Source organism: Delphinapterus leucas, chromosome 3 (genome assembly GCF_059928025.1).
Source record: "Delphinapterus leucas isolate spDelLeu-1000000601 "Yukka" chromosome 3, BTC_Dleu_Yukka2, whole genome shotgun sequence".
Lineage (NCBI taxonomy): Eukaryota > Metazoa > Chordata > Mammalia > Artiodactyla > Monodontidae > Delphinapterus > Delphinapterus leucas.
The window spans coordinates 118,817,930-118,874,498 of NC_143131.1; the positions used below are offsets into that span (position 1 = coordinate 118,817,930).

General features: G+C 41.6%; 6 protein-coding genes across 6 annotated transcripts; all 6 read left to right on the top strand.

The window, feature by feature from the left end:
• Positions 1–313: 313 nt before the first annotated feature.
• On the top strand, positions 314–9,220 carry LOC111182355 (protocadherin alpha-1-like). Its single transcript, XM_022588662.3, is given in 6 exon segments — positions 314–1,202; positions 1,204–1,648; positions 1,651–1,885; positions 1,887–2,025; positions 2,258–2,339; positions 2,342–9,220. Coding segments are annotated over 6 exon segments (2,400 nt in total). The 5' UTR covers positions 314–803; the 3' UTR covers positions 3,442–9,220.
• Positions 9,221–10,517: 1,297 nt separating this feature from the next.
• Positions 10,518–13,790, top strand: LOC111182356 (protocadherin alpha-2-like). Its single transcript, XM_089908578.1, has one exon. The coding sequence runs from the start codon at positions 11,253–11,255 to the stop codon at positions 13,788–13,790; it is 2,538 nt and encodes an 845-aa protein (XP_089764704.1). The 5' UTR covers positions 10,518–11,252.
• Positions 13,791–17,714: 3,924 nt separating this feature from the next.
• On the top strand, positions 17,715–21,138 carry LOC111182357 (protocadherin alpha-3-like). Its single transcript, XM_089909381.1, has one exon. The coding sequence runs from the start codon at positions 18,007–18,009 to the stop codon at positions 20,413–20,415; it is 2,409 nt and encodes an 802-aa protein (XP_089765507.1). The 5' UTR covers positions 17,715–18,006; the 3' UTR covers positions 20,416–21,138.
• Positions 21,139–21,335: 197 nt separating this feature from the next.
• On the top strand, positions 21,336–27,212 carry LOC111171227 (protocadherin alpha-4-like). Its single transcript, XM_089909380.1, has one exon. It carries the CDS (start codon positions 24,389–24,391, stop codon positions 26,810–26,812), a length of 2,424 nt encoding a protein of 807 aa, XP_089765506.1. The 5' UTR covers positions 21,336–24,388; the 3' UTR covers positions 26,813–27,212.
• Positions 27,213–37,086: 9,874 nt separating this feature from the next.
• On the top strand, positions 37,087–40,454 carry LOC115801472 (protocadherin alpha-5-like). The gene is given in 5 exon segments (XM_089909383.1): positions 37,087–37,824; positions 37,827–37,883; positions 38,082–38,633; positions 38,636–39,327; positions 39,330–40,454. Coding segments are annotated over 5 exon segments (2,469 nt in total). The 5' UTR covers positions 37,087–37,427; the 3' UTR covers positions 40,101–40,454.
• A 1,879-nt stretch (positions 40,455–42,333) lies between these two features.
• Positions 42,334–53,038, top strand: LOC149749654 (protocadherin alpha-7-like). Its single transcript, XM_089909382.1, has 2 exons — positions 42,334–44,194; positions 50,496–53,038. The coding sequence occupies exons 1-2, from the start codon at positions 44,057–44,059 to the stop codon at positions 52,875–52,877; spliced, it is 2,520 nt and encodes an 839-aa protein (XP_089765508.1). The 5' UTR covers positions 42,334–44,056; the 3' UTR covers positions 52,878–53,038.
• Positions 53,039–56,569: the final 3,531 nt, after the last annotated feature.

Genomic DNA, 56,569 nt, shown 5'->3' on the forward strand with positions numbered 1-56,569 from the left:
TCCCCTCTCTTACAGAGCCAAGAAGAGTTGTTGATTTTTTTTCAGTCTGCTCAGCTTTTTATTTGTTGGAGTGGTGATTTCAAATCCCCTTACATTCAGAACTAGAAACTGGAAGTCCTTGACAGTGTCTTTTGATGGAAAAAATTTTCACCTTTTATGAAGTCTAATTTGTCTGTTTTAAAAATTTTGTTGCCTGTACTATATCCAAGGAATCATCACCAAACCCAATGTCATGAAGCTTTTGCCCTATCTTCTTCTAAGAATTTTACAGTTTTAGGTCTTACATTTAGGTCATGGATCTATTTGAGTTAATGTTTGTATGTGGTGTTAAGTAAGGGTATAACTTCATTCTTTTGCATGTGGATTTTCTGTTTTCCCAGCACCATTTGTTGAAAAGACTGTCTTTCCTCCCATTGAATAGTCTTAGCGCTTCTGTTGAAAATTGTCTGACCATATATGTAAGGATTTATTTCTGGGCTCTCTGTTCTATTCCATTGGTCTATATGTCTGTCTTTATGACAATACCACACTGTTTTGATTACTGTAGCTTTGTAGCAAGTTTTGAAATCAGGAAGTGTGAGTTCTCCAACTTTGTTCTTCTCTTTCAGGATTCTTTTGGCATTTAGGGTCACTTGAGATTCCATATACTGATTACCAAAAACTAAAGAAGGAAGCCCCATTTTGTCACTGCTGGAGAGAAGACAAAAATGGTAAGGAGATAAATTATTTCAAATATGAAGGGGAAAAAAAGGCAATATTTTAAAGTAAAGTGAGAACGGTAGGAAAGGAGTAGTGCTTTTGTGATGCTGTTTTCAAGGAGAGGTGGCCAGGGAGGCCGGTGCCTGCTGCTCTCGATTCTGCTCTTCACAGCCTGGGGGGCTGGCAGTGGCCAGATCCACTACTCGGGCCCTGAAGAGGCCAAACATGGCACCTTCGTGGGCCGCATCGCTCAGGACCTGGGGCTGGAGCTGGCCGAGTTGGTGCCATACCTGTTCTGGGTGGCGTCCAAAAGCTGCAAGGACTTTCTGGAGGTAAATCTGCAGAACGGCATTTTGTTTGTGAATTCTTGGATTGACCTGGAGGAGCTATGCGAACAGAACACGAAATATAGTATTCACCTGGAGGTGCTCGTGGACAGGCCGCTGCAGGTGTTGCATGTGGAAGTGGAGGTGAAGGACGTTAATGATAATCCACAGGTCTTTAGTTAGAGTGAGAGAACAAAGGCTATTTATTCCTGAATCTAGGCTGCTGGATTCACGTTTCCCGATAGAGGACGCTGCTGATGCAGACATTGGTACCAACGCTTTTCTAACATACACTCTCAGCTCCAGTGATTATTTCTCTTTGGATGCACAAGCAAGTGATGAACTGAGTAAGTTACTTTCGCCTGAATTGAAGTCTGTGGATAGAGAAGGTACACCAGAACTTCGTTTATTATTGACAGCCACTGATGCGGGCAAACCAGAACTAGAAGGTATAGTTCAGCTGCCGATCATGGTGCTCAACGTTAATGATAACGCCCCATGGTTTGGCCAGGCCGTGTACAGAGTACACTTATTAGATACGACTAATGTTCCAGCAACTGGAACATTAATGACCACATTAAACGCCTCTGACGCTGACAAAAGTGTAAATGGCGAAATTGTCTTTCTTTTGGCAATGGTGTTTCTCTTAACATGAACAAACAACAAAAACAAAAGTTCAAAATTGATTCCAGCTCAGGGGAAATTAGGCTAATTGGTTGACTGGATTATGAAGAAACGAAATCCTACGAAATTCAGGTAAAAACAGTTGATAAAGGAGGTCCTCCAATGTCAAATCACTGCAAGATTTTAGTGAAAGTGCTGGATGTAAATGATAATGCTCCGGAACTGGCGGTCACATCCATCTTTGCCTGTAAGAGAGGAGTCTCCACTCAGCACCGTCATCGCCTTCATCTCCTTGTCTGACCGTGACTCTGGTGTCAATGGGTAGGTGACCTGCACCCTGACGCCTCATGTCCCCTTCAAGCTGGTGTCCACCTTCAAGAATTACTATTCGGGGTTTCCCTGGTGGCGCAGTGGTTGAGAGTCCGCCAGCCGTTGCAGGGAACACGGGTTCATGCCCCGATCCGGGAGGATCCAACATGCCGCGGAGTGGCTGGGCCCGTGAGCCATGGCCGCTGAGCCTGAGCGTCCGGAGCCTGTGCTCCGCAACGGGAGAGGCCACAACAGTGAGAGGCCCGCGTACCGGGAAAAAAAAAAAAAAAAAAAAAAAAAAGAATTACTATTCGCTGGTGCTGGACAACGCCCTGGATCGCGAGAACCTGGCGAACTATGAGGTGGTGGTGACCGCGAGGGATGGGGCTCGCCTTCCCTGTCGGTCACAGCCAGCGTGTCCGTGGAAGTGGCCGACGTGAACGACAACGCGCCCGTGTTCGCGCAGCCTGAGTACACGGTGTTGGTGAAGGAGAACAACCCGCCCGGCTGCCACATTTTCACGGTGTCCGCTCGGGACGCGGACCCGCAGGAGAACGCGCTGGTGTCCTACTCGCTGGTGGAGCGGCGGGTGGGCGAGCGAGCGCTGTCGAGCTACGTGTCGGTGCACGCGGAGAGCGGCAAGGTGTACGCGCTGCAGCCGCTGGACCACGAGGAGCTGGAGCTGCTGCAGTTCCAGGTGAGCGCGCGCGACGCGGGCGTGCCGCCTCTGGGCAGCAACGTGACGCTGCAGGTGTTCGTGCTGGACGAGAACGACAACGCGCCCGCGCTGCTGCTGCCCGGGCTGGGCGGCGGGGCGGGCGCGCTGAGTCAGCTGGTGGCGGGATCATTGGGCGCGGGCCACGTGGTGGCGAAGGTGCGCGAGGTGGACGCGGACTCGGGCTACAACGCGTGGCTGTCGTACGAGCTGCAGCCGGCGGTGGGTGACGCGCGCAGCCCGTTCCGCGTGGGGCTGTACACGGGCGAGATCATTACGACGCGCGCCCTGAATGAGGCGGACGTGTCGCGCCAGCGCCTGCTGGTGCTGGTGAAGGACCACGGCGAGCCGGCGCTGACGGCCACGGCCACCGTGCTGCTGTCGCTGGAGGATAGCAGCCAGGGGCCCAAGGCCTCGTCGCGGGCGTCGACGGGCGCCGCTGGCGCGGTGGCCGCTCTGGTGGATGTGAACGTGTACCTGATCATCGCCATCTGCGCGGTGTCCAGCCTGTTGGTGCTCACGCTGCTGCTGTACGCGGCGCTGCGCTGCTCGGCGCCGCCCAGCGAGGGCGCGTGCGGGCCCGGGAAGCCCACGCTGGTGTGCTCCAGCGCGGTGGGGAGCTGGTCTTACTCGCAGCAGAGGCGGCAGCGGGTGTGCTCTGGAGAGGGGCTGCCCAAGACCAACCTCATGGCCTTCAGTTCCGGTCTTTGTCCAGGTCTGAGCACGTCGGGAAGAAATGAACATCCAGAAACAAATTCGGTAATATAAGTTTAACTTCCAAGCCTTGGCCTTAATTTTTTTTTTTAATTTTTACTTATCTAACCATCTTTTCAGATGTCACTTTAAAAGATATATTCCAAGTGTTCACTAAAATCTCAACAAATCTTACCATTTATTGTAGATATTTATTCTATTACTTATAGCTGCATCTTGAATAGAACTTGGAATCAAACAACAAAAAAACCAATGTAGGAACAAACTGCCATATTCCTTGGATCAAATAGTAGGATACTTTTGAAAGAATACTGAAATATTAAGCAGTCTTGATCATATTTAACACAGAATCTTAATGTAGTCAAATACATTGTCATTTTCAAGTTTATTTGTAGCTTGGAATGAAATGTCAAGCCCTGGACAAAAATTTATAGGCAGATTTACAGAAACTATCTGCCTTCCCTTAAGGTTTTACGTTTCAAAGTGGGCAATTAAAAAAATCATTTTAAATAAAAGTAATTTAAAAGATATTTGTACGGTGACATTTTAATTTTTATGTTAAAATATACAACTATTTTTTCGTTGCTTTTATGATTAGTATCCTGATGCCAACGACTTTGAGTTCTCCTGGTTCTAGAAACCTTAGCATGGAATGAATATTTTAGTATAGGATCTGGTTAGGAAACACTTAGCACCTTCCATTTACTCACAAATGTTCTAAGACACTTTATTTATTTATTTTTAAATTTATTTATTTATTTTTGGTTGCGTTGGGTCTTCGTTGCTGCACGCGGGCTTTCTCTAGTTGAGGCGAGCGGGGGTTACTCTTTGTTGTGGTGCGCGGGCTTTTCATTGCGGTGGCTTCTCTTGTTGCAGAGCACGGGTTATAGGCATGCGGGCTTCAGTAGTTGTGGCACGTGGGCTCAGTAGTTGTGGCTCACGGACTGTAGAGTGTGGGCTCAGTAGTTGCGGCGAATGGGTTTAGTTGCTCCGTGGCATGTGGTATCTTCCTGGACCAGGGCTCGAACCCATGTCCCCTGCGTTTGCAGGCGGATTCTTAACCACTGCACCACCAGGGAAGCCCTAAGACACTTTATTTTTACTTCTCTCAACCTTTCCAGTAACTATGTGAAGTGCATACTTTAGTCTCACTTTGTGGATGAAAGTGCTGAGACTCAGAAAATCTAAGTTCAGTATTTTTACTAAGTTTTCTCCAGATTTCCCAAGGATATCCAGAACTTGCTTGTTCTAATGGACTTCATTGCCTTTTATAAAATATTTAAGGTAGCTTACAATGGAAGATATTTACAAGAGCAATTTTAAAAAGTCTGTTTAAAAGCCAAAGTAAAAGATCAAGAGAAGTGTGGGAACAATTTATCAATCATAGGCTGAGTGCAAATCCTAATACTCACCTTCCTGGAAGTAAGTACAGAAGTATAAAAAAGAAGAATAAAAGGAAATTCTCTGTACCAACTCTTCAAGAGAGAAAAAACTCCTCTCTTCCTGCTGTAAATTCAGAGTTGATTACTGGGCATTATGTAAGGGTTTAGCAATATCCTTAACAGTATGTTTGATAGCAGTTTTGCAAAACCAGCTGAAACATATTTGTTATAAATATTATTATATATGCTAGTCATTAAGTCAAGAGCATAATATTAAATTTTATTTCCTATGTTTAATTCTGAAACTACACAAGTATTAAATGAACACATTTTTGTTTGCAAACATTTAAATAAACATGCAGAAAAAGTCCCTTGAAAGTCCCCTTGTGAAAGCATTCTATAAAAAATTAGTATAATTTAGTAGTTAAGTTTCTAGATATTTGAATTGATAAAGTGCTGTTGCTTAGAGTGTTTCAAGAAACAGGCAGTGAGTATGTTTCTGTAACTTTTCAAATATTAATTATCATACCCAGGCTTTTGGCAAAAATCAGCAAATAATAATAATTTTAGATTTCACATTGCCAAGAAAAGTTTCCAGCTCCTTTAAATATGAGATAAACTTTGCAAGATTATAAAACTGGGCAAGATAAATTAAGGAGTCACAAAAATAATTTCTGTTCCCTAATTCACATTACCTATGTCCCTATGTCCAGGCTTAGAAGTTTCTCTAGGGACACTGAATATATTTACTGATGGATCAGTACACAAGCACACATGGAGAGCCTACTACAAACTAAGTCCTGCTGTAGAAACTAGGAACCTAGCAAGAGTGAAACAAGATAGGAGAGGTCCTTGGCTTCAGGGGGACCACACTGTAACCTGTTTAAAATAACAATTGTGTTATGAAAATACTTACATTGGTATTATATTGCCTTTTCAGTTTTCTTTGTCTAAACAAGGTATCTATAAAGGAGGATCTCATTCTATTCATGACTTTTAAAAAATAGGCAGTATAATGCTGACTGTTATTAGCAAGTTTTCTGGAAAAAAGCAGATGTGGGCTTTCCCTCTTTATGTGATTTGCGCTCAGAAAATTATATGTAATTCTCATTGCCTCAACTAATGAAAATATAATCAATTAGATGGAAAATTCTCTGGAAAGGGGAACTAAAATGATCAAAAAATTAGGAGGGATAGAGGAAACTACATTTTAAGGCCAAACTGAAAAATCATAAACAGTATGGAGAACGTAAACATATATTTCTTTTATCAAGCCAAAAAACCTTGAGTTAGAGGTTGACATTTGAAGCTAGAATGGCACAACTTGTTTCTTCAAGAATTTATATAGGTTGAAAAATCAATTATCTAACAGTACTTCACTGAGAGGTTAATAATAAGATTTCTAATGGAATTGGACATCACTTGATAAATACCAATAGCCCTTTAAATTTGGCCTGAAGAGATTCAGGCATGCCTTCACACAGCTACACTGGGATCACTGTCAAAAAAAATTTTTAGATGATGCATTATGGATCTAAGAACAGACAAACATTTCTTTCTGTATTATGATTATTGTTGTAAAGGTTAAAATTTTCTGGGTTATTTGAAGGTATTAACTTGGAGGTGAATCTCAAATTTTAGTTAATGACTACTAAACCAAAAAAAGGGGGTTTAAGGTTACAAAGTTTGAAAAGTGATTTTTTAGGGCTTCCCTGGTGGCGCAGTGGTTGAGAGCCCTCCTGCCGTTGCAGGGGACACGGGTTCGTGCCCTGGTCTGGGAAGATCCCACATGCCGCGGAGTGGCTAGGCCTGTGGGCCATGGCCGCTGAGCCTGCGCGTCCGGAGCCTGTGCTCTGCAATGGGAGAGGCCGAAACAGTGAGAGGCCCACGTACCGCAAAAAAAAAAAAAAAAAAAAAAAGTGATTTTTTAAAATGAAAAGGTACTTCTAGGATGGAGGAAAAGATGATTGTGGAGTGGTGTTGTTACTTAATATTTATTTTTATATAAATATGAATGGATTTCCCATTGGTAGTTAATATTCTTGTGCCATTCAGAATCTTTGTGCTAACTTTCAATAGTTTTGTCTTCCTTTACAAGATTTCTTCCAGGAAATGTATTTCTTCCTCTTTTCTTCTTTATAAAGACGACCCAGTTGCCGTATTTTTCTACTTTTCCACCATTCTTTGCTATCATTAATATGTATTCGTTGAACAATTTAGTAGTAATAAAAACTTGGACTAATATAAATTTATGGAAAATTTAGTTTTTGGTACTTATTTCATGGTATGTTTACAATTCAAACTAGTCATTCATTTAGGAAATTTATTGACTTTAAAATTGTCAAATCCTCAAAAGGTGAAGTTATATTTGCTGAGATCTTATTACCAGGTTATAATCATTGTTATGCAATTGGATTAGTTTTGGTTAATATTAATTATCCATTAAAGTTGGCAGTTTCACACCTTTGTTGTCCATCTGAAAAACTAGGCAAAATCATCATGCTGTTAGTACTGAAAGTAACAATGTTATTTTCATTTTTCTATGAAGGCTCCGAAAAACATCCCAATGGAAACAAAAACTATGATTGCTTTCAGTAAAATATTAGTAAAACGTATATTATTATCTTTTGATTATTCAATTTCAGTAATGAATTTCAGTTGCATGACTATGATTTTAGAAATTGCAATTTTATTATCAAATTACCTTGGTATGATGATACTAATGTAATTTCATTTGTAGGGGAATATTACGTTTACATTGCCTAAAGTACAAGAAAGAACACCTGAGAAGACTATTTCTTGATATGTTCCTTCTTTTTCAGAAAACTTCCTTTCTAAGATTAGAACTGTAATTCTATTTTCTAGTGTAACAATAAGTGATTAGAGAAGTTAGGTATCACTTCAAGTACCTTTGAGACTTGTGGTCAGTCAGGCATACAAATAGATGAGAATGAGAAATAGTTGTTTATTTTGGTAGCCACTATTAATATTTCTGTTCTCCCCCTTCTGGGAACACTGGAGGATTTCACTTCCCTGCTACCTTGAGCTGTGATTTTCTTTGATCAATGAAATGTGCATGATGTATTTCACTTCCAAGCAGAAGTAGATAATTGCCAGTGCAGGACTGTCTTCTGCTGTCTTTTCCCGTTGCAGCATTTATGGAAGTACAGGTTGATGTTGAGATGCCATAAGATCAAAGCATTCTAGGATGCTGAGCCAGCATGTGGAGAAAAGCTGTCCTAGGCAGTCTTCCATAACCACAGAGGACTTTGCAGAAGTGAGAAATAAAATTGTGTTTACTTTAGAGGTAAAATGGAAATAGTCAATATACAGCAACATGGTCATTGGGTTCCATTGCCATTAAGCTAATGTGAATAGAATACATTTTAAGAGGAGAGCATTACAACAGGTAATACAACTGATAGGAGAACATTATTATTCACCCTTGCACTAAGGTATCTGACCATTAAGTAGATGAGGTAACTTGGATTCCATGGAAAAAATTATTGTGTAGTGATTTATTTTTATATAAAAAGCAGGAGAAGAAAAATAATAAATGGAATTTAAAATGTTTTTGGCACCTCTTCTTCTTTTTTTGTTTTTCTTACCTAACATCCATTTCCCCTTCTTGTTTTTTTCCTTCTGGGGCTTTGTTGTAGTTTTGTGAAAGACCTGAATGAGGATTTTTCAAGAATAAATGCTCAGACACATAAATCTTAAGGAATTGACAGTTTGCTTTGATAAGGGCAAAGGATATAATTGTAGCAATGGATAGTATATTAGATTTGTAGTGCTGCTGCAACAAGTTACCACAAACTTGGGGGCTTGAAACAACAGAAATTTATTCTCTCACAGTTCTAGAGGCCAAAAGTTCAACAAGGTGTTGGCAGGGTGACGTTCCTTCTGAAGACTCTAGGGGAGACTTCTTCCTTGCCTCTTCCAGTTTCTGGTGGCTCCTGGCATTCCTTGACTTGTGGCAGCATACCTCCCATTTCTGCCTCAGTCTTCACATTTCCTTCTTTCATGTGTCTCTGTGCATCTTCTCTTTTCCTGTCTCTTATAAGGACACCTGTCATTGGATTTTTGGCCCACCCAAATCTAGGATAATGCTAGGGTTAGGGTTACCTTATTTATATCTGTAAAGATCTCTATTCCAAATAAAGACACATTTTTAAGGTTCTGGGTGGATATATCTTTTGGGGGCTACTATTCTAACCACTACGGATACAAGCTTGGTGGTATTTGTTGAGCATGGCTTCTCAATCTCTTTCCCCATTAGGGGAAATGTGCTTGGATTTCTGGCAATGGTACTCTATCTCTCTGAGGGAAGGGAGAGAGACATTCTAGGTCCTCAGAAACCCTGAATAACAGCAGAATGTACCTCATACCTTCAGACATGTCATTCTCAAAATCTAGCAAAATTACTTTATAGGATTGCAAAAATTCCCTTAAGCGAGCCGTGTTTCCTAGAGCTAATATCTGGATTCTAGGCATAATTCCTTAATATGTCAACAGTAGCCAGAGTGGCCACTGATTATAAAAAAGCTACGGGGTGTTACTAATATGCAGTTGCATTGCAACTATGTAATGATATAATGGCCAGTCTGCAGCTATGTGCAGTTTAAGCTCCAGGAGAAATTGGGTACATGAGTTCTTGCACTGGTCTTCATGAGAACCAACCTCCTCATTTTCAGTCCACATAATTTAGGCATGCCTGATTTCATCTCCTGGCTTCAAGGATGCATAAGCAACCAATGTCTGGCCAATGTGAGAACCATCACAACTATTGACTAAAGGAAAGATACATCATCTAAACTGGGTCAAAGGAAGTGATATTCTAGGATTTTTGCTGGGGATATTAGGAAAAGGGCATTTTTTTTCTGCTGAGAGTTACTAAATGTGGCCTGAAAATAGGTAGCCTATTACTTTGGCCATTTTTGCTCTTCCTGAAACTGGTAAATAATTGTCTATTTCCATGCATAAGACAATAAATGATGCTCTGCTTTTTTGCTTAAGTCAGTTTACTTGGGTTTCATTGTTAGAGTATGATTAATATAAGTATATACTTTATAGATGGTGTGAATAAGTATCTTAAGATATTGGACTAAAGGGAGAAATTAGCATTGGTTTTCAGTACTAGGAAAAGCTAGTTTTTCTTTAGCAGGGATTTTTCTTTTCTTTTATAGACACTATAAATCTTGCAGTTAATTTTGTTTTCCTCTTTGCTGAAAACAAAGTTTGTGACCTTCTTAGAGTAACTGAAAATAACTTTTATGCATTTTGAACACTGACCCACCCTCAATTAATTTTATTTTATTCCTATGTTATCTTGATCATATTTTCATATTCTTTGTGTATGAACGGGACAGGTAAGAATTATTAAAATAAGATATTCTCAAATAATTAACACTAAAAAGAGGTCAATTATACTGTTCTTGAATGAAAATCCAAATGTAGTAGAAAAGGGAACATTCTTAATTAAGAATACATTATCCAAATGAGGAACAAATGAATTGTTAATTTACAAACATCTGTGAACAGTTCAGAAAACAAACTAAAAATGGAATATATAAATACATTTTCAATTTATAAAGTATAAAATAAATACCCTTTGATTCCTGTGTGTTTTATGTGAAGAAACCGAGAAAAAATTCTGTTATATTCAAAAGAACTGAAAGCAGGGTCTCAGAGATATTTTCACACCCATGCTCATAATAGCACTATTCACAATAGCTAAGAGGTGGAAGCAACACTGATATCCATGGACAGATGGATGAATGGATAAACAAACTGTGGTATATACATGCATCAGAATATTATTCAGCCTTAAAAAGTAAGGAAATCCATCACATGCTACAACATGGATGAACCTTGAGGACATTATGCTAAGTGAAATAACCCAGTTACAGGCAAATACTGTAAGATTCCATTTATGTGAGGTACATAGAGTAGTCAAATTCATAGAACCAGAAAGTAGAATGGTGGTTAGAGGGGTGTGGTGTGGTGGGAAAGGGGATTTGTTTTCTAATGGGTATAGATGGAGGTTCATGTCTGCAAGATGAAAGTTCTCAAAATCTGTTTCACAACAATGTGAATATACTTAACATACTAAATTGTATACTTAAAACTGGATGAGATGGTAAATTTTGTTATATGTTTTTAACACAATTAAAGGGGGGAATGATATATTTCAGAGTTTAAAATAAATATTTTCCCTACATGAAAGCTATCAATAAACTTAGACTAGACAATTGTTTAATTTTAAATCTACAGAATAAATAGTAGAGCCTACGTTTTGGCCACATGATGTCGCTGTCTACTACAGTGTATTCTGTAGGAAGAAAAATACCCAGGGCCCTCTTGTCACTCCAGAGAGACAGAACAATAAGAGAAGCAGCAGGACTTGAGCAGAGACTAGAGGACAATATTTAAAATTTTGCAAAACATGATATTCTAATTTGATCAACTCGCTGAGTATTGGTGATGGTGTCTTCTAAGAGTAGGGGCGGAGAGGTCGGGTGTCTGCTACTCTCGCTTCTGCTCCTCGCTGCAGGGGAGGCCAGGAGCAGCCAGGTCCACTACTCCGTCCCCGAGGAGGCCAAACACGGCACCTTCGTGGGCCGCATCGCCCAGGACCTGGGGCTGGAGCTGGCGGAGCTGGTGCCGCGCCTGTTCCGGGTGGCGTCCAAAGGCCGCGGGGACCTTCTGGAGGTAAATCTGCAAAATGGCATTTTGTTTGTGAATTCTCGGATCGACCGGGAGGAGCTGTGCGGGCGGAGCACGGAGTGCAGCATCCACCTGGAGGTGATCGTGAACCGGCCGCTGCAGGTGTTCCATGTGGAGGTGGAAATAAAGGATATTAATGACAATCCGCCAGTATTTCCAGTGACAGTAAAGACTATCCGGTTTCACGAATCGAGGCTGCTTGACTCGCGGTTTCCTCTAGAGGGGGCGTTTGATGCAGATGTCGGAGTAAATGCTCTTCTCTCCTACAAGCTCAGCTCCAGTGAGTTTTTCTTTCTAGATATACAGACAAATGATGAACTAAGCCAGTCTTTGTCTCTTGTGCTGAGGAAATCTCTGGACAGAGAGGAAACTGCCGAGATTAATTTGTTACTGGTGGCTACTGATAGGGGCAAACCTGAGCTCACAGGCACCGTTCAATTGCTTATTAAGGTATTAGATGTGAATGACAACGAACCTACTTTTGACCAATCAGTTTACAAAGTACAATTGTTAGAGAACATCGCAAAGGGATCCTTGGTGATTAAATTAAATTCTTCTGATGCAGATGAAGGATCAAACAGCGAGATTGTGTATTCATTTAGTAGTGATGTGTCCCCCAATATAAAGACCAAATTCAAAATAGATCCCAGTTCAGGGGAAATCAGAACTAAGGGACAATTAGATTATGAGGAAGTGAAATCTTATGAGATTCAAGTCATTGCGTATGACAACGGGATTCCACCAATGTCTGGGCACTGTAAAATTTCAGTAAAACTTGTGGACATCAATGATAACACACCAGAAGTCTCAATCACGTCTCTTTCACTTCCCATCCGAGAGGATGCTCCGCTGGGAACAGTCATCGCCCTCATCACGGTGTCTGACCGCGACTCCGGTGCCAACGGGCAGGTGACCTGCACCCTGACCCCCCATGAGTTCTTCAAACTGGTGTCCACGTTCAAGAATTACTATTCGCTGGTGCTGGACAGCGCCCTGGATCGCGAGAACCTGGCGAACTATGAGGTGGTTGTAAAAGCGCGGGACGCGGGCTCACCTTCCCTGTCGGCCACAGCCAGCGTGTCCGTGGAGGTGGCCGACGTGAACGACAACGCGCCCGCGTTCGCGCAGCCCGAGTACACGGTGTCGGTGAAGGAGAACAACCCGCCCGGCTGCCACATCTTCACGGTGTCGGCGCGGGACGCGGACGCTCAGGAGAACGCGCTGGTGTCCTACTCGCTGGTAGAGCGACGGGTGGGCGAGCGAGCGCTGTCGAGCTACGTGTCGGTGCACGCGGAGAGCGGCAAGGTGTACGCGCTGCAGCCACTGGACCACGAGGAGCTGGAGTTGCTGCAGTTCCAGGTGAGCGCGCGCGACGCGGGCGTGCCGCCTCTGGGCAGCAACGTGACGCTGCAGGTGTTCGTGCTGGACGAGAACGACAACGCGCCCGCGCTGTTGCTGCCCGGGCCGGGCGGCGGGGCGGGAGCGCTGAGCCAGCTGGTGGCTCGGTCGGTGGGCGCGGGCCACGTGGTGGCGAAGGTGCGCGCGGTGGACGCGGACTCGGGCTACAACGCGTGGCTATCGTACGAGCTGCAGCCGGCAGCGGGTGGCGCGCGCAGCCCGTTCCGCGTGGGGCTGTACACAGGCGAGATCAGCACGACGCGCGCCCTGGACGAGGCGGACGCGCCGCGCCAGCGCCTGCTGGTGCTGGTGAAGGACCACGGCGAGCCGGCGCTGACGGCCACGGCCACCGTGCTGCTGTCGCTGGAGGACAGCGGCCAGTCGCCCAAGGCCTCTTCGCGGGCGTCGTCCGGCGCCGCGAGTGCGGATACGGCGTTAGTGGATGTGAACGTGTACCTGATCATCGCCATCTGCGCGGTGTCCAGCCTGTTGGTGCTCACGCTGCTGCTGTACACGGCGCTGCGGTGCTCGGCGCCGCCCAGCGAGGGCGCGTGCGGGCCCGGGAAGCCCACGCTGGTGTGCTCCAGCGCGGTGGGGAGCTGGTCTTACTCGCAGCAGAGGCGGCAGCGGGTGTGCTCTGGGGAGGGGCCGCCCAAGGCAGACCTCATGGCCTTCAGCCCCAGCTTACCTCAAGGTCCAGACTCAGCAGAAGAAAGGCAACAACTCTCGGAATCAGAACAGTTCGGAAAGGTGAGTCTTTTAATTTTTTTTTCTGTCGGCTCTAAAATTGTTCTATTTTCTTTGTTCTCTATGATTCTATTAATTTTTAAAATTAATTATTATTGGAGTACAGTTGTTTTACAACGTTGTGTTAGCCTCCACTGCACAACAAAATGAATCAGCCATACACATTCTATTAATTATTTTGATTCATAGCTCTGCTTTCATTTTGTATCATTATCTTGTACAATATATGGTGTGAATTAGAAATCAATTTTTTGCATTGAGAAGAACTTAAATGCTTTTCTTATTTTTACATTTTGGATTTTCCTTAATTAAATCTTGCCATGAAAAATAGGATTAAAGTATTGAGAAAACACTTCAGCAAAATTTGAAAGCTTAACATTACGTGTAAATAGTTTTTCTCAAATTAAAAAATCACAATTGGAAAAAATTTAAAGAGGATGATTATGGAATACATATTTTCAATTTACACCATCCATTCTGTCAGAATATGTTGGGAATTTCCTAAATTATTCTTTTGATCAAGAATTCATTTATCGGGCTTCCCTGGTGCCGCAGTAGTTGAGAGTCCACCTGCCGATGCAGGGGACATGGGTTCGTGCCCCGGTCCGGGAAGATCCCACATGCCGTGGAGCGGCTGGGCCCGTGAGCCATGGCCGCTGAGCCTGCGCGTCCGGAGCGCGTGCTCCGCAACGGGAGAGGCCACAAAAGTGAGAGACCCGCGTACCGCAAAAAAAAAAAAAAAAAAAAAAAGAATTCATTTATCTTTATCTGTTTATTCAACATTTAATATGTTAGTTTTTCTTTTCATGTATTTTAAAGCAGCCTGAACAGATTTTTAACGGCAAGACATCCAAAGTATATATCATAACTCATTACAACACATGACATCACTTAGAAATCATTGCTAATCTTAGGTATGTCTTTCAGTAGTAAAAAGATTTCACATTTGCAAAATCCTTAGAGTTTTAAGGCACAGTAGAGAGTTTATTGAGAAAAAAAATCTCCCTCAATTTTGTTTAATTAAAAAAATTTTTTTTAAAGTCACATTGTGGGGTGACCAGGTGGTGGGACTTTTTCTTCATACAAGTGGAGAGTACTTTAACCCAGTCTTTATGTTAGTGGGGGTGCTTAGTTACGCTTAAAGTATATCACTGGACTAATGTATGCAGACCTCCCACTGTGCAGAGATTGACCACCTTCCTTTGGTACCACACACTATGCCCGTGATAACATTTTCCAAGACTGAGCTCACTTAATTTCACCTGGCAGCAACTATATTCCTAATGAAGTTAGAGTTTTTCCAAAAGGCAAAGACTGGCATTGAATGACTACATTTTCATTGGTAACTACTATGTTGGGTAATTAAAACACTAAACTTGATGAGTAAATAAGTAAATGTTACACTTGGAAGGGAAATTAAAAACACTTTTTTTTTCAACAAAAGGAAGATGTCTTGGGGTGAAATTACTGTCTTCTACTACTCTTTTGTCCTTAGTTATTTGCTGGTTTATTTCCTCCCAAATGATGAATTGATGAATCAAGAAATAACTTCCACTAAGTGATCTTAGCTTTAGCCATTTCACAGATAGGCCAGAATATCAATTTCTATCTGGGATCTGCTATTAAAGGAATTGAGGAGTTTGGTGGGGAAATACTGAACTTCATTTAAGGATAATCTGTTCCTGTGGGAAATATATTAGTGCCTTAGAGTTGATAAGCCTCAAAATACAGTGAGTATATATTTCCTGGGAATCAGAAAAGTTCATCTGAGGCTTTACAGAGAAAAACAAATGGCTGAAGCTCTTTCTTGGGATGAGTCATCCCACCTAGAGTACTATAGCTACTCACCACCTTCTTGAGACTAGTGTACAGAAAGTGTGAATGGTCAGATGGAATCTGTCCTACTGGAAGTCTGGCTTCTACATTTCTACTCTAGGTAAATGGTAAGATTTAAAATTATATCCAGGTGTGCTCATATCTCCAGGAGTCACAATACATCACTGTATAAATTCTTATTGATTTCTTATTCCTTATTTACATTTTCTTGATTCAGTTGCCAAAAGAGATGTCTAAGTGAGAGTAGATATTATTCACTGATACCTTAACCACACATTAGCACAACTTTAAACTCATATAGTTCCTTTAGTATTAACTTCATCTCATAATAATCATTATGGGATCTACTCTGTTATAAATTCCCTGTGCCATTCCAATTTGCAGATAGTATACACTTAAATGTCACGAAATGTGAAGTATTACAGTAAGTTGTGAAAGCCATCTCAATATGAAGTCCATGATATTTAAAAATTTTTAATTTTGTCTCTCATTTTAAAACTAGCTACTACCTTTCAAGATCCATCAAAGCACTAACTGGCATACTGATATCTTAATTATTTCCTAGATACACTATTTTCCAAAATAATTCTTAAATGTTTACTTTTTAAAAAAAGATTTCTTGATGTGGACCATTTTAAAGTCTTTATTGAGTTTGTTACAATATTGCTTCTGTTTTTTATGTTTTTGGTTTTTTGGCGCCGAGGCATGTGGGATCTTAGCTCCCCGACCAGGGATCAAACCCGCACCCTCTGCATTGGAAGTCTTAATCATTGTTCCACCAGGGAAACCCATTAAATGTTTACTTCTTTTTCATGAACTAGTACAAGAGAATCAATTAGAAATTATCTGTTTGATATTAACAAATATCATTAATGTAACTTACCTCTTTACTTATATTCTTGAGAAAGTTAATTTAAAATATTCACTTATTTATACATTAAAATTTAATTGATAATTTATTCTATTCTAAATGTGAATGATAAAATATGAGTAAGTTGCAATGCAGTCTTGCATTCAATGAGTACATGGGAAACCTGGTATGAAAACTTTTCTCCTAATATTTAAATCACATTTTTTGTTTGTTTGTTTTTGGCTGTACCCTTGGCAGTGGAAGCATGGAGTCCTAACCACTGGAGCACCAGGGAATTTCCTTACAGCACACGTTTGATTTCATTTTAAAAGAGCCCAACTATAAGCAAAAATCTGGGCATTCTCTTACCTCTCTAAATTCAACCTCTTCCCATGAATTTTCTTTGCTCAGCTTCCAAATGCTCAGAGAATGCATGCCTTTTACTAACTTTACAGAGACATTTAGTATATTTCATTGCCTAGTCTTACATGTGTTAAGTGAGTCATATTCCAAAGTTACTTTTCTCTCTTTAATAATTGGTTAAACACCAATTATTACAAGTAACAGCTTTTTAACAAATTGGAATCCAGAAATTCATCCAGAGTGGAGATTATTAAAAACAGAATCATTTCATATTGTGAACATGTTAAGATATACAGGTAAATTGAAATGTACAAGTGATGTGTAAATTTAAAAAACTAATATACTTTTCCTTGGTATGATGTGAATATAACAAATATCCAAACACACAGTCTTTTCATGCAACAAAAACCAAATTTACAGAATAACTGCACTGTAAAAGACTGACTTGTGGCATCTTTATATAAACAGCTGAGACAGCTAACAAAGATGCAGTTGTTGGATAAAGGACACAGGAGTGGTTCGTAGACATTCTACAAAGTAAGAAACATATTTTATAAATTAACGATTGCCATAGTAATGTAGAAGTAAAATTTTCAATGTCTGTTGTTTTGATGGTTACAAATATCAAAGACCCGATTTTTCTGTAAAATGTAGACTTTGTGGCCAAGTGGTTAAAGTCATGAGTCTTGAATCATATTGAGATCCTACTCAACACCACCAGTTAATATTACTTTTAAGTTACTTAAACTGTATGCATTTCCACTTCACTGTTTGTAAAAAGTGAATCATATTAATACCTACCTCAGAGGGTTGTTGTGAGAATTTAATGGGATAACCCTATTAAAACAAATGAAATAGTACTTGTCACATCGGAAATATTTCCAAAAGATGTCCACTACTGTTATAATAGTAATCACTATTTTACTATATTTAACTATATGCCATGGATTGGCCTAATTTAAAGTCATGAATTAGCATAAAAGTTCTAAGGATATATTTTGATAAAATATGAAGACTTTGAGGAGTGCTCGAAGGAAATTACAGGGAAAAAAAATGGGGGAAAGTTCAATGGAAGGAAAAAGAGGTAAATACATTTATTTAATACTTACACATTTAGCCACATGATGTCGCTGTCTACCGCAAGGTATTTCACCACAAAAGATATACAGCATTTATTACGTACGAAGACGCTGGTTTTCCTCACCATCTCTGAAATACGTGTACGGAATGATTAAGAAATGAAAAATAAGGAACTAGAAATATTTAAAAATTTTTGATCGATGCAAAAGCGACCCAATATTTGGAAAAACCCTTGCAATGGTATTTTTCTGGAGAGAAGGTCAGGGAGTCTGGCGATTACTGCTTTCGGTTCTGCACCTCCTATTCTGGGAGGCAGGGAGCGGCCAGGTCCATTACTCTGTCTCCGAGGAGGCCAAACACGGCACCTTCGTGGGCCGCATCGCCCAGGACCTGGGGCTGGAGCTGGCGGAGCTGGTGCCGCGCCTGTTCCGGGTGGCGTCCAAAGGCCGCGGGGACCTTCTGGAGGTAAATCTGCAGAATGGCATTTTGTTTGTGAATTCTCGGATCGACCGGGAGGAGCTGTGCGGGCGGAGCGCGGAGTGCAGCATCCACCTGGAGGTGATCGTGGATAGGCCGCTGCAGGTGTTTCATGTGGAGGTGGAGGTGAAGGACATTAACGACAACCAGCCGGTTTTTCCAATGGCAGTAAAAAATTTGTTTATTTATGAATCCCGGCCGCCTGGTTCTCGGATTCCGCTAGAGGGCGCATCAGATGCAGATATCGGAGCTAATTCGCTATTGACCTACACTCTTAACTCCAATGAATATTTTACCTTGGATGTTAAAAGAAATTATGTGGAAATTAAATCCCTTGGACTTGTGCTGAAAAAACTTTTAGATCGAGAGGTCACTCCTGAGCATCACTTACTTATAACAGCAGTTGATGGTGGGAAACCAGTACTCACTGGTACTATTCAACTGAAGATCACCGTTGTAGATGTAAACGACAATGCCCCAGAGTTTGAGAGCACGATCTACAAAGTCAGATTATTTGAAAATGCACCAAACGGTACCCTAGTAGTGACTGTTAACGCCTCTGATTTGGATGAAGGGATAAATAAGGACATTGTGTATTCTTTCAATACAGACATGTCAGCAGATACATTGTCGAAATTCCACATAGACCCTGTTAATGGATACATCAGTGTAAAGGGTAACATAGATTTCGAGTTCACTAAGTTATATGAAATCCAGGTAGAAGCAACAGATAAAGGAAATCCCCCAATGGCAGATCACTGCACGGTTGTAGTGGAAATTTTGGACACCAACGATAATGTACCTGAGTTGGTCGTCAAATCACTCTCTTTACCTGTATTAGAAGATGCTCCACGAGGAACGGTAATCGCTCTGATCAGCGTTTCTGACGGCGATTCCGGTGCCAACGGGCAGGTGACCTGCACCCTGACTCATCATGTACCCTTCAAGCTGGTGTCCACCTTCAAGAATTACTATTCGCTGATGCTGGACAGCGCCTTGGATCGCGAGAGTATGGCGAACTATGAGGTGGTGGTGACCGCGAGGGACGGGGGCTCGCCTTCCCTGTCGGCCACAGCCAGCTTGTCCGTGGAGGTGGCCGACGTGAACGACAACGCACCCGCGTTCGCGCAGCCCGAGTACACGGTGTTCGTGAAGGAGAACAACCCGCCCGGCTGCCACATCTTCACGGTGTCGGCGCGGGACGCGGACGCGCAGGAGAACGCGCTGGTGTCCTACTCGCTGGTGGAGCGGCGGGTAGGCGAGCGAGCGCTGTCGAGCTACGTGTCGGTGCACGCGGAGAGCGGCAAGGTGTACGCGCTGCAGCCGCTGGACCACGAGGAGCTGGAGTTGCTGCAGTTCCAGGTGAGCGCGCGCGACGCGGGCGTGCCGCCTCTGGGCAGCAACGTGACGCTGCAGGTGTTCGTGCTGGACGAGAACGACAACGCGCCCGCGCTGCTGCTGCCCGGGCCGGGCGTCGGGGCGGGCGCGCTGAGCCAGCTGGTGGCTCGGTCAGTGGGCGCGGGCCACGTGGTGGCGAAGGTGCGCGCGGTGGACGCGGACTCGGGCTACAACGCGTGGCTGTCGTACGAGCTGCAGCCGGTGGCGGGTGGCGCGCGCAGCCCGTTCCGCGTGGGGCTGTACACAGGCGAGATCAGCACGACGCGCGCCCTGGACGAGGCGGACGCGCCGCGCCAGCGCCTGCTGGTGCTGGTGAGGGACCACGGCGAGCCGGCGCTGACGGTCACGGCCACCGTGCTGCTGTCGCTGGAGGACAGCGGCCAGGCGCCCAAGGCCTCTTCGCGGGCGTCGACCGGCGCCGCTGGAGCGGAGACGGCGTTAGTGGATGTGAACGTGTACCTGATCATCGCCATCTGCGCGGTGTCCAGCCTGTTGGTGCTCACGCTGCTGCTGTACACGGCGCTGCGGTGCTCGGCGCCGCCCAGCGAGGGCGCGTGCGGGCCCGGGAAGCCCACGCTGGTGTGCTCCAGCGCGGTGGGGAGCTGGTCTTACTCGCAGCAGAGGCGGCAGCGGGTGTGCTCTGGGGAGGGGCCGCCCAAGGCAGACCTCATGGCCTTCAGCCCCTGTCTTCCACCGGGCCCCATTAGTGGGGATAGAGAAGAGCAGACGGATGTGAAGGTTGATCTTCCTGCTAAGGTGAGTAACTTTTAAAAATCCTTTGAAAACTGTCTTTGTTTTTAATTCTCAACGTTACTACTCCTTTGGAACCATTTTAATAGTTAATTAGTCTTGTTGCTGTCAATAGAGTTTTCAAGGTATTGGTTTTGTGGTTAAAGTGTTTGAATTTCTTGTGACTAATGTCTTTGAACCGAATCAGCAATAAATGGTAAGACCCATACTTGCAGGTTTTTAAAAGTCGCTGTAGAAGTATTTTATTGCTACAAATCTGGATAGAAACTAAATATATTTTCCAGGGTAAATTGAATTGATTAGAATATTTGACTTAAATTGTGGTATGCTAATACCTGCACAATGCTTCAGTAACTTATGACACTTTTTATTGGAAATTCCTACTGGATGTTAGTCCAAATGTCACTGACACTCTTCCTTTTTATTATGCTTTTACATATTCAGTTTCAAACATTAGTTTATTAAGCCTGTTGTCTCCTATAGAGCCTCTTTTACTCACTTATCCATTTATCTGTATTCTCAGTTCCTTCTTTCTACTTGAACATGATTTTTTAAATTTTTGTGCTCACATTTGGCAATACTGTGTATTGTTGCTAGTTTTCCAATTGGGTAAAAAAAAGTTAGAATAATAAATTTATTGCTTTTAGAATTGTATCATTTTCTCTCTTCTGTTTCTCACTACTTTTTATTAGTAAGCATTAAGAAATCAATAGGAAGTGAAATTTTAATACTCTCTTTAGTATATCATAATTTAGAAAATATTGCTTTCGAAAGAATATTATTAATCTTGTTAAGAAATATTATTTTCTGTCTGAATAGTGTAGAGAAAAATACTGTATATCTCATTTTAAAACTATTCAATTAGCAAAACTTATTTATTATTAACCTCTTTTACATGCAGTATTAATGATGCTAATGTCCAAAAAGTTCAATAAGTCAATGTTATTACTGGTGACCCTCCTCTGAATACCAACCTATTAATGTGTGTCATGTAGCAAGTACAAAGTTCCAAATAACTGGAAGTGAAATTATTTTCCATTCATTCCCCTATTTGGTATTTGGTCAGTTACCCTAGTAAAAAGTTGGTCACCCATTGAAGTTTCTTTGCCACTGGAAACCAAAGCTTAGGTATGTTAGTGACTGGAGAATGGGCAAGTATTCTAAACCATTAGAGACAAAAATGAAGATACCAACCTTGCTCCGGTGTATTCCATTCTAATTGTGTGGAATACTTTTCCACACAAGTTATGTACTACAACTTCCTACTTCCTTGTTCAAGTTTCCTTGGTGAAACCTGATTAATACTCAATGACATTGTGGGATAGGCCAACATATAAAATACATAATCCTTCTTTTTTCCACTTCCATTTCCTCTTTCTGGCACTGTCCTTTGTGGCCTCCTGTCCATCAAGTATGAGCCACAGCATGTCTAACCTCAGTTCACTATTTATTTTATTAGGTATTATTTTCATCCTATTGTGAATAATAGGGCCATCCAGAGTTCTTGTCTTCCAGGATGTGGGACTTCAGTCTTCAAATCCAGCTCCTCTCTTCAATTTTTTTTTTTAGTACAAATGGGCATATAGTTTTATTTTTTTAATTTATTTATTTATTTTTGGCTGCGTTGGGTCTTTGTTGCTGCGCACGGGCTTTCTCTAGTTGCGGCGAGTGGGGGCTACTCTTTGTTACGGTGTGCAGGCTTCTCATTATGGTGGCTTCTCTTGTTGCGGAGCACGCTGTGCTCTAGACATGGGGGCTTCAGTAGTTGTGGCACGTGGGCTTCGTAGTTGTGGCTCACAGGCTCTAGAGCGCAGCCTCAGTAGTTGTGGTGCACAGGCTTAGTTGCTCCCCGGACCAGGGCCCGAACCCGTGTCCCTGAATTGGCAGGCGGATTCTTAACCACTGTGCAACCAGGGAAGTCCTCCTCTTCAACTTCTTGACTAACATGATTCTCAGCTAATAAGACATTTTAAAGACTTTTGAGTTTTTCCCTTTAGAGATGTGTTGTCTGTATCCCCGGTAAATAGTGAATAGCTCCCAAATAAATATCCTTTCTATTCTTTCGCATACCTCATCTATGCATTTAATTACTTGCAAAATAAAGTAAATGGACAGGGAGTCCTTTTCACTTCCTTTCAGTGTGTTTGATACTAATCCTTTTGCACAAATCTGCAGTTTGGGTACTGGAACAGTGAAACTACTTTGATTTATGTTTTAATTCAGAAAAAATGGGGGGGGCAATGTGGCTTTTCGTAGAATGGGAGCCTAGAGCTATTTTCACTAGATTGATTTTTTTTGTCTTAGACAACTACGGAGTAAGAGGTTTATGAACATAAAAGTCAAAGAAAGTTTTAAAATAGCTACCATCATGTCCTTCTATATTGTTTTGTGTGTGTCAGGGAAATATATTATGCTCTATTATTTGGGAATTCTTTATTGACCATTAGAACTATTAATGTCTCAAAGATCATGATTGCCAAGAACTGGAATGAAAACTAAGCTAAAATCCAGGTTTTCAATATGGAAATTGAAATATACCTTAAGTAGAGCAATGTCTAAGGAAAATATTTTTGTATCTCTGGAAAATTATAGAGGTTGCTGAGATATCATATTTCTTAACTAGCTGCATGACCACCTTAATTTAATGCATTTTACTAAGCAATTGAAGAAAACCAGGCCATTCTATAGGGTAAATGTTCAGCAAATATTCAGTAAGTATTCTGAGCTATTAAACAATTATAACACAAATATTCTCTTTAAAAGTTTATATTTCAAAAATGGAGGATTAGACACACATACCCAAATAGCTACAAAAGAGAAATTAATGTAATAAATGTCCCAAGTGATTTTATCTAGATGCTATAGTATAAAAGAAAATAAAGATGCCTGCCCAATTGGCTTAATCATGAAAGTCTTTGTTGGTCAAGGAAGTTTTAACTTGTTATATAATGGGGGAAACTGCTTTGAGAAGAGTTTGGAAATGATGGATATTACTTAGGCAGGGAATGAAATGAGTATATCTGTTTCATGAAAAATGTTATTGGAAGCAGGAAATTGTCCACTTTGACTAAAATATATGAGTGCTGTAGGAGAGAATACAAGTTGAGGCATATTAGATCCTGGAGAACAAGCAAGCGTTTATAAACTGTAAGAGACAAAATGAGAATACCCATCTTGCTCATGGGAGGTGAATAGGTTCCATTGAATAAAATTATCTGGAATACTTCCCAACACAAATTATATACCGAAACATCCTACTTCCTTGTTAAAGCTTCCTTGTCCACAGCAAGGAAGACTTTCAATTAAGTGCTGATGGTCTTTGCTTCCTTTTTCAAACATTTTTGAAATTCTCTTTCAATGACTTATTTTGGAGATCAGAGTTTTCCTAGAGCTTAATTCTCTGAAATCTTCAACACCGGGAATGTAAAATCCAATGATGAAGAGTGTGTCATCATTAATAACTACCTTTCATCACTCTCAGGAACACACACACACACAAAACCTGTCATGAATTTCCTAACCAACACTTTACCAATTGTATATTTGCAAAGTGCTATGTTAACTACAGTTCGGTCTCTGTAAATACTTAAAACTTCTATGAAAAAAGTATTTCCACTGAAGTGAAAGCTGCTCCTGTGGTGAAACTAAGGATCACAATAAATCAGTGGTGCAAAATGTGTATCTCAGTGGTGCAAAATGTGTACCCCAGTAGTACAAAATGAGATTCTATTCTCCAAAGGCGGAATGGATGAAAGAATAATTAAGACTTAGAGTATGCATTTCCAGAATCTGTTACTTACGGTTTGGAGCCACATGATGTCGCTCTGTACCATAAAATTGATCCGATAGAGCGAGAAAGAAAGAAAAAAAATCCCTCCTATTCTTACTGTAAAGAAGCTGCATCCACCATCCAGATGCTGAAAAATGGAGGATGCAGTGGGACTGGACTGAACGGTCAGGAGATATCTCTTCATTTTGAAACAAGACCCCCTTCATGAGAACAAAGCACTGCGGGCTTGAGATGGAGTTTTCCTGGGGAATCGGCCAGGAATACCGGCGTTTGCTGCTCTCACTTCTGTTCCTTGCAACCTGGAAGGTCGGGAGCGGCCAGGTCCGCTACTCCGTCCCGGAGGAGGCCAAACATGGCACCTTCGTGGGCCGCATCGCCCAGGACCTGGGGCTGGAGCTGGCGGAGCTGGTGCCGCGCCTGTTCCGGGTGGCGTCCAAAGGCCGCGGGGACCTTCTGGAGGTAAACCTGCAGAATGGCATTTTGTTTGTGAATTCTCGGATCGACCGGGAGGAGCTGTGCGGGCGGAGCGCGGAGTGCAGCATCCACCTGGAGGTGATCGTGGACCGGCCGCTGCAGGTGTTCCATGTGGAGGTGGAGGTGAAGGACATAAACGACAATCCTCCTGTGTTCCCGGGAACACAAAAGAATCTGTTTATGGCTGAATCCAGGCCGCTTGACTCTCGGTTTCCACTAGAGGGCGCCTCCGATGCAGACATTGGGGCCAACGCTCTTCTCACTTACACACTGAGCCCCAGTGAGTATTTCTCGCTGGAAAAACCATCCTATGAAGAGCGAGTAAAACGTCTTGGGTTAGTATTAAGGAAACCTTTAGACAGAGAAGAAGCCCCGGAGATTTTTTTAGTGCTTACCGCCTCTGATGGCGGCAAACCTGAGCTAACTGGCACCGTTCAGTTACTCGTCAAAGTGCTGGACGCCAACGACAACGCCCCAGCTTTCGACAGAACACTCTATGAAGTGAAATTACTGGAAAATGTTCCTAATGGAACGTTGGTAATTAAACTTAACGCCTCAGATTTAGACGAAGGCTTGAATGGGAATATTACATATTCATTCTCAACTGATATTTTACCAAATGTGAAATCCAAGTTCTACATAGATCCAATTACTGGAGAAATTATGGTAAAGGGATATATCGATTTTGAAGAAAGCAAATCCTACGAAATTCTTGTAGAGGGCATTGATAAGGGGCAGCCCCCACTTTCTGGCCATTGTACAGTTATGGTGGAAGTTGGCGACACCAACGATAATGTCCCAGTAATGGAATTCAAGTCCTTGTCCCTCCCAATTAGGGAAGACGCTCCACTGGGCACCGTCATCGCCTTGATAAGTGTGTCCGACCTCGACTCCAGTGTCAATGGGCAAGTGACTTGCACCCTGTCGCCCAGTGTTCCGTTCAGGCTGGTGTCCACCTTCAAAAATTACTATTCGCTGGTGCTGGACAGCGCCTTGGATCGCGAGAGTGTGGCGAACTATGAGGTGGGGGTGACCGCGAGGGACGGGGGCTCGCCTTCCCTGTCGGCCACAGCCAGCTTGTCCGTGGAGGTGGCCGACGTGAACGACAACGCGCCCGCGTTCGCGCAGCCTGAGTACACGGTGCTGGTGAAGGAGAACAACCCGCCCGGCTGCCACATCTTCACGGTGTCGGCGCGGGACGCGGACGCTCAGGAGAACGCGCTGGTGTCCTACTCGCTGGTGGAGCGGCGGGTAGGCGAGCGAGCGCTGTCGAGCTACGTGTCGGTGCACGCGGAGAGCGGCAAGGTGTACGCGCTGCAGCCGCTGGACCACGAGGAGCTGGAGTTGCTGCAGTTCCAGGTGAGCGCGCGCGACGCGGGCGTGCCGCCTCTGGGCAGCAACGTGACGCTGCAGGTGTTCGTGCTGGACGAGAACGACAACGCGCCCGCGCTGCTGCTGCCCGGGCCGGGCGTCGGGGCGGGCGCGCTGAGCCAGCTGGTGGCTCGGTCGGTGGGCGCGGGCCACGTGGTGGCGAAGGTGCGCGCGGTGGACGGGGACTTGGGCTACAACGCGTGGCTGTCGTACGAGCTGCAGCCGGCGGTGGGTGGCGCGCGCAGCCCGTTCCGCGTGGGGCTGTACACAGGCGAGATCAGCACGACGCGCGCCCTGGACGAGGCGGACGCGCCGCGCCAGCGCCTGCTGGTGCTGGTGAAGGACCACGGCGAGCCGGCGCTGACGGTCACGGCCACCGTGCTGCTGTCGCTGGAGGACAGCGGCCAGGCGCCCAAGGCCTCTTCGCGGGCGTCGACCGGCGCCGCTGGAGCGGAGACGGCGTTAGTGGATGTGAACGTGTACCTGATCATCGCCATCTGCGCGGTGTCCAGCCTGTTGGTGCTCACGCTGCTGCTGTACACGGCGCTGCGGTGCTCGGCGCCGCCCAGCGAGGGCGCGTGCGGGCCCGGGAAGCCCACGCTGGTGTGCTCCAGCGCGGTGGGGAGCTGGTCTTACTCGCAGCAGAGGCGGCAGAGGGTGTGCTCTGGGGAGGGGCCGCCCAAGGCCGACCTCATGGCCTTCAGCCCCAGTGTACCTGACTCTGGGGACAGAGAGGATCAGCAGCCAGCAACTGAGGATTCTCTTTCAAAGGTTAGTGTATAAATATCCTTTATTTACTCTGAAGTCTCATATTCTTTAATTTTAAAAAATTTATTTATTTTTGGCTGTATTTGGTCTTCGCTTCTGCACGCGGGCTTTCTCTAGTTGCGGCTAGCGGGGTCTACTCTTCGTTGCGGTGCGCGAGCTTCTCATTGCGGTGCCTTCTTGTTGCGGAGCCCGGGCTCTAGGCACGCGGGCTTCAGTAGTTGTGGCACACGGGCTCAGTAGTTGTGGCGACCGGGCTTACCTGCTCCGTGGCATGTGGGATCTTCCCGGACCAAGGCTCCAACCCGTGTTTGCCGCACTGGCAGGCGGATTCTTAACCACTGAGCCAGCAGGGAAGTCCCTCATATTCTTTAATTCTATCAATTTCTTCTTAATTAAAAAAATTCTCAGAACCAAATTTCTCTGAATTAAATGTTTACTTCTTACATACCTTTTTAAACGGAAATCTTTTAGAATTACAGGACACTAAGGCAATACATGTTGTTTTGTTTTTATTCTTAATTATTCAATGCATATTATAACTAGCGTTATAAATTTTGTGGTTACTATCTTCACCTACTTGTTTTCAGTTGTAATCAGCTTTTAGAGAGCATTTTCTTGTTATTTGCTCATAATACACTGAAAAGTGCACAGAATGAATATTATAGCTCTATCAGCTACTTGGAAGTGAAAACTTCTATTACCTCCACTCCAGAAGCCACTAAAATGCACCTCCCAAATATCTTTCCCCTCTTTCTCTCCCAAATGTAGCCACAGTTTTAACTTTATAAATGATTTTGACCTGTTTCCTAAATTTTATTGAAATGGAATTGCACAAAATGTGTTATGTGTGTGCATGTGTTTGTGTGTTCTTCATATTTATCATTCACCATTGTATGGAATAATCCATATTGCCATATGTACTTGGAGTTCATTTAATTTATTATGTTCTCTGGTACTTTGTTTTATGAATAGGGTGTGAGTTATTTGCTCCACTCTTGAGAATTTTACATTATTTCTCTTTATGTCTATTTCACATATTTCTGCCATCAATATATTTGTAACATTTTCAATGTCTGTGTACACATTTTTCTCTATTATTTAGCTAGGATCGAGATTAGTGGAACATAACCTATGTACGTATCTTCTTCTTTAATTGATAATGTCAATCAGTTTCACCAAATGCTTTTACCTGTTCACACTCATGCTAGCACTGTATGAATTCCTATTCTTCTTCATCTCCACAACTTGGCATTGTTAGTTTATTTATATTATTGCCATTTTGCTGGATGTGTTTATGTTTCTTGATTTGTAATTGAGGTTGAACACCTTTTGGTGTTATTATTATTGGCCATTTTTAGATCCTATTTTGTGCAGTAGCTGTTCAAGTCTCCTACCTATTTTTCCTATGCTGTTGTATTCGTCTACTGATTTTTGAAAATTTTCATATACTGGATATAACCCCTTTCTTGATTTTGCACTCTTCTACACTGAGACTTCTCTTTTCGTTCTTTTGTCCTTTGGTGAATAGAAATTTTTTATTTTAGTTAAGTTCAGCTTATCATTCTTTTCTTCTTGATCCTGTTCCATGAAGATAATTTCTTGTGGTGTCTTTTGTTTAATTGGTCACATTACATATACAATCCATTTTGAATTTTTTGTCTTTATTGGGACATAGGGGTCAAGATTAATTTTCCCCAAGGATATTCAACTGAAGCAAGACCACTTGAAAAAGATGAGTTCCACATGTTTTATAAAACACTTTTCTGTTATATAACCATGGTCTTTTTGTTGTTATTGTTGTAATCTATTTGACTTTTTTTTCATTAATGTCATGTTGCCTCTTTCATTTCCACTTAAATTTGTATGTAAATTCCATAAAAACAACTCGGTGAGGTTTTGATTTGGACTGCATCGTATCTACTGAGAAACGTGAAACTAGTTGACATCTTTACAATAATGTCATTCGGTTCATGAGCATGCTCTATGTATCTAAATAACCTGTAATCGTTCTTAATATTTTATAATTTTCTGTGTAGAGGTCCTATATATACATCTTTCATTAGATTTACTCTTAGATAATTGTCATTTGTGATCATTATAAATATCAACTTTAAGCTAAAAATCTTTTCTCTGTTTACTAATGATACGTATGAAAATATTTTGTATTTTTCTATTGACGTGTTATTCAGCTAACTTGCTAAGATAATTTATTAATTCTAATAATTTGTCTATAGGTGCTTTGTATTTTTTGATATAGACAATCATTCTATCAGAAAATATTGAGAGTTGTATTTTTTCCTTTCCAATCCTTATATCTTTTATATCTTTAGTATGCTTTATGGGATTGGGTAGGACCACTAGTACACTGTTAAACCGAACTGGCAATAGTGGACATTCTTGTCTATTTATGAACTCTAAATGAAAGGTTTCAATAATTTATTATTAATTATGTTTGCTGTAGGTTTTTAAAAATTATTAAAAATTCCCTTCTCTTCCTCCTCTTTTTTGTCTTCATTTGGATTAGTATATTATAATTATTTCATTTTCTCCTGAATTATCTTTTTAGTTATACATTCTTTTACTAATTTCTTTATTGATTTCCTGGATACTATAACAAGCATCATTGACTTGTTTAGTATAGATTAAACTAATACTTTTGCCACTTACAGACAATGCTAGGACCTTGAATAATAACTCCATTTACTTGCTCTCACTTTTTCTTTTAATATTATGCCTTTCAATTATACATATACTCTAGGAACAGATTACATTATTATTGTTGTTTTATACAGTTACTTTTTTAAAAAATTAATTAATTAATTAATTTTTGGCTGTGTTGGGTCATCGTTGCTGCAGGCAGGCTTTCTCTAGTTGCGGCCAGCAGGGGCTACACTTCGTTATGTTGTGCGGGCTTTTCATTGCGGTGGCTTCTCTTGTTGTGGAGTGCAGGCTCTATGTGCCCGGGCTTCAGTAGTTGTGGCGCATGGGCTTAGTTGCTCCGCGGCATGTGGGATCTTCCCGGACCAGGTCTTGAACCCGTGTCCCCTGTATTGGCAGGTGGATTCTTAACCACTGTGCCATCAGGGAAGTCCCTAAAGTTACTTTTTCTTGTTTCTTTCTGGGATATCTTTCCTTATGAATAAATTCTTTAATATTTCTTTTAGTGGTGGTAAAGAAATATTTAGTCTATGGAATATGAGAAATATGCTTATTTTGCCAACACTTTTGAAGAATAGTTTTGCTGAATATTAAGTTCTGTGTTGTAAGTTATTTTTCCCTCCAGTGTTTTCAGATGACATTCCATAGTATTTTGAGAAGATGGCTGTCAAGTTTATTGTTCAGGTAGCATAACCTTTTTTCCCCCCTCTAGCTGCTTTGTAAAATTTTTCTTTGTTTTTGATTTTCAATGGCTTTATTATATGCTCAATTTTAGTTTTCTTTGGTTTTATCTTGTTTGCAGTTTTTGTTTTCTAAATTTATTTATTTAATTTTGGCTGTGTTGGGTCTTCGTTTCTGCGTGAGGCCTTTCTCCAGTTGCGGCAAGCGGGGGCCACTCCTCATCACGGTGCGTGGGCCTCTCACTATCGTAGCCTCTCTTGTTGCGGAGCACAGGCTCCAGACGTGCAGGCTCAGTAGTTGTGGCTCACGGGCCCCGTTGCTCCGTGGCATGTGGGATCCTCCCAGACCAGGGCTCGAACCCGTGTCCCCTGCATTGGCAGGCAGACTTTCAACCACAGCGCCACCAGGGAAGCCCTCGTTTGCAGTTTTTAAAACTTCTTGAATATGTGGCTTGATGTCTTTCATCAGTATAGGAAAATTCCAGCAATCTGTCTTCGAATATTGCTTCTGCCTTATGCTTTTCTCTCTTTCTCTTCTGTAACTCAAGGAATATGTGTGTTAAATCCTTTCACCTTAAAGTAATTATACCACAATAAAGATGTTAAAAAATATTTTCACCATATCTCTTATATCTTCTATGCTCTCTCTATTTTTTAAACATCACTTTTGGTCTCTATTATATGCTGTATATTTTATGCTGACCAATCTTATACTTCAGCAAAATTCTCTTCTTATTATTAAATCATCAACTGAATCTAAACTTCAATTATGACTTTTTTTAGCTTTAGGATTGTAATTTCCGTTTAAAAATAGATTACAATTTTCTGGTGAAATTATTATGTATTTATTTCAATACCTTAATCACAGTTTATTTGTGATCCATCATATCATTGTAATAATTGGATCATCTGTGTGTCTTTTTATTCATTTTTTTCTCATGATTCTCTTTCTTCGTAAGCCTGATAATTTTGTATTGAGTTCTGGGTATTGTACATAAGAAGCTGTAGTTGTTCTAGATGTAATTATATTCCTCTAGAAATGGGTAAAGAATTTATAAATATCTGACAGATATGAGTTTAGAACATTTATGGAAAAGTTTGAATTGAGATAAATATTTTATCCCTTTTTCTTTTTTGTCTACTACAATGATGTCTGTCATTACAAATCTTCTGAACATTTTATTTTTCTCTTTCCTACTGACACCCAAGTTCTATTTTGTACTTTCATACAAAGTAAATTTAGTGGAATAAAGATTCTGTACTTTATTTTAAACCCCTTTTCCTTCCTCCACTCCCCTTTCCTTGGTACATAAGAACCAAGCTTATTGAATTTATTACTCTTTAGTTACCCTCCTTTCTTCTTTCTTACCCTAGATACTTGCTAATGGTATAAGAATCTTGCATCTCACCAAATTTCCACTCACTTGACCTAGGATTTTTTTTTGGTGGGGGGGATTTTTTTTAATTCAAACAGAAAGTCACTAAAATTATAATCATCCTCATCAGTTCACTCAGTCCCATGTAATTAATTCTTTTTCATCTTGATCTTTTACTAGCACTTTTATGAATTCATCAGTTTTCCATTAGAGTTCTGAAAATGCTTATTCATTCAGTTCAGCAGTACAGTCAGTTACAAGAAACCTGTACTTGTCAGAGTCTTTTCCATGAATTCCTTGAAGGTGAAACCCTTTTATAGGAACATTTTTGCAAAAGCATCAGAGTACACCCAGAACTGTCTGTAAAGACAAAAAACTTAAAAATAACCATGGTTAAAGATTTGATGAAAGTTCATAATAATGCAATCAACAAGGAAATTTAGTTATTTCTGAGATATACATTTTAAAGTAACAACTAGAATTATGACATAACATTATACCAGAACATATAAGCTTTTTAGAAATTTCATGTAATGTCTGAAACATTTATATTAACATATTTCCATACAAATAACCCAAAGGAAGTTTAGTATTAGTTGTTTTTTTGTTTGTTTTTTATACTGCAGGTTCTTATTAGTCATCAGTTTTATACACATCAGTGTATACATGTCAATCCCAATTGGCTAATTCAGAACACCAACATCCCCACCCCACTGTGGCTTCCCCCCTCGGTGTCCATACGTTTGCTCTTTACATCTGTGTCTCAACTTCTGCCCTGCAAACCGGTTCATCTGTACCATTTTTCTAGGTTCTACATACAAGCGTTAATATACGATATTAGTTTTTCTTTTTCTGACTTACTTCACTCTGTATGACAGTCTCTAGATCCATCCACGTCTCAACAAATGACCCAATTTCGTTCCTTTTTTATGGCTGAGTAATATTCCATTGTATATATGTACCACAACTCCTTTATCCATTCATCTGTTGATGGGCATTTAGGTTGCTTCCATGACCTGGCTATTGTAAATAGTGCTGCAATGAACATTGGGGTGCATGCGTCTTTTTGAATTATGGTTTTCTCTGGGTATGTGCCCAGTAGTGGGATTGCTGGAACATATGGTAATTCTATTTTTAGTTTTTTAAGGAACCTCCATACTGTTCTCCATAGTGGCTGTATCAATTTACATTCCCACCAACAGTGCAAGAGGGTTCCCTTTTCTCCACACCCTCTCCAGCATTTGTTGTTTGTAGATTTTCTGGTGATGCCCATTCTAACTGGTGTGAGGTGATACCTCATTGTAGTTTTGATTTGCATTTCTCTGATAATTAGTGATGTTGAGCAGCTTTTCGGCCATCTGTATGTCTTCTTTGGAGAAATGTCTACTTAGGTCTTCTGCCCATTTTTGTATTGGGTTGTTTGTTTCTTTAATATTGAGCTGCATGAGCTGTTTATATATTTTGGAGATTAATCCTTTGTCCATTGATTCGTTTGTGAATAATTTCTCCCATTCTGAGGGTTGTCTTTTCATCTTGTTTATGATTTCCTTTGCTGTGCAAAAGCTTTGACGTTTCATTAGGTCCCATTTGTTTATTTTTGGTTTTATTTCCATTACTCTAGGAGGTAGATCAAAAAATATCTTGCTGTGATTTATGTCAAAGAGTGCTCTTCCTATGTTTTCCTCTAAGAGTTTTATAGTGTCTGGTCTTACATTTAGGTCTCAAATCCATTTTGAGTTTATTTTTGTGTATGGTGTTAGAGAGTGTTCTAATTTCATTCTTTTACATGTAGCTGTCCAGTTTTCCCAGCACCATTTATTGAAGAAACTGTCTTTTCTCCATTGTATATCCTTGCCTCCTTTGCCATAGATTAGTTGACCACAGATGGGTGGGTTTATCTCTGGGCTTTCTATCTTGTTCCATTGACCTATGTTTCTGTTTTTGTGCCAGTACCATATTGTCTTGATTACCGTAGCTTTGTAGTATAGTCTGAAGTCAGGGAGCCTGATTCCTCCAGCTCCGTTTTTTTCCCTCAAGGCTGCTTTGGTTATTCGGGGTCTTTTGTGTCCCCATACAAATTTTAAGATGATTTGTTCGAGTTCCATAAAAAATGCCACTGGTAATTTGATAGGGATTGCATTGAATCCGTAGATTGCTTTGGGTAGTATAGTCATTTTCACAATATTGATTCTTCCAATCCAAGAGCATGGTATATCTCTCAATCTGTTGGTATCATCTTTAATTTCTTTCATCAGTGTCTTATAGTTTTCTGCATACAGGTCTTTTGTTTCCATAGATAGGTTTATTCCTAGGTATTTTATTCCTTTTGTTGCAGTAGTAAATGGAGGTGTTTCCATAATTTCTCTTTCAGATTTTTCATCATTAGTGTATAGGAATGCAAGAGATTTCTGTGCATTAATTTTGTATCTTGACCTAGGATTTAAAACTGGGTATGACCTAAGAGATTGTCATTCCTTTCAATTTAATGATGACTAAATTGTGGCCTGGAGACAAAAAATTGCTTGAGGCCACATAAATATTAATGTGAATGCATAGAATAGAACGAAACGTACTTGAATTTAGCCCCATTGTCACTTTCCATTATTAAATGAGCTCATCTGGGAATAATGAAGACAATAGGATTGTGAGTAAAAGCTATGCTTAATTTAACTTACTTATTCCCTCAGAGGTACTTTAAAATTACTCTCTGATTTTCTCAGAATGACTATATAGTATAAACATTTTAGCACAATATTTTGTAGGGAGTTTGAACGATTATAAAAGTAATGTAAAGATATGTACCATATGCATACAGTGTGTGGTTGTAGGATAAATTATTTTCCACATATAATTAATTTTTTTGTCAGATTTGATGCAAGTGCATAAACTGTTTATAATCTTTAAAAGATTGCTTCAACTTCACCTGTTATATCTCAACAGTGTGGTAGACCTATATAATTTTCTACACATAGCAGAGAAATATATGTTATTAAAATTTTATTCTGGAGTTTTGTAGGAAATGAAAGATATCTAGACTCCAATGCAAAATTAAAATTTCTCATGTACTATCTTCCTGAATGATTTCCAGTAAATTAAGCAGAGGCACCTCAAAATACTATCTGTTTTCCTTAATCGAAATTCATTGTCAGGAAAGGAGTTTTAGTTCTGCAGTGGGCTTTATATATAACTGAAAAACTTCTAGAAACTATACAGTAATAAAGTAATCTATAATATTCGATTGAAAGAATGGTTTGGAAAAAGATTTAAACAATCTTCTCTACCTATGGAGTCCTCTATGGAATTACTATTAGAGAGTCTATACTTGTTGAAAAAGTAACCTCCAAAAAAAGAATTGAGCCATGAAAGACAAATGCAGGTGATAATTTTAAAACACTATATAATCTAACAGATTTGAGGAGAGCTCAAATGTCAAGAGTCTGGTTTTCTTCTGTACATATTTACATGATAAAAATTACAAGCTGAAAAAAGCATATGATACTATTGATGGCATTTTCTTCATTGAGTATATTTTTTAAAGTTTTAAATATTTACTGAAAATATTCTGTAAATTACTATGCATGTATTGTTAATACCACACCATCAGTTGGATTTTAAGCACTTAATATTTACTTTTCTCAAAAGTAAATTTATTTATCGTGGTTTTGTAGGTTCACATCAATCATGGTTCCATAATAGAAGGTGAATCAACATTAACTGATGATATTTTCAACTCACATATTATCATTTTCTTTTTTATCGTTGTATATTAAAATATTTTAAAATTATCATTATCAGTAACTGTTAGGTGAGTTGTCTTGAAAACTGATTACTGTTTAACTTCTTTAGTGTTTGGATGTTCTGAATGCCAAGGGGAAAGTCATGATAATAATGATAGTAAAAACCTTTCAAAAACTAAAGAGAATGATAAACATACTATTAAAGATTATATCAGAAACAAATTTAGTAACATTATCTTATGTCTTTAAGTTACTGTTTTGAATACTGAGAAGCAAATTAATTTCAATTGACTTTGTATTTTCTATTAATCATTTCTTTTCAATCTAAACTTCCCCCCCCATCCCACCCCCATGCTGCCCGGCTTGTGGGATCTTAGTTCTGCAACCAGGGATTGAACCCAGGGCCACAGCAGTGAAAGTGCCAAGTCCTAACCACTGGACTGTCAGGGAAGTCCCAAAGCTAGTTTATATAGTACCATTTTTCCATATTTGTTTTATACATTGACGTAAAAATAATACTTGCAGTCATACCTATGACTTATACCAAAATTAAAGAAATGTATTTGGGGTTTATGCTTTACATGTAAAGCATCAAGTAATAGAATTATTGATCTTCTGGCCCCTATTGTATTCACAGGCAAGGAAGATTTTGTAACATTTAAGGAATTCTAGGGAGTATATACATAAGTAGAATATTAAATTTTTTAAAAAATTTAAAATTTTTGGCTGCGTTGGGTCTTCATTGCTGTACGCGGGCTTTCTCTAGTTGCGGTGAGCAGGGGCTACTCTTCGTTGCGGTGCGTGGGCTTCTCATTGTGGTGGCCTCTCTTGTTGAAGAGCATGGGCTCTAGGTGCGCGGGCTTCAGTATTTGTTGCACACGGGCTCAGTAGTTGTGGCTCGCAGGCTTTAGAGCGCAGGCTCAGTAATTGTGGTGCACGGGCTTAGTTGCTCCGCAGCATGTGGGATCTTCCTGGACCAGGGCTCGAACCCGTGTCTCCTGCATTGGCAGGCGGATTCTTAACCACTGCGCCACCAGGGAAGCCCCTAAATATTTTTTAAGTTGAAAAATTGGTCCATTTTATATTGGCCATATTTTTTAAGTGTAGTCCAAGTCCATACAGCAAATAAACTGGATAATTAAAAAGATGAAACTAGCACAGAGTTAACCTGGTAAATAATGTGATTTCTTTCCATGTTTTAATTTCTACTGGAACTCAAAAATTTTATGGAGTAGTGTATCTCACAAACAACATTAGGATTTTGGTTTCTTTCATGAAAAATATATGTGCATTCACAATTGATCTCAGTTATGATTTATCAGTAATAGCAACTTGAAGAAATACCTGTCTAGATGCATCTAATTTGCAAATAGTGCCATTTCCACATTACAGTTTTTGAGTTAACATTCAAAGTAAGTAGGTAATATAGAGAAAAATGAAAGAAATGGATTTTCAGTAATTTGAAAATCAGACTTCGAAATGGATCTCAGACAAGAATGCTATTCAAATAGTTTTAGTTACTTTGAAAATAATATCAACAAAAGCCAATATTACATACTGCAAATAGGAATATAAACTTGTTTTATGAGTAACGTAAAGACTAGTATACAAACATCGCATCAAAATAGTAGAGAAAAAGTCAGTAATTTTAGTAAGTAATATTTAAATATGGAAAGAAATGAAAAATCTAAAACTCTTAAAGTCAGGGATTATACAAACCCTAAATAGAATAGACCAATACAAATCATTCTAGTAAAGATTGGGTGTCACAATTTCAGTAGTATTGATTTTGCAATATTTTAATTAAAGTTGATATATTTTATTAAAATTTTAGTGATATATTTGATTAGAGTAGGGAAAATAATACATAAGAGTCATTGAAATTGGGAAATATTTAACGAATGTAAGGTAAATAAAGCAGAACAAAGTAAAATACTCCCCTTTCATCCACATGATGGCTCTGGACACCGCAAGTTTTTTTGGTTTGTTTGTTTTTAGCAACAAAGGAATACAGAGAGCTTATTTTCCTTAGAAAGGAAAAAAGCCACTCCATTTTTTTTCACACTGCTGCTGAAGCTCAAAAGGTGAGCAAATACAAAATTATATCAAATTGGGAGTTAAGTTTCCAAAAGCTATATTTTTAGTGCAATAGACATTTGAAAATTGCAACGAATTTGCGATGGTATATTCCCAGAGAAGAGGTGCGGGATCCCGGCGCCTGCTGCTCTCGCTTCTGCTCCTCGCAGCCTGGGAGGCGGGCAGTGGCCAGGTGCACTAGTCGGTCCCTGAGGAGGCCAAACAAGGCACCTTCGTGGGCCCCATCGCCCAGGACTTGGGGCTGGAGCTGGCGGAGCTGGTGCCGCGTCTGTTCCGGGTGGCATCCAAAGGCCGTAGGGACCTTCTGGAGGTAACTCTGCAGAATGGTATTTTGTTTGTGAATTCTCGGATCGACCGGGAAGAGCTGTGCGGGCGGAGCGCGGAGTGCAGCATCCACCTGGAGGTGATCGTGGACCGGCCGCTGCAGGTGTTCCATGTGGAGGTGGAGGTGAAGGACATTAATGACAACCCCCCAAGGTTCTTGCGACAAAAATAAACACTATTTTAGAATCAAGAATAGCGGATTCGGGCTTCCCTGGTGGCGCAGTTGTTGAGAGTCCGCCTGCCGATGCAGGGAACACGGGTTCGTGCCCCGGTCTGGGAGGATCCCACATGCCGCGGAGCGGCTGGGCCCGTGAGCCATGGCCGCTGAGCCTGCGCGTCCGGAGCCTGTGCTCCGCAACGGGAGAGGCCACAACAGTGAGAGGCCTGCGTACCGGAAAAAAAAAAAGAATAGCGGATTCTAGGTTTCCGCTAGAGGGCGCATCTGATATGGATATCGGAAGAAACGCAGAGCTGAGATACAAGTTACAAGCTAATGAATATTTTGACTTGGATGTTAAAACAAATGAAGAGGAAACAAAATTTTTAGAGCTAGTTTTGAAGAAACCAGTAGGTAGGGAAGAAACGCAAGAACATCGTTTATTGCTGATTGCAATTGATGGAAGAAAACCTGAACTAACAGGTACAGTTCAGTCATTGATCAATGTATTGGATGCGAATGATGATGCCTCGGAATTAGATAAATCAACTTATAATGTCAGAATACTGGAAAATGCACCGAACGGGATATTAGTTATTAAACTGAATGCCTCAGAAGCAGGTGAGGGCATTAATAAGGAAATAGGGTACCTCTTTAGTAATCTTGTTCTTGACAACGTAACATCTAAATTTGCGATCAATATAATAGTGGGGAAATAACAGTTCAGGGAAAGAAAACTGGATTATGAAGACTGTAATTTATATGAAATTAATATTGATGCCGTTGATAAAAGTCCATTCCCATTAACTGACACTGCAAAGTAATAGTGAAAATCCTGGATGAGAATGATAATAGCCCAGAGATGGTCATAACCTCCTTATCTCTGCCTGTGCAAGAGGACGCCCCACTGGGCACTGTCATCGCCCTGATCAGTCTGTCAGACCACGACTCCGGTGCCGATGGGCAGGTGACTTGCACCCTGATGCCTCATGTCCCCTTCAAGCTGGTGTGCACCTTCAAGAATTACTATTCATTGGTTCTACACAGTGCCTTGGATCGCGAGAGTATGGCGAACTATGAGGTGGTGGTGACCGCGAGGGACGGGGGCTCGCCTTCCCTGTCGGCCACAGCCAGCGTGTCCGTGGAGGTGGCCGACGTGAACGACAACGCGCCCGCGTTCGCGCAGCCCGAGTACACGGTGTTGGTGAAGAACAACCCGCCCGGCTGCCACATCTTCACGGTGTCGGCGCGGGACACGGACGCGCAGGAGAACGCGCTGGTGTCCTACTCGCTGGTGGAGCGGCGGGTGGGCGAGCGCGCACTGTCGAGCTACGTGTCGGTGCACGCGGAGAGCGGCAAGGTGTACGCGCTGCAGCCGCTGGACCAGGAGGAGCTGGAGCTGCTGCAGTTCCAGGTGAGCGCGCGCGACGCGGGCGTGCCGCCTCTGGGCAGCAACGTGACGCTGCAGGTGTTCGTGCTGGACGAGAACGACAACGCGCCGCGCTGCTGCTGCCCGGGCCGGGCGGCGGGGCGGGAGCGCTGAGTCAGCTCGTGGCTCGGTCGGTGGGCGCGGGCCACGTGGTGGCGAAGGTGCGCGCGGTGGACGCGGACTCGGGCTACAACGCGTGGCTGTCGTACGAGCTGCAGCCGGCGGCGGGTGGCGCGCGCAGCCCGTTCCGCGTGGGGCTGTACACGGGCGAGATCAGCACGACGCGCGCCCTGGACGAGGTGGACGCGTCGCGCCAGCGCTTGCTGGTGCTGGTGAAGGACCACGGCGAGCCGGCGCTGACGGCCACGGCCACCGTGCTGCTGTCGCTGGAGGACAGCGGCCAGGCGCCCAAGGCCTCTTCGCGGGCGTCGACGGGCGCCGCTGGCGCGGAGGCCGCTCTGGTGGATGTGAACGTGTACCTGATCATCGCCATCTGCGCGGTGTCCAGCCTGTTGGTGCTCACGCTGCTGCTGTACACGGCGCTGCGGTGCTCGGCGCCGCCCAGCGAGGGCGCGTGCGGGCCCGGGAAGCCCACGCTGGTGTGCTCCAGCGCGGTGGGGAGCTGGTCTTACTCGCAGCAGAGGCGGCAGCGGGTGTGCTCTGGGGAGGGGCCGCCCAAGGCAGACCTCATGGCCTTCAGCCCCAGCCTGCCTCAGGGTCCCATTTCTACGGACACCGTGAGTCTCAAAACTCTTACAGCAATTTTTCGTCATGTCTTTAATATGAAATATTTAGTATTATCCTCTATCTTCTCTTTTTATTTTAAATTATCGCTTTATAAGTAATTATTGTATCCTTTTAGATATAAATTCTCTTGGTACTAATTCATTTACTTATAGTTACGCTTAAAATTTACTTTGAGAAAATTGTTTTGCACTATAGTGTTTATTTCAGTAACAATCCCCTTTTTATAAGGTTTTAAAAGTTTGAGTTAATGGACTAGTTTTCTGTGGACCATAGAAAGCATTTGCAGACTGAAATTTTTATTTGAACGTTTCAATTTTCAAATATTAGTGTTGTAGTAAGATACTTGTAAGATACATACTTGGCATTATTATTTATTGTCAAAGCCCCATGTTATAACTACATAGAAATATTTAACATCATCGTGTCAATTTGCCTTTTTTGTTCTCCATATACTATCCATTATTTGAGTATTTTTATTACACATATTGAATTAAGTTTTTCAGTAATATTTGTGCATTGAATGACTCTTTCAAGTCTGTTTAAATGGTTGGCCTTGGCATACTAATGGTGAATTTGATATTTATAATTAAAACTTTTTAGCTCTAGTGGCTTCATTTTATTCATTTTTGAATACAAAATACATTTACATGATTTTAAATGTTTTAAAATGTTTCCATTCTACCTCCAATATCAAACCACTTAATACACCTGCTGAATATTTCAAACTTTCCAATTTCTTGGCTATTCTTCTAGAGAATTTTTCATATACTAATAAACTCCCATCTCCCATTTTAAGACATAATATTTGTGTTGATTTTCCTTCCCCCTTCATTTAATATAATTTGTCTATCATGACATATTACTTAAGGAGTTTTTTCATTCTTTTTTCCAGCCCATGTTGTCCCATTTTGCAGATATGTCATAATTCCCCACCTCCAACATCAACATTTAGTGGAACAATGATTAGTTTTTCTCTATCTTACTTTTTATTTTCCAATACACAAATTATTATATTGGTGAGAAATAATCATGAATTCTCACAGTTGGGAAAATCTTAACATTTTTGAGTTAGAAAACGTTTGTATTTATTGTTGCCTTTTGTTTTTAGATTTTAAAAAACTGTACTATGATATAACCACCCCCCTGAGTTTGTTGTTTACCAATACCATTTTTACAACAAAGCCATACATTTTATCTACTATAGGCAAGAGTGCTCTCCATCTCAAACACAGAGAACTGTTTTTCTACACTTCTTTAAAAAACAATATTGGGTTTAGCCAGAAATAAATATTCCATATTTCATATGACAAAATGTCAATTCCCCTTTTTATTGCTTTCCTATTTCTTGCATTCTCACATGTATTTAATTTTATAAGTATACTTGTATCATACTATTTAAACATTTCTAATACCTCATTACTTTGGGGGAGTGCTATAAATGGAGAGGGCATTCTCACCACTGTGTAAATTTGTAGGTAACAGTTGTCAGCTTTTTAAAAATCAAGTTAAATAAATCAAGTTAATTTAGTTTTGAAATATAAACTTTTTATTTATAACTGAGAATTTTCTTTGCTGGGCGAGGAAGATGTTCACGGATTGATTAAACTTTTTTCTCACACAATCTTCTCCCTTGATTAGATGAACTGTTTGAGTAAATAAATAAACAAAAATATAAGATGTTTCTTATGAGGAGACCAGTATTTTCCTTTTCCAATGGAAAGGAAATTGCATATATGATTTCAGTAACATTGTATAATTTTCTACTTGGAGCAAATAAATAGAATTATTGCAACTGTTCCAGTTAATTGGACTATATTACCAACCTTCTGGAAATTGCTAGGAACTTCAATAGAAAGACAGATTTGATACTTCAATTAACTAACTTAAAAGTTGATATTCAAAGAGATTCTTCACGTAGGGCAGCAATTTATGAAATACCTTAACCGCTATAGAAAACCTTCAACTAACAAGACTGTAGGCCAATACATCTTTTTTTTTTTTTTTTTTCCAGTACGCGGGCCTCTCACCGTTGTGGCCTCTCCCGCTGCGGAGCACAGGCTCCGGACGGGCAGGCCCAGCGGCTGTGGCTCACGGGCCCAGCCTTTCCGCCGCATGTGGGATCCTCCCGGACCGGGGCACGAACCCGTGTCCCCTGCAGCGGCAGGTGGACTCTCAACCACTGCACCACCAGGGAAGCCCCCAATATATCTTTTGTCAAGGTCTTTCTTCCTGTAAGCAAAGGAACCTTTTATTTGGGGGCTTATTATTGGTTGTCAAATGAACTCTTTGTTTACTCAAAATAAGTGTAATAGAAAGCGATAAGGACTACTACTTATCAGGATAGATCTAGGTTAGTTATTTTAAGATGTTGTCATGTAAGTTATGTAAAATGTTCTCATGTTGGGGGGTACTTTGTATTACAGTTGTCTGTGAGGATTTTACAAGTATATCAGAATTGTGCAGAAGGGTGAGTGTTGGCAAGTGTCCGTTTGAAAATTCTTTTTAATAACTTTCATTGTCTCCTTTTGAGAAAGAGTTTAATTACCTACAGTTGATGACATTAAGGATGAATTCATGGTAAGATGATATTTTGGCATGACTTTGATATGAGTGGAGAATTTTTACAGGTAAAGATGGAGGTAATTTTTTAAAAATTGAACAAAGGTTGTATTGCGGAAGAAGGAAAGCAAGTGATCTATGTTGTCTGCAAAATAGAATATTGGAGAGTAGTTGAAAATAACACTGGAAATGTTGGCTTGTGACCATATCTCAGGTCACATAGAAGTGATTCTAACATCTTGGGATTTATTTGTTTAGTGCAATCCAATAAAAGCTGTACCCATGAAGATAAATATGGTGGTATGTGAAAAGACAGATGGACAGATGGACTATAGGCCAACTTTGAATAGGGCAGGTAAGGGAGATGGAGTAATAAAAAATTGATATAGGTGACATGTAGAATGTTCATGCCATTAAATAAAAGGTGAATTTAAGGGTTTGAATTTGGGGGGTATTAATTATTTATCTTCATAATCTTTAAATTGTAATCAAATTATTTTCTAGGAGTCATCAGCATGTATGGCTAAAAATGACAATTATAACCATTGAAAAGGGGGAGGAAGATGTGAGTTTGGGAATACCTTCAATAGAAGTCTTGTCTGAAATGTTGGAAGGGGATGAGAACACAAATAAAAGCATATAAGAGGTTGAGGTAGAAAGAAAAGGATAAGGTCATTTAGGAGCAGCGGAAGGATCAGAGCGGCAAAGCACAATAGGTAGAAATTCCACAAGATGGAGAAGTATAAGTAGAAATTCCACAAGAAGGAAAATATTTTGAGGGGGAGGACTAATATAAGCTGCAGAGAAATTAAGAAATGTTGTAAAGAATATGTGCTAAAATTTTCAGCCTCCATTATTAAATTAAAAAACATTATTAAGAGTAGTTGATGTTCACTCAACAAAGAAAGAATGGACTTTGATTATAAGGTTTTTAAAATTTGGGTAAAACTTGCTAATTTAAAATTACACTCTTTTCTCAAAATATAATAGTATATTCTGTGACAGAAATACATGCACATGTTTCTTCTCTATGCAAATATGTAGGATAGTTTGCACTTCTAATTCCCAAGCCTGGTTCATATCACACTTAAGCTTTTTAAAATGGCTGACACAGTTTTTCCTTTATTGGGAGGAAAGTTGTTTCACTATGAGTATTTTGAACCCTTACACTACTCTAAACTAATAAAAGAAGACAGACGAGATAAACTGACCCTGCAAATTACAAACATGAGGAGATTTGCTATTAAAATAAGGCAAAACATATATATGTAATATAAATATCTATATCTTTAACTTCAAGAACTATAGCGTAGCTTCGTTGTGAAGTCATTACTTACCCTTTCGAGCCGCATGATGTCGCTGTCTACCGTGAAGTTACAGTAGCTGTTATTCAAGTCCATTGCTCCCGTTACTGCATCCTTCCACGAGTGTTGAATGATGGCAGGCGCAGAAGAACTGAATTAACAGACTCGGGATCATACAATATTTCATCTTAATGCCTAGACAAGATTTCCTGATGGAACTAAACCAGCAAGTATTTGAAATGCTTATTACACCTGAAGGCCGACTGAGATCCCGGTGTTTGCTTCTCTCGCTTCTGCTCCTTGCAGCCTGGGAGGCGGGGAGCGGTCAGGTCCGCTACTCCGTCCCAGAGGAGGCCAAACACGGCACCTTCGTGGGCCTCATCGCCCAGGACCTGGGGCTGGAGCTGACGGAGCTGGTGCCGCGCCTGTTCCGGGTGGCGTCCAAAGGCCGCGGGGACCTTCTGGAGGTAAATCTGCAGAATGGCATTTTGTTTGTGAATTCTCGGATCGACCGGGAGGAGCTGTGCGGGCGGAGCGTGGAGTGCAGCATCCACCTGGAGGTGATCGTGAACCGGCCGCTGCAGGTGTTCCATGTGGAGGTGGAGGTGAAGGACATTAACGACAACCCCCCTGTGTTCCCGGTAAAGGAACAAAGAGTGTTGATTTACGAATCTAGGCTGCCAGATTCGTTGTTTCCACTAGAGGGCGCGTCGGATGCAGATGTGGGCTCAAATTCTGTCTTAACCTACAAGCTCAGTTCCAACGAAAACTTCGCGTTAGATGTGAAAACAAACAGTGATGACAGTACACAAATTGGGCTCGTGTTAAGGAAATCGTTGGACAGAGAGGAAGCGCCCGAACATAACTTATTCCTCATGGCCACTGACCAAGGCAAACCTGAGCTCACTGCCACTGTTCAGCTGCTGGTCACCGTACTGGATGTGAATGACAATGCTCCCAGTTTTGGACAGTCAGAGTATGAAGCAAAAATATTTGAAAACTCAGATAACGGAACAATAGTTATGAGACTGAATGCTTCTGATAGGGATGAAGGAGCGAATGGGGAGTTTTCATATTCTTTTAATAGTCTTGTTCCATCCATGGTTAGTAACCAGTTTAGAATAGATCCAAATACTGGAGAAATAGTAATTCAAGGGAATTTAGATTTTGAAAATATAAATGTATACAAAATCCGTATTGATGCGACAGACAAAGGCCACCCACCCATGGCTGGTCATTGCACCATCTTGGTGAAAGTTTTGGATAAAAATGATAATGTCCCTCAGATTGCACTGACTTCCTTATCCTTGCCTGTCCGAGAGGACGCTCATTTCGGCACTGTCATTGCCCTAATTAGCGTGTCCGATCTCGACTCAGGTGCCAACGGGCAGGTGACCTGCTCTCTGACGCCCCATGTTCCCTTCAAACTGGTGTCCACCTTCAAGAATTACTATTCATTGGTTCTGGACAGCGCCTTGGATCGCGAGAGTGTGTCGAACTATGAGGTGGTGGTGACTGCGAGGGACGGGGGCTCGCCTTCCCTGTCGGCCACAGCCAGCGTGTCCGTGGAGGTGGCCGACGTGAACGACAACGCGCCCGCGTTCGCGCAGCCCGAGTACACGGTGTTCGTGAAGGAGAACAACCCGCCCGGCTGCCACATCTTCACGGTGTCGGCGCGGGACGCGGACGCTCAGGAGAACGCGCTGGTGTCCTACTCGCTGGTGGAGCGGCGGGTGGGCGAGCGAGCGCTGTCGAGCTACGTGTCGGTGCACGCGGAGAGCGGCAAGGTGTACGCGCTGCAGCCGCTGGACCACGAGGAACTGGAGTTGCTGCAGTTCCAGGTGAGCGCGCGCGACGCGGGCGTGCCACCTCTGGGCAGCAACGTGACGCTGCAGGTGTTCGTGCTGGACGAGAACGACAATGCGCCCGCGCTGCTGCTGCCCGGGCCGGGCGGCGGGGCGGGCGTGCTGAGCCAGCTGGTGGCTCGGTCGGTGGTCGCGGGCCACGTGGTGGCGAAGGTGCGCGCGGTGGACGCGGACTCGGGCTACAACGCGTGGCTGTCGTACGAGCTGCAGCCGGTGGCGGGTGGCGCGCGCAGCCCGTTCCGCGTGGGGCTGTACACAGGCGAAATCAGCACGACGCGCGCCCTGGACGAGGTCGACGCTCCGCGCCAGCGCTTGCTGGTGCTGGTGAAGGACCACGGCGAGCCGGCGCTGACGGCCACGGCCACCGTGCTGCTGTCGCTGGAGGACAGCGGCCAGGCGCCCAAGGCCTCTTCGCGGGCGTCGACCGGCGCCGCTGGAGCGGAGACGGCGTTAGTGGATGTGAACGTGTACCTGATCATCGCCATCTGCGTGGTGTCCAGCCTGTTGGTGCTCACGCTGCTGCTGTACACGGCGCTGCGGTGCTCGGCGCCGCCCAGCGAGGGCGCGTGCGGGCCCGGGAAGCCCACGCTGGTGTGCTCCAGCGCGGTGGGGAGCTGGTCTTACTCGCAGCAGAGGCGGCAGAGGGTGTGCTCTGGGGAGGGGCCGCCCAAGACCGACCTCATGGCCTTCAGCCCCAGCCTTCCAGCTTGTCCAGTAGTGGTGGATATGGGCGAGCTTCAGGATTTAAATGGTGATCGGCTTTCCAAAGTAAGTCTGAATTTTCATAATTACCAGTTAATATTTATTTTCAAATGTTATAATTGTTTTCCTTCGGTTTATATTTACACTCTCTTTTTTTTGAAAAATTTGAATAATATTATATACGTCTTTTCCTTTTTGTTAATCATTATGATCTCTTTGGTTTATTAATGTTGACTTAAAGTGGAATCAGACGTTATTAATATCATTCTACACCTCAAGATTTTTGTCTTGAAACTCAAAATTTCATTGGATACATTCATTTGTGATGCATTTAAAAATTTGCATTGGTAGTATTTTTTTTCTTATTAATGTTGTAGAGCTTTCATTACTTTCCATTTGAACTTCAGGAGGGTTATTTCACAGTTACTCATTTTTTAATGATATATTGACATTTCAATGTCACTTTATTACACTTTTATCCTTTCAGCTTCCTTCTTCCTTCCTTTCTTTCCTTCTTCCTTTTTTTTTTTTAATGCTTCTGTTTCACCAACACTTTCAAGTTATCCACTTTGTTTAAGGACCCTGTTCATCATATCTTAATCTAGATTCCTTTTGGGGCCTGGTGATTCCAAGAGTCCAAGAGTCTGTAGTGCTTATTTACTGTTGGCCTTTTAAACCATTTAGAGACAAAGTACATAGTATTAGTTATCAGACTGAATACTTCTGATTGGGTTGAAGAAGTGAATGGGGAAATTTCACACTCTTACAACTACCATGTGACACCCATGGTTATTGCTCAGCTTATCAGGGATTCAAATATCAGACAAATAGTAATTCAACAGAATGTGAACTTTGCCCAAGTACATTCATGTAAAATCTGCATTGAACTCTCAAACACTGCAAATCACTTATTTATGTTTGATTTTTATTTGGTGGGTTCCTTTCATAGAACTATTTCTTCTAATTTAATGCTTTCATTATTCACTCTGTATTATGATTTAAACTCTTCACTGTTTCTTTACATGCAGGAAGCAGAGAATAGTGTTTATTGTTGTGAGTTTTGAAGCCATCCTTCCTTGCCTAAATTCCCCCCTACCAATTTTGTTCTGTGCAGCCTTGCTTAACCTCTCATTTTTCAGTTTTCCACCTGTAAAGCTGGGATGATAAATAGTAATACCTATCACAGGTAAATGCTGAAGTACTTAGTAAGTTGATACTTATAAAGTGCTTATGATAGTATTAGCTAAATAGTAAGAGCTTGATCAATTTGGCTATTAATATTCTGAAGAGGAATAGGAAAATCTAAAATGTCAGAAGGTCATCATTATGGCTTCTATATTATTTTTATTTTATGTAAAGGCTATTTATGACCTCCCTATAAATAATTAATTTAAGATGTATTTTAATTAATCCAAGATGTCTCTAACATTTTGAATGCCATTGAAGAAAATTTTGATCCATTTTTTCTATGTTGAAAATTGAATTAAGATTTTGGCAGTGGAAAAGCATTTTGGATTTAAAAAATACATTTAAGCTGCTGAGCCTTTGGTGCTTTGCTGAAGGTGATTTTAACTTTTTGTGTTGCCCATGTTTTCCTAGGAAGTATTAGACTACCTTAAACTGGAATGGCATATTTTCCTACATTTACAAGTTGTCCAGGGTCCATCAGAGGACTGAACTGGGGTTTGTGCTCCCCAATATTTTCATTTTCTATTTTTGAAATGGTGGAAACCATTGGTAGTGTTTCTGATTTTTAAAAATAAGTAAGCACACAATAGTTTTGTTTTGGTTTTTTTTTGGTGGCGTTGGGTCTTCGTTGCTGCACGCGGGCTTTCTCTAATTGAGGCGAACGGGGGCTACTCTTCATTGCAGCGCGCGGGCTTCTCACTGCGGTGGCTTCTCTTGTTGTGGAGCACAGGCTCCAGGCGCGCGGGCTTCAGTAGTTGTGGTGCACAGGCTTAGTTGCTCCGCGGAATGTGGAGTCTTCCCGGACCAGGGCTTGAACCCGTGTACCCTGCATTGGCAGGTGGATTCTTAACCACTGCGCCACCAGGGAAGCCCCACACAATAGTTTTTAAACACATACTTAAAAGTGACAAATAGACTATTGTTGTATAATCAATAAAGAGTGTCATTTGTATAAATAGTGATACCTAACAACCATAAAAATAGTATGCTGTCTTAGGAAATAGAGAAGAACCATAGGCATCACTCTTGAGTAAACATTTAAAAAATATTCTAGGATGGTCTCTAAGAACATGATGCTGTGTCAAGAATGATTGAATTAACAAGACCCAGCCCCTGGCTTCAAGAAGTTTATAGAAAAATAAAGATATCTGTCATACATAAATATAACCATCTTAGAGGCAGAATATTATAAGAGATACAAGAGATGTAAATCACTGTGATTGTATTGAACAGAAATATCCACCTATTTCCCTTGTTGAAGGAGTCCTTCAAGAGTTTTGACATTTTAGTGGTTTTTAAATGGAAAAGTTTCCTTTGGGAGAATATTGAGTATAACCGGTATTCTTGGCAACAGAGGAACTTAAGTAAAGTACACAGAAAACCCCAAATGTGCCTGGACACAGGGAAGTCCGTTTTGGTTAAAACATATAGTTCCCATAGGAAAGAGTATGAGATAAAGCAGGAAAAGTAATATGAGAAAAATCTCTTGGGTAATTTGAGTACTTGACTAAGAAATTTTGACTCACCTCTCACATCATTTGACAGCTATCAAAAAGAGTGAATCCATAGGAGTAAAAGGTGTTTTTCAGGAAGATGACTGCCAGGATTAAGAGAAGGATAAATGGAGTTGTGACAAGATGATGCAATAAGAAGCTATTGCAATAATTCAGGATAGCAGCACTATTTAAAACTCATTTAGGCAGATATTAAACTTGGAAAGCCATAGCATACAGACGTTAATTATTTTATTTGCAGTTGGGAAAATGGATGTGAAACATTAAAAAAAACTTGCTCTGTTAAGTAGAACTAAAAAGGATAAAACACCCCAAGCTTGATTAAAGGACTGCTTTAACTAAAGGACAGTTGAGTACCAACATTTAGCTGATGAAATAAACATATATTATAAAATAAATAATCTAAATCATGTTGGAGATTGTAAAAACAGATGGATATTCATAAAACATGAGGCTTAGAAAGAATGAAAGGAAAAAAGATATGAGAACCATGAAATCCTGAAACAGAACATGTAAATTCTGATGAAAAGAGAAATTCAGAATACTTCGTCCTCGCAAAATGCACTTAATACAAATTCTTCCTTTTCAAAGATACCCCAAACCTTCCCTTATTGTACTTTCTTAAGACAAGTATATGAATTAGTTGCTAATATTTCTTGCTTCCTAAAAACAACTTTTCTAAGTTTTTCTTCCACTAGATTCTTGAGATCCTGAGCCCCTAGAGAGACCAGGAGTTTCCTTAACAGAAATCTAAGAAAATGGAGCTTCCTGGACTCTGAAGAGAGGATTTTAAAACTTAGGGTTGCTAACATAATTTTATTTGTCACTTGGATTTTTATCTTTATTTTAAAACTTTGTGGAAAAACATATTTTCAAGGCTTGAGAACTACAATTATGGTCACACTAAACATCCAGAAGTGAAATCTCCTAAGAATGCCTTCAGCCAGCATGAGAAATGTTGTCCTACACTTTAACAAATATTTGTAGAAATTCAGAGATTGAAATAAAACTTTGCACCTTATTAATATAAAGTCGATTTTTGTAATTCGTACTTACTTTTTGGGCCACATGATGTCGCTCTTTACCATGAAATTCTCTTAATTCAACACAAAACTAAGTCATCCCTTTTCACATCGGAAAGAGTCTCCACTCTGTTTCAGTACCCGGAGGTTGAACAATGGCGAGCCTATCAGGATAATAGAGAAGGGATAAGAAGATTCCTCTAAGTTTTGCGACAAGTTACGCAGTTTAGAATAAAATACCAATAATTTGAAATGTACTCAAATCTAGGCGGCTCGGGGAACCGGCATCTACTGCTATTTTTTATAATTCTCATAGCCTGGGAGACCGGGAGCGGCCAGGTCCACTACTGGGTCCCGGAGGAGGCCAAACACGGCACCTTCGTGGGCCGCATCGCCCAGGACCTGGGGCTGGAGCTGGCGGAGATGGTGCCGCGCCTGTTCCGGGTGGCGTCCAAAGGCCGCGGGGACCTTCTGGAGGTAAATCTGCAGAATGGCATTTTATTTGTGAATTCTCGGATCGACCGGGAGGAGCTGTGCGGGCGGAGCGCGGAGTGCAGCATCCACCTGGAGGTGATCGTGGACCGGCCGCTGCAGGTGTTCCACGTGGAGGTGGAGGTGAAGGACATTAACGACAATCCTCCTGTGTTCCCCGGAACACAAAGGAATCTGTTTATCGCGGAATCCAGGCCGCTTGACTCTCGGTTTCCACTAGAGGGCGCCTCCGATGCAGATATCGGGGAGAACGCTCTGTTGACTTACAGGCTGAGCTCCAATGAGTATTTCTCTCTGGACGTACCAACCACCGACCAACAGGTAAAGCCTCTGGGACTTGTATTACGAAAACCTTTAGACAGGGAAGAATCTCCGGAACTTCATTTAGTGCTCACGGCCACTGACAGAGGCAAACCTGAGCTGACTGGCACAGTTCAGTTACTCGTCAAAGTGCTGGACGCCAATGACAACGCCCCAGCTTTCGACAGGACACTCTATGCGGTGAAATTACCAGAAAACGTTCCCAATGCAACGTTCGTAATTAAACTTAACGCCTCAGATTTAGACGAAGGCTTGAATGGGGATATTATTTACTCATTCTCTAGTGACGTTTCTCCAGATATAAAATTTAAGTTCCACATAGACTCCCTAAGTGGGAAGATTATAGCAATAGGACATATAGATTTTGAAGAAAGTAAAGCCTACAAAATTCCAGTAGAGGCGATCGATAAAGGCCTCCCACCCCTGGCTGGTCACTGTACAGTTCTTGTGGAAGTTTTGGACGCTAATGACAATGCTCCAGAGTTGACTGTCACTTCCCTGTCGCTTCCTATCTCAGAAGATGCTCAGCCCGGCACAGTTATCATCTTGATTAATGTGTCTGACCAAGATTCTGGTGCCAATGGGCAGGTGACCTGCTCATTAACGCCCCAGGTCCCCTTCAAACTGGTGTCCACCTTCAAGAATTACTATTCGCTGGTTCTGGACAGCGCCTTGGATCGCGAGACTGTGGCCAACTATGAGGTGGTGGTGACCGCGAGGGACGCGGGCTCGCCTTCTCTGTCGGTAACAGCCACCGTGTCCGTGGAGGTGGCCGACGTGAACGACAACGCGCCCGCGTTCGCGCAGCCCGAGTACACGGTGTTGGTGAAGGAGAACAACCCACCCGGCTGCCACATCTTCACGGTGTCGGCGCGGGACGCGGACGCGCAGGAGAACGCGCTGGTGTCCTACTCGCTGGTGGAGCGGCGGGTGGGCGAGCGAGCGCTGTCGAGCTACGTGTCGGTGCACGCGGAGAGCGGCAAGGTGTACGCGCTGCAGCCGCTGGACCACGAGGAGCTGGAGCTGCTGCAGTTCCAGGTGAGCGCGCGCGACGCGGGCGTGCCGCCTCTGGGCAGCAACGTGACGCTGCAGGTGTTCGTGCTGGACGAGAACGACAACGCGCCCGCGCTGCTGCTGCCCGGGCCGGGCGGCGGGGCGGGAGCGCTGAGTCAGCTCGTGGCTCGGTCGGTGGGCGCGGGCCTCGTGGTGGCGAAGGTGCGCGCGGTGGACGCGGACTCGGGCTACAACGCGTGGCTGTCGTACGAGCTGCAGCCGGCGGCGGGTGGCGTGCACAGCCCATTCCGCGTCGGGCTGTACACGGGCGAGATCAGCACGACGCGCGCCCTGGACGAGGCGGACGCGCCGCGCCAGCGCCTGCTGGTGCTGGTGAAGGACCACGGCGAGCCGGCGCTGACGGCCACGGCCACCGTGCTGCTGTCGCTGGAGGACAGCGGCCAGGCGCCCAAGGCCTCTTCGCGGGCGTCGACTGGCGCCGCTGGAGCGGAGACGGCGTTAGTGGATGTGAACGTGTACCTGATCATCGCCATCTGCGTGGTGTCCAGCCTGTTGGTGCTCACGCTGCTGCTGTACACGGCGCTGCGGTGCTCGGCGCCGCCCAGCCAGGGCGCGTGCGGGCCCGGGAAGCCCACGCTGGTGTGCTCCAGCGCGGTGGGGAGCTGGTCTTACTCGCAGCAGAGGCGGCCACGGGTGTGCTCTGGGGAGGGGCCGCCCAAGACCGACCTCATGGCCTTCAGCCCCAGCCTCCCTCCGTTCTTAGGTTCAGAAAACGCGGGCAAACTGCAAGATGTTGATCATTGCACAGAGGTAGGTCCATTTAAACTGATATTAAAATATTTAAGACGGAATTTTATAATTTATAGTGTTTCACATTTATTTTCCTTTTTATAATATATAGCACGTTTTCACACTTCAGTATACAAACGTTACTGTGGTTTAAAAATATTTAAAATTAATCGTTTTTCCCCCCAGATTTATTGCGATATATTTGGTGAATAGCATTGAGTATGTTTAAGGTATAAAACATGATGATTTGATACACGTGTATATGGCTAATTTAATCGCTGTTTCTCAGTGCCAGCAGACATTAACCATTCTCCATGTGTTGGGTTTCTACTCAAATTCAAATTTTTCTTGGATAAATTTCTTCTTACTGAATACGATTTTATTCTTTGTAATACCTAACTTTCTGAACCCTAACAACAACCTGTTTATATACATTCCTCCAAATAGCATTTAGTTTTCATTGTATGTAGTTTTAACCTTACTTCATATACTATGTTTCGATAATATTTACATATTTTCTGGGGATTACTTTTACTTTAAGATCAGAGCCCATCCATTTTATTTACTTCTCTCTCTTAGGGTCTGTTACATAGGTATAGAGAAACAGATATTACTATATATACTACATGTATATAGTGTTTATTGGTATTTTAAGCAGTTTAGTAATAAAGTACAGAATAATAATTTCTCTTCAAAATTTGCATGTTTTCATTTTCTTACCAAATTTATTATAGACCAGATAAAAATAAAACCAAAAGTGAACAAATACTTAATATTCCTTTCAACAGAATATCAAATAGAACATTGTACTATTTCAAGATATGTGCTTTATTATCAGATACTTTTTTAGTCATGTCAATAACAACATTTTTGGAGGATCTATGTATAGTAACTAATTTCTTTTAATCTGATAAAAATCTTACTTCTAATGATTAATATTGAGGAAAATACTATCAGCCCTTTGTAGATAGTTGGAATATTATGGAAAAATATTTCACATTTAAACATATTTTATATATGATTTAGAAAAATAATTTGATTAGAAAAACTATTAATTCCATTCTTGCTGTTCAAATGATTAATTTATAAATCTTTATTACACAGAATATGCAGGATGATTAGGACTCATTAATTCAAGTTAACATTTTTAGTTTTGTACAGTAAAACTTTGAGAATCCAAGAATGTTTATTATTTTTTTTTAATCTTTTCATTTTTTTGTTCTTCTTGTCTTTTTTAAATCTTTGCTTCTTGTAACTGTTTGACCTGGCTTGATGTTAGTTGGTCATAGATTTTGAGCACATTCCTTTGGAGAGAATGGTGGAACTTAATGGGATGGAATGAATAGTTTCTGGAACGCTCAATTTTTAATTTGTTATTAATATATTTCTTAATTTCTTTAACATTTATGACCAGAAATGTATGACATTTTATTTCCTTTGCTCACCTGTAAGTAACCTGAAACTAGTATTATTTTGTGGCTTATTTTATATTTCTCACAATACCTTCAGTGCCTAAATTTTATTTGGCTATTAAAAGCACATTACATGAAAGAAATAATTTTAATCCTTAACTTTAATGGCTGTGTTTTTTTCGTTTTTGTTTTTGGTTTTTTTGCGGTACGCGGGCCTCTCACTGTTGTGGCCTCTCCCGTTGTGGAGCACAGGCTCCGCACGCGCAGGCTCAGAGGCCATGGCTCACCGGCCCAGCTGCTCCGCGGCATGTGGGATCTTCCCGGACCAGGGCACGAACCCGTGTCCCCTGCATCCCCCTGCATCCCCCTGCATCGGCAGGCGGACTCTCAACCACTGCGCCACCAGGGAAGCCCCAATAGCTGTGTATTTTTAAAATATGCTTATCTTTACTGTACTGTTTGAATCAAATGTGGAGTTTCTCCCTTATGAAAGTGATGGTACACTTAGATTTTCTATTCTGTCTATGCCTACCTGATTCTTGGATATAACTTTAATTACTCAATTCTCCTAAATGTTTAATTGGTTTTTAAAAATTCCTTAATTAGAAATAAGACACTTAAAAATAAAAGAAACAAGACACTTTCCATCACCTACCATTTATTTGACAACTCTCATCATTTCGATAATTTTAGTTCTGTGTTCCTACAACTCTCTAATTGATATTCGAATTTCATTTTAGGGGTGTGCTTATCACAAAGATGGAGTCAAAATCTAATCTGTATTTTAACACTTTGCACTCTTCTATGTTAATGGTTTTATTTGTTTATTTTTAACTTTTTATTTTATATGGGTGTATATAGTTGATTAACAATTTTGTATTAGTTTCAGGTGAATGGTAATGATTTTAGCTATTAAATATTTCCTAACTTGAAAGGTACCAGAGCTCAGTTATTAAATACTGTGGATTCTGGAGCTTCCTGGATTAAAACTCCACCTCTTCCAGTTTTTGTTCATATAGCCTTTGATAAAGCATTTGTTATTTCAATTCCTTGGTTTCACATTCTACGCATGATGAATATAAATTCTATTGCATAGAATTTTTGTATCAAGTAAGTTAATATTTATAAGTTGCTTATAAAACGTCTGTCAAATACTATGTGCATAACAAAATTTAGTTATTATTCAAAAGAGTTCAAGGAGTTAATAACTGGAAAAAGAAAAACTAAAATGTTAGAAAGTCATTATGGCCTTCTATATTACTCTTATTTTATGTAAAAGTTATCTTTTGTGAAGTTATTTTCAGGTTAACCTACAATGTGTCAATATTTTGAATTCTTTGTGATAGAATTAAAAAACTCATCTAAAAGTCAGTTTCACCAGTTTTGGGAAGTCCAATTACCATTGTGGATGTGGAAAACCTTTTGGAATCTAGAAATTTATTTAGATAAAGTCTCCTCAAGGAAAGTTTAGACTATCTTGTGTTGACAGTAATGTCTTTTTTCATACTTATAAGTTGCTTCAGATCATTTAGAGGTCTGAGTAGGTGTTTGAAATCTTTGTTCTTTTCCATTAATGGTGTTTTCCCTTCCTCAAAAATAAGTATACAGTATGTTTTGATGATGATTTAAAAGTTAGTAGTAGTTACTGCCTGTTAACCATGGAAGTAGACCATTTATATAGAAAGTGTTACAGAATAACTTTTAAAATATAGTCATCAGTCTTCATTAATCATTAGTAGGACCCTCAGGGGATTCCAAGACCATGTTAGCATGCCAGGGACCACTGAATTATCAAAACCCAGCCTCTGACATCAAAACGTTTGAGATAAAATAAATATATGGTTCATACAATGAAAGACAAGATATTATAACAGGCCCAAAAGCAAAGCTGGGGTTGAAGGAAAATCACTCCCTATTTGTCTTTCTGAAGGAACACTTGAAGAGGCATGGTGTTTTCAATGGTTTTTAAAAGGGTAAGTTACCCTGAGAGAATATTGAGAATAATGAATAATTCTGTGAAGGAGAAAATTAAGCAAACTTGAAGACACACAAAAGCCTCTATATGACTGGAAACACGGAATAGTCCACTGTGGTTAAAACATATGGTTCACATAGAATAAAGTCAGAAAAAGTAATATGAAAATATCTCTTGATTCTGAGTACTAGACTAAGTAACTTTGAGTAGTAGATTAAAGAATTCGGATTCTTCAGAAGTAAATTGGGAACTATCAAAAGATCTTGAGCAAAAAAATTCAGCACCGTGTTTCAGAAGATTGGATGGAAAAACAATCTAGGAAGCTACTGCAATAATTAAGGATAGGAGCAATTAGTTAAAAACGTTTCTTAGGCAGGTAGCTGTAAGAATATGAAAGAAAAGATAGATAT

Coding starts and splice junctions, on each gene's coding strand:
- LOC111171227 (XM_089909380.1), top strand. CDS start 24,389: ATGAGAACAAAGCACTGCGGGCTTGAGATGGAGTTTTCCTGGGGAATC.
- LOC111182357 (XM_089909381.1), top strand. CDS start 18,007: ATGGTATTTTTCTGGAGAGAAGGTCAGGGAGTCTGGCGATTACTGCTT.
- LOC111182356 (XM_089908578.1), top strand. CDS start 11,253: ATGGTGTCTTCTAAGAGTAGGGGCGGAGAGGTCGGGTGTCTGCTACTC.
- LOC149749654 (XM_089909382.1), top strand. CDS start 44,057: ATGCCTAGACAAGATTTCCTGATGGAACTAAACCAGCAAGTATTTGAA. Junction 44,195..50,495: donor GGGAGGCGGGGAGCGGTCAG/GTCCGCTACTCC, acceptor GGGAGCGGCCAG/GTCCACTACTGGGTCCCGGA.